The sequence below is a fragment of the Desmodus rotundus genome, chromosome 5 (genome assembly GCF_022682495.2).
Source record: "Desmodus rotundus isolate HL8 chromosome 5, HLdesRot8A.1, whole genome shotgun sequence".
Taxonomy (NCBI): domain Eukaryota; kingdom Metazoa; phylum Chordata; class Mammalia; order Chiroptera; family Phyllostomidae; genus Desmodus; species Desmodus rotundus.
This window is the reverse complement of record NC_071391.1, coordinates 60,668,985-60,732,760: the sequence shown is the minus strand read 5'-3', so window position 1 is coordinate 60,732,760 and position 63,776 is coordinate 60,668,985. Positions and strand designations below refer to the sequence as shown.

The window sequence follows — 63,776 nt, the reverse complement described above, 5'->3', positions numbered from 1 at the left end:
TCTTTTTTCAGGAGAAACTGAATCCTCAGAATTTCAGGACAACCTTCTTTCATTTCACTGAAGGGTGTAGTGAGTTAAATTCCCCCCCCCAAAAAAAAAAATTACCTCCAAAACCTAACATCTTTCACCTGTGTTGAATGTGACCTTAGCTGGATATTAGGTCTGTGCAGGTGTAATTAAGATGAGCACCTGAAGTTCAGATCATCCTGGATTTAGGGTGGGTCCTAAATCCAATGAATGACTAGTGACTTTACATGAGAATGGTGATAGATATCAGAGACTGCGAGGCACAGGAAGAAGGTCTTGTAGAGAGAGAAGCCAAGATTGCAGTCACACTGCCACAGGTGAGGAATGCCAGGAGCCATCAGATGGAAGAAGCAAGAAAGGACCCTCCCCCAGAGCCTTTGGAGGGAGAGTGGCTCTGCCACATCTTGATATCAGACTTCTAGCCTCTAGACCTACAAGAGAATAAATTCCGGTTGTTTACAGCTACCTGGTGTGCGGCAATTTGTTATGTCAGCCCCGGGAAACCAATAAGGATGGTGACCTAGACGGGAGTGGCCAGCTCTTGATTTTCTTTACCTTATTTTCTGTGTCTTCAGTTGCTATACTCAGCACTCAGACACACGCAGCAAGGTTGAGAGACTCCTGCCTCCAGAAATAAGAAGAAAATTGTCACTGATATTTAGAAATGATAAGTGTATTACTATCTATAGTCTGAGACATATAGGTGAGTAGAAAAATAAAAATATGAATGAATATGCTTGTAATTGAAGATTTTGTCTCCAGTACAAGGATCCATGTTACTCCTTTAGCAAATATTAGGAAACACGTCACTGGTGTCTGGCTCTTTTCCCATTCTCACCACTCACCAGAAATTACCACCTGTGAAACCACTACTCAGAAAGTAGTGGAAGATAGTGAAATACTACTTAAACACTTTTTTTCCTTTGCTGTGATTCTCTATTCAGATGTTATGGGAAAATACTTCTGTTGCATTCTGAAATACAGAATAATATGATTGGGCTCAAAACTCATATTTCTATAATTCATTAAGAGATTTCAATCACATCTTTTGTAAGTGGATTATATAAAACCATGGAAACTGCCCTGACTGGTATGGTTCAGAGGGTTGGGCATCGTCCCGCAGACTAAAGGGTCCAGCAGTTCAATTCCTGGTCGGGGCACATGCAGGTCCCCAGTTGGGGGAAGCTGATCAGTGTTTTACTTGCACATCATTATTTCTTTCCCTTTCTCTCTCCCTCCCTTCTCTCTCTATAAATAAATAAAAATAAATAAATAAATAAAATTTAAAAAATAAAACCACTCATACTGGGCTGCCATATTTATTCTAGTGTGAATACAAAATGTAAAGATTATTTTTTAAGGCATATGACAAAACATGAGTCTAATAAATTCACAATATGTGGTAGGTAGTTAGATCTCTTATATTACTTTTAAGTAGACCTTGGTTTGGGAGTAATTTGAGGTTTGCAGTATATTAAACCTGAATTACAGAGTTTCCATACATTCCCTTTGCTACATCAACATTCTCTCCCACTGCCAGCATCCTGCAGGAGAGTGGGAGATGTGCTGTAACCCTTGAGCCTTCACTGACACACCTGTATCACAGGAATCCATCCAGGTCACTCTTGATGTTTTATATTCAAAGGGTCGGGACAAATGTCTAAGGACATGTATCCATCCTTATGGTATCATTCAGACTATTTTCACTGTCCTAATAACACTCTGTGGTCTGCCTTTTTACCTCCCCCGCCGACCTAAATCCACGCAACACTGATCTTTTAAAAGTCTCCATAGGTTTGCCATTTTCAGTATGTCATAAAGTATCAGTTGTCGAGTATGTGGTCTTTTCAGAGTGGTTTTTAAGTTTTTTTTAATAATTTTAATTTTTGTTGTTATTATTTTTTAATGTATTGATTTTAGAGAGAGAGAGAAAGGAAGGAAAACATACATTTGTTGTTCCTCCACTTATTTACGCATTCACTGTTTTTTTTTTTTTTTTTACGTGGCCTGACTGCGGATCTTACCTGCAACTATGGCATGTTGGGATGGTACTCTAACCCAGCGGTCCCCAACCTTTTTGGCACCATGGACCAGTTTCATGAAGGACAAGTTTTCCATGGATGGTGGGGGTTATGGCTTTAAAGCCTGCCACTAGATTCAGCTTCATTGGCACTTGCCACTCAATGATAGGGTTTTAATATGAGTCTGAAAGCAATTGATTTATTATGGTCTCTGTGCAGTCACACCTTTCTGCTAAGGATAGTCGGGTTCTACAGCCGCTCCCCAGCGCTAGCATCACCACCTCAGCTCTACCTCAACTCATCAGGCATTAGATTCTTATAAGGAGCGTGCAGCCTGGATCCATCACATGCAGAGTTCACAGGAGGGTGCATGCTCCTATGAGAATCTAATGCTGCCACTGATCTGACAGGAGGCAGAGCTCAGGTGGTACTGTGAGTGATGGGGAGCAGCTATAAATACAGGTGAAGCTCTGCTCAGGAGCCCACTGCTCACCTCCTGCTGTGAGCCTAGTTCCTAATGGACCACACACTGGTTGGGGACCCCTGGGCTACATTAATGCACTGTTATGCCTTATACTCATCTGATAGGAAAGTTTATAAAACATACACTGCTTTGAAAAACTGCAAAGTTTATAAAGACCAAATGAGATGGAATTTCATCTCTGCTTATAGGGCGCATTGCTATGAATTCTCATTTCAATTCAGACACTGTCATTTACTTGAGTAAATCAAATCCTTCAGGGATTTCAATAAATAGTTTGGGGCTATTTGTAAAGAAATCAGCCCTGGCTGGTGTGGCTCTGTGGATTTTTCTTTGGCCTGTGAACCAAAGAGCCACAGGTTCGATTCCCAGTCAGGGCACATGCCTGGGTTGGTGACCAGGTCCCCAGTGGGGGGGACACAAGAAGCAACCACACATTTATGTTTCTCTCCCTCTCTCTCTCCTTTCCCCTCTCTCTAAATATAAATAAATTGAAAAAAAATATTCAAAAACAGAAAAAAAGCAATTCTTTAAAATAAAGCATATATATACCAAGTACTTATAAACCATGTCAACCTAAAGGATAATTTTCTAAGAGAACTCACATTTTTTTTATTTATATCAGAAAATACTTTTAATTGCCTTATTGAAAAATTCTCTACTATTAAAAAAGACATATTCAAATAATTAATTCAGGTGGTGGATAGAGGATTTTTAGGTCGGTGGAACTGTTCTGTATGATTCTATTATGGGGATTACATTTGGTTATGAATTGTCTAAACCAATAGAATGTACAGCACCAAGAGTCAATCGTAAGTTAAATTACAGGTTTACCTATGGGACTCTGGGTAATAAAGAAGTGTCGCAATTGATGAACCTCTTTAAAGATGTGTAAAGAGGTTCATTAATTGCAACAAATATACTACTATGAAGGGGGATGTTGATAATGGGGGGGAGGCTATGCGTGTGTGGGGACAAGGGCCATATCTCTGTGTCTTTCCCTCAATTTCCCTCTGAACCTAAAACTCTGTATCTTTCTACATCTCTGTTTCTTTCTGTATCTTTCCCTCAATTTCGCTCTGAACCTAAAACTGCTCTAAAAAGTAATCTATTTGGAAAAAAAGAAAAATCCATGCCAAAAACCTATTGTACTGTTGTATTTTAGGTTTCTAATGAAGGATTACTGAAAAGCATACATCAAGGTATTTTATGAGGGCATAAAAATGTAAGATCAAATAATGGCAGCAGATACAATAGTTGAAGTATTTACCACAAGCAGGTATTTGTTATGGTTTCCTTAAATGGATTAAGAGATTATGTAAATCCAATCCAAACGATTTAAACTCCTCTTTACACCCAGCATAACCTAATCTCTGGTTCAGAGTGTAGTTCCAAACGTTAAGAAGATTGCCTAGTCTTTAGAAATACTACACCAGGGCTTAAATAGTGAAATTCAGTCTCCACATTTTCCAGAAAATAAAGACCCTCACTGGTGGGTCTTTATCTTATTATGACCCTCACTGGTGGGTCTTCCTATTATGATACCAAGTTATATCCACCAGTGAATACTGTGTCCTATAAAGTAACCAGCCTGGCTAACTTGGACAAATTTTCCTCTAAAACTACCATCTTAAGACCATTCATAATGGCCATCTGTTGGAATTTAAAGAAGGTGAGTTCCTACCCACCCTCTGTCCCTAAGACTACTGGAAATTGTTCTGTCAGCTAAGGATTTGGAAACAAGTTGTTTTCCATGTAGATGGGTGGTTTGTCTACCTTGTTTTGTATAATTGTGTAGTCACATGCAGATCCTGAGCATCTGAAATGTAGTGGTCTGAATTGATCTGTCTAAGGGTAAAACGCATGTGGAATATCAAAAACTTAGTAAATAAAAGGAATGTAAAATATCTCATTAATATTTTTAACAGTAATATGTTGAATGATAATGTTTTAGATGTATTGGGTTCAGTATATTCTTAAATTTTATTTTAAATATCTTAATGACTTTTTATTATGAGGCCATTAGAACATTTTTAAAAGCATATGGGACTCAGAGTATGTTTCTGGAAAAAAATTGCTGTTTAAATATTTGAATGAATTAAGGATTGAGTTGTATTTCATAAACTCTTGTAATTAAATCGAGCACGTCTCCCAAAGCGGGAAGATTGTGCCTGAACTTCAGTCTTACATAGTAAGTTTCCTGGAGGAGAGGGCTCAGTTATCTTGTTTTGGTTCACCCCAAACATTGGAAACTGCTAAGGTGAAAACAAGTGTTTCATATAAATTAGATGATTGTGTTGAATCAATTGGGAACACAGGTCCTGGAATGCGGACCTCTATCTATCTTTAAAACCTTTAGTTTGTTGATATAGCTTCAAAAAACACTCTATTTCAGTCCTACTGACTCACAGCTTATAATTATGTGTAAATCAAAATCTCTAATAAAAAGAGAGAAAAGATTATGTTCTCATCATGGAAACACAACTAAGTCACCCTTAGTTTACTTTAGAACAGATTACTGCTCTGATTTCCTTTCTTAAGGTATAATTTGTTATATGGTACTGTATATCATTATAACTTGTTGTCTTGAGGCTTTAAAAATAGAAAAGGGAGCTAGATCTTGAAAATCTAAACAACAAAAATAAACTTAATCTGGGCATTAAAAATGGGATATTATGCAAGAATTGGTTATACTGTTGAAGAACCCTGAAACACCAATCCAAAAGAACCTATGCACCCCAATGTTCATAGCAGCACAATTTACAATAGCCAAGTACTGAAGCAACCTAAGTGCCCATCAGCAAATGAGTGGATGCCAAAACTATGGTATATTTACACAATGGAATTCTATGCAGCAGAGAGAAAGAAGGAGCTTATACCCTTTGCAACAGCATGGATGGAACTGGAGAGCATTATGCTAAGTGAAATAAGCCAGACGGTGAGGGACAAATACCATAGGATCTCACCTTTAACTGGAACATAATCAACAAAAGAAAAAAGCAAACAAAATCTAACCAGAGACATTGAAGTTAAGAAGAATTAAGAATAGCCAGGGGGAGTGGGGAGGGGTCAGTGAGGAGATGGGATTACAAGGACTACTATAAAGGACACGTAGATAAAATCAAGGGGGAGGGTGGAGGTGGGGGAGGGAGGTGGGTTTGGCTGGGGTGGGGGGAGGGATGGGGACAAAAGGCATACAAATGTAACTGAAGAACCATAAAATTTTTTTATAAAAAGAGCTGAACAAAGGCATTTGAAATAATTCAATTCCCATTTATTATTTTTAAATACTTAGAGACAAAAAAGAAAATGAACTTGTGTACTCTCATAGAAATTATCTAGAAAAAATTATAGCAAGTATCATATTTAGTGAAAAACTTGAAAGTTTTCCCCTAATAAGGAATGCAATAAGAGTATCTGTTATTACAACTTATATTTAACACTGTGATGATGTCCTGCTCCATGCAAATAGACAAGAAAGTGAAATACATCTTAAAACAGTTGGCAATAATAAGGCTACCATAATTTGCATTATTAACATAGCATGATTGTAGAATAGGAAAATTTCCTGTAATAAGTGTAGTTAGGAAGAAATTTAACCAAGTGTATTTCTGGTGCGTTTCTTTCTTTTTTGTTCTTGTTTTTCCCTTTCTTCCCCTTTGTAATCAAGCGTATTTCTATAATAAAAATGGGAATGCAAATGTAAGAGTTTCATACAACTTATCACACAACATTTAGGTTTTATTAGGGTGTTGGCCCCCAGTGTTGTTTTCTATACAAGGTAAATCTAATCAACCACTCTATCTCTCTGGGTAACCTGGTCTGGGTGTCACCTCTCTCTGAAGGTGTAGGCCAACCTCAGGAAGTGGGTGTGGCCTCAGGTGGGTGGAATCCTTTCAAAGGCACCGTTTACTTCAGAAGCCACTTCTCCAGGGTAGACGGACACAGTTTGTAGCTGCCAGGAGAGCGGACAGAGTTCCTACTGACCCTGACATCGGCAGAATTTCCAGAGTCGAGACCACGCATAGAGACTCTGGTGAGTATGGAATTTAGAATAAATATATCCATGTCTACTTTCTCTTCTACAAATGCTTTCAATTTACATGTTGGAGTGCTTGGGTCTCCTCCAAGCAAACAAGTAGCTTTCCTGATTATTTAAAATACATCGATATTTAAAATATGTGTTACTAGAGTACTTCCCAGGCATGTGCCCTGACTGGGAATCCAATCAGCAGCCCTTTTGGTTCAGAGGCTGGCACTCAATCCACTGAGCCACACCAACCAGGGCACATCTCTGCATTTTCTAGTGGTGTCCTCATTTCTATTCAAATGATTGAATTCTTATTGCTGATTACCACTGTAGCTTGAACATTCACCAGTTCAAAATGTGAAGGTGCTATGATGGACTAAAGTGACTTGGGAAAAATTGTTTTCCTGAACATAGTAATAACATAATTTTTACAACTTATTGTTTGAAAGATTTGTTATTAAAGTTTAGGTGTAAATTCAACTGTTGATAATTTAAGGAGTTTAAAGTTAAAGTCAACACTGATTAAATTAAATAAGCATGAATTAATATCATCAGTCCTATTTGTCACTTTGGAGGCAGGACACATAGACTATGAGCGTAGACATGAAGGGTGTGAAGGGTGTGTGTGCGTTTTACCGTCAAGGAGTCAGAGAGAGAGAGAGACAGAGAAAGAGGAAGAGAGAGGGAGATTGAATGATACATGATCTATATATGTGCTTCTGGACCACTGAGCTTGTTTAAGTAAGTTAGTTATCATTGAGATCATTGGGTTTTTTTTATTTTTATTTATTTATTTTTTATTTTTGTTCAAGTAGTTTTCTGCCTTTTCCCCCTACCCCTCTCCATTGCAACAGCCCTGCCCCCTCCCTCCATTTCCTCACCACCCCTCCCCCATTATTGTCCAGACGTCCTTTATAATTGTTCCTGTAAACCCTTCACCCTTTTCGCCCATCATCCCCTCCCCTCTCCTCTCTGGTCACTGTCAGGGTGTTCTCAATTTCAATGTCTTTGGCTATGCTTTGCTTGCTTGTTCACTTTGTTGATTAGGCTCGTTAATGGTGAGATCATATGGTATTTGTCTTTCACCGCCTGGCTTATTTCACTTAGCATAATGCTCTCCAGTTCCATCCATGCTGCCACAAAGGGTAGGAGCTCCTTCCTTCTCTCTGCTGCATAGAATTCCATGTGTAAATGTACCATAGTTTTTGGATCCATTCGTTTGCTGACAGGCACTTGGGTTGCTTCCAGCACTTGGCTATTATAAATTGTGCTGCTATGAACATTGGGGTGCATAGGTTCTTTTGGATTGGTGTTTCAGGGTTCTTAGGATATAATCGTAGCAGTGGAATTGCTGGGTCAAAGGGCAGTTCCATTTTTAGTTTTCTGAGGAAATTCCATACTCTTTTCCATAGTGGTTGTACCAGTCCGCAATCCCGCCAACAGTGCACTAGGGTTCCTTTTTCTCCACAACCTCTCCAACAGTTGCTGTTTGTTGCTTTGTTTATGATGGCCATTCTGACGGGTATGAAGTGGTATCTCCTTGTGGTTTTAATTTGCATCTCTCTGATGGCTAGCGATACTGAGCATCTTTGCATATGTCTCTGGACCCTCTGTATGTCCTCCTTGGAGATGTGTCTATTTAAGTCCTTTGCCCAATTTTTTAGTTGGGTTGCTTGTCTTCTTAGAGTGTATTTGTGTGAGTTCTTTATATATTTTGGAAATCAAACGCTTGTCTGAGATATCATTGCAAATATGTTTTCCCATACAGTTGGTTCTCTTTTTATTTTAATGCTGCTTTCTTTAGCCATGCAGAAGTTTTTTATTTTGATGACATCCCATTTGTTTTTTCTTTCCTTTATGTCTGGGGGACATATCAGTGAAAACATTGCTGTGTGGAATGTTAGATTTTCCTGACTATGTTCTCCTCTAGGACTTTAATGGTGCCGCAACTTATATTTAAATCTTTTATCCACCTTGAATTGATTTTTGTGTATGGTGTGAGTTTTTGATTGAGTGTCATTTTTTTGCATGTAGCTGTCCAGCTCTCCCAATACCATTTGCCAAAGAGGCTATTTTTGCTCCATTTTATGTTGCTGCCCCCTTTATTGAATATTAATTGACCGTAGACACTTGGGTTTATTTCTGGGCTCTCTATTCTGTTCCATTAGTCCATGTGTCTGTTCTTATGCCAGTACTAGGCTGTTTTGATTACAGTGACCTTGTAATACATTTTGACAGCAGATATTGTGATCCTTCCTACTTTGCTCTTCTTTCTCAAAATTACTGCAGCTATTCAGGGTCATTTATGGTTCCATATAAATTTTTGAAGTGTTTGTTGTACATCTGTGAAATATGCCATTGGTAATCAAATAGGTGTTGTGTTGATTCTATAAATTGCTTTGGGTAATATGGACACTTTGATGATGTTAATTCTTTTGATCCATGAACACGGTATATGTTTCCATTTGTTTGTATCTTCCTTAATTTCTTTCTTCAGTGTTGTGTAGTTTTCTGAGTGTAGGGCTTTTACCTCCTTGGTTAGGTTTATTCCTAGGTATTTTATTTTTCTTGTTGCTATATCAAATGGGATTTATTTCCTGATTTCTGTTTCCGATGTTTCACTGTGGGCATACAAAAATACCTTTGACTTCTGGATATTGGTTTTGTATCCCTCTGTTTTGCCAAATTCATTTATTATGTCACGTAGTTTTTTGGTGGACTCTATAGGATTTTCTATGTACACTATGATGTCGTCTGCAAATAATGACAGTATTGTTTCTTCTTTTCCAATTTGGATGCCTTTTATTTCTTTTTCTTATCTGCTTGCTGTGGCTAAGATTTCCAATACTATGTTGAGTAGATGTGGTGAAAATGGACAACCTTGTCTTATTCCTGATCTTAGAGGGAACATTTTTAGTTTTTGCCTATTGAGTATGATGTTGGCTGTAGGTCTCTCATATATGGCCTTTATTATGTTGAGGAATGCTCCCTCTATTCCCACGTTGCTGAGTGTTTTTATCATAAGTGGGTGCTGTACCTTATCAAATGCTTTTTTCACTTCTGTTGATATGATCACGTGATTTTTGTCTTTGCTTTTGTTTACGTGATGTATTATGTTTATTGCTTTGGGAATATTGTAACATCCTTACGTCCTTGGGATAAATCCCACTTGGTCATGGTGTATGATCTTTTTAATGTATTGCTGGATGCGGTTTGCCAAAATTTTGTTGAGGATTTTAGCGTCTATGTTCATCAGCGATATTGGCCTGAAGTTTTCTTTCTTTGTTATGTCTTTATCTGGTTTTGGGATTAGGATGATGCTGGCTTCATAAAAAGAGTTTGGGAGTCTTCCATCTTCTTGGATTTTTTGAAATAGTCTGTGAAGGATAGGTTTTAGCTCTTCCCTAAATGCTTTGTAGAATTCTCCTTGAAACCGTCTAGTCCAGGGCTTTTGTGTGTCGCGAGTTTTTGGATTACTGCCTCAATTTCATCAGCTGTTATTGGTCTGTTAAGTCTTTCTGCTTCTTCTTCATTCAGTTTTGGAAGATTATGTTTTTCTAGAAATTTGTCCATTTCACCTAGATCTTGAAATTTCTTGGTATATATTTCTTCATAGTAATTTCTTATAATCCTCTGTATTTCTGTGGAGTCAGTTGTCATCTCTGCTCTTTCGTTTCTGATTTTGTTTATTCAGGTCCTCCTTGTCTGCTTAAAGGCTTGTCAATTTTATCTTTTCAAAGAACCAGCTCCGGGATTCAGTGATCCTTAGAATTGTGCTTCTAGCCTCTATGTTGTTTAATTCTGCTCTGATCTTGGTTATTTCCTTCCTTCTACTTGCTCTGGGCTGTATTTGTTGTTGTTCTTTGAGTTCTTGTAGGTGTAGGGTTAGGTTGTTTATTTGAAATGTTTTTATTTTTTTTTTTAGATAGGCCTGTATCGCTATGAACATCCCTCTCAGGACTACCTTCGCAGTGTCCCATAAGTTTCGGGTGGTTGTGAGTTCATTTTCATTTGTTTCCAGAAACTTTTTGATTTCTTCCTTGATCTCCTTCTTGACCCATTTATTGCTTAATAGCATGCTATTCAATCTCCATGAATTTGAGTGTTTTTGATTTTTTTCCTTCAGGCTGGTTTCTAGTTTCAGTCCCTTGTGGTCAGAGAAAATGCTTGACATGATTTCAATTTTCTTGAATTTGCTGAGGCTTGTTTTGTGACCTATCATGCGGTCTATCCTTGAAAATGTTCCATGAGCATTTGAAAGAATGTGTATTTTGCTTCTTTGGGATGATCTGGGTGTTTTTTTCTACCTTGTCCTCCAACTCGCTGATTCGATCCTCTGCTTCATCCAGCCTACTTGTAATTCTTTCTAATGTGTTCTTTATTTCTGAGATTTTATTGTTCATTTCTTCCTGGTTTTTGGTTATAGTTTCTATTTCCTTTTTTATGCTGTTGTAGTTCTCACTAGGTTCTTTATAATGGTCTGTGAGTTCCTTGGGTATCTTTATAACCATTAATTTGAATTCTATATTTGATAGTTTGGTCCCCTCCATTTTGTGTAGATCTTTTAGTGGGGAGTCTTCCATTCCTTTTGATTGCATTTTTTTTGTCTCCCCATTTTAGGAGACTTTGCTTCTGTGCTTCCTGATTTTTCACTTTGCTAGCTGTCTTTGTACGGGGAACTTCTATGGTAGGAATTCTATGAGGTTCAGTGGTGTAGTCTCTGATCTCCTTGTCTGGACGCTCTAGGTTTGCCCTTCCTTCTGTTCATGTGGGCCCTCTTGTTGTATTTGGGTTTTTACCTTTTGGTGGTTTGTTTGTTGGTGGGTTTTCCTCCTCCAGCAGGTATACCGATCTTCACAGCTCCCACCTATTTTTGTATATGATCAGTGGCAGGGTGTAGGCAAAATGGTTTAAGACAGCAGGAGAGTATTGTATGGGATTGAGAGTACCAGCAAGTAGAGAAGAGATAGAAGATTCCCTGGATAAGTATAGCATTAACTGTGATATTTCACCCAACTAGCCACTTTTTATAAATGGTGAAAAAGAAATAAGACTCTTGTTAGAGGGGAGGATGATTGTGAGCTGAATCCAGAAACAGAGTGCTTATGCAAGTGTAGACGATGAGATATAGTGAAATTAAAGTATAGAAAGTAGGCATAGTGTAAGAGAGAATATTATTAACCACAACAATAATAATGCTCAGGATTAAAGTGAAGTGGGCTAAGATCATGAAGGGTTACTCTGTAGTATGTACAATTGTATGGAACAACAATTATATACAATAGTTTTTGATGTCCTCTGCAGCTCTTTGCCTCCAAACTTCATGTAAGCTGGGATTCTGTTGGCTATTCTCTCTTCCTCAGAAGATTGGCCAGGTGTTCCAGATAGGCAAAGGGAGAACTGGGTTCCACTCACCTACCTCACTGCCATCTTCCTCCCTGCATTCGAGATCATTGTTTATTTTAAACAAAGAAAGATGTTGAGGACTCTCTTGTCTCATTTTTTCACTTGTATCAGGAAAAACCCAACCTGTCTAGACTTACCAGGTGTAGGTTTGTACAGGAGGTAAATTAATGTGTGGATTAGGTTCCTATTTAATAGGGAGATGGAGGTCAAGTGGACATGCCTTTATCCAAAGGCCTTTCTTTCATCATCTGGGGGAAAAAACAATGACTCTCTCTTTCTTTCTTTCTTATTTTAATTTTCAGAAACATGGATTCAGACACATCACCAGCCTTCTGGAATGATCTCACTTGCTCTATCTGTATGAACTACTTCCTAGACCCTGTCACCATAGACTGTGGGCACAGCTTTTGCCGTCTCTGCCTGGGCCTCTGCTGGGAGGAAGCCCAAACTCCAATGTGCTGCCCTGAGTGCAGAGGAGTATCAGAGAGGCCAGATTTCAAAACCAACATCGCACTAAGGAACCTGGCTTCCATTGCCAGAGAGGCCAGAGCTCACAATGTCAACAGCTCTGAGGGGCAGATCTGTGTGGCACACAAAGAAGCAAAGGGGCTCTTCTGCAGGGCTGAAAAGAAGCTGCTCTGTGCGCTCTGCTCTGAGTCCCCAGAGCATGCGTCTCACAGTCACAGCCCAGTGCAGTGGTCTGCTGAGGAATACAGGGTAGGTGTAATGTGATAGCTCTAAGCTCCAAAATGAGAGAGAAAGGTGAGAATGATGATGAGGACGTGGATAACAATGGAGATAGTGGAGATGGTCCTGGTTCCATGTAAATTCCAAATTATAAGTGTATCTGGGCAATGCTATTAACCAACTTGAGCACTATAATCAAAGTTGTGTTGAGCATTACTAAAGAACCTTGCCTTCGAAATACTGTCCAAGTATGTAGAATTGGTGCAATTGTGGGTCAGGTGGCCAGCACCAGGAACACTGGCTTCTGATGCACGTTTGACTTATTTATAGTCAGGATATGTGAAAATCTGGGTGCCAGTTTCTCAAGAAATGAATGTTATCTGCAGGGTACCAACAAACATCTTATTATATGTTTCTGTGACCTCTGATATTCCAAATATTTCAATCAAATTAAATTTATGTGGAAAAAAAACAAACCTCTCCATTTTAATTCAAGGTGACTTTTCCCAACAACTGCCTTTAACCGTAAATAAGGGAATACCATTTACAATATCATCTTTTGTGTCACTAAAGCTTACACTTATTTCGCAGGAGGAACTTCTAAAGAGAATGCGATCTTTATGGAACATGACTCAAGAAATAAAAAACAATCTGAAGCAGGAAGCTAGCAAAAAGCAGTCATTAGAGGTAAGAATGAACACGTTCTGCTTATTTTTATATTTTTATGCAGGTTGAGAAAGGCTGGCTTATATTTTCAGCCAAATTGAAGTTACCAGTTAAAGGATAATAGCTTCTGCTTAGACAAAGGCAGTGGTTTTTAGTGATATATCAGTAAACACATATGTACTGGCCAAAAAAATATATAATCAGCCAATAGGAGCTACTGCAAAGAATATGAATACAGTTGACTCTTGAACAAAACAGGGGGCTGGCAGTTTATTATCCACACACAACTTTTAACTCTCCCAGAATTTCTTAATTCTTTCTTGTCTACAAGACGTTGTTCCCAGTACCCGTAAATACCAAATATCAAGGATGTTCAAGTCTTTTATAGAACATGGTATAAGTTAATACATATAGTTGGCCCTCTGAACTCATAGGTTTCCAATCTAAGATCAAAAATAACACCTTTGATACACTACAGGCTGAATCCATGCGTAGGAAACTTACAAATACAGACAGTCAGCTCTGTATTTAGTGGAAAAAAAATCAGAGTGTTAGTGTGCCCTCACAGTTCAAATCTGTGTTCAAGGGTCAACTGTGTATGCGGTAATCAGGGCTTGTTGGGCATTCCTAGTGCAATGTTGAAGGTTTGGTAAATCTCCCAGAAACCGAGTAAAAGACAACACCACATTAAGTTTGACTGCAAAGGAGAGGAGAAAAATAAAGTAGTACATAGAAGAAAAAGTAGAGAATTTAAAAAAATCACTACACTATGGTATATACTTAAATATTGTTAAATAAGTAGAAAAAGCAGGCAAAAGAAAAGAGAAAAAGAAAGTAACAGAGAGGAAACTATTGGTGGAGTAAGAACCTTGAAGAAGCATGAGAGGGAGAGAGCCTGGGGTCCTTCGGTGGGCTTGATTTAACAGGAAAAAAGACCAGGAACATAGGGTCAGGATAGACAGAAGGACTGGCAAATACTCAAGACAATTGGAGGTGTGAGGCAGAAAAGTTCATCAAGTACTTTTTTGATGAGTGTGAGGAAATATTTAAAGTTTGAAGTGTTCTGCTGAGAGAGTGGGTATAGGTAATCCCTTTGATGCACTATCTGTGCAGGACTGCGTGGCCCTTAGGATGGAGATGATCAAAGCTGAATATCAGAAGATGCATCTTTTTCTCAATGAGGAGGAGCAACTCCATCTGAACACAATGGAGATAGAGGCAAGGGAGATCTTCCTACAATTCGAGGAGAGCAAACTTATGATGACCCAACAGAAAGAAAGCCTGAAAGGCATGTTGACAGAGCTGACTGACATGTGCCACAAGCCTAACGTGGAGCTGCTCCAGGTGAGAAGGGAGGGTCGATCCTCAGAGACAGAAATCCTTTTCTGGGCAATGTCGCCCTAATATTGAGATGTTGCCTGCGTATACAATACCGTTACCCTCAGCTAAGCAATAATGCTCCTTGACTCCCATGATCAAGTCTGTCCATTCAGTCACTAATTTCCTCATATCCTGATAATAACGATTTCAGTGTAATCCAAAGTACTATCTACTCAGAGATTGTTCAAAATCAGTCAGTCTCTGACCAGGAACATTAACTTTGCTGCGGTAATTCTCTATTAATGTTCCCCTAGTCCACTGTCACGCTCTGTTATCCCCACAAAAACAACTTACTAAAGACATTGAGGTTTTGCTCCTTGCCTAGGCAACATTTATAGAATGTGGCAATCAATGTTAATGCTCTCTCTATTTTTCATATGATTTGCTGTTTTGCTTTCATTATTACCATAAATGGTCAGATCTTTCCTTGGGAATAAGATGGGGTAAATGAGTGACATTAGAAACCTAGAACATAATGCATCACTTCACTTCTCTGCCTGAACTCCTTCCTCCCTCAGTGTACCCTGAGGAAACTTAGCATGATTTAGTGTAAGTTCTGTTATTAAGACAGCCTCTGGCCCTGGATGTGTAGCTCAGAGGATTGAGTGTGGGCCTGCAAACAAAGGGTTGCCAGTTTGATTCCCAGTCAGGGCACATGCCTGGGTTGTGGGCCAGGTCTCCAGTAGGGGGCACTCGAGAGGCAACCACACATTGATGTTTTTCTCCCTCCCTCTCTCCTTCCCTTCCCCTCACTCTCTCTCTAAAAATAAATAAATAAATAAGTAAAGAAAGAAAGAAAGAAGGAAAGAAGGAAAGAAAGAAAGAAAGAAGGAAAGAAAGAAGGGAATGAAAGCCTCTGATTGTTCCTTAAAGAAGAATAGGAAAAAATACGTTACTAAAACAAACTCTGAAAAGTATTAAAACATACTAGAAAAGGCATAAAAGCCAGAACTCACATGTTTACCTTCTTTTTTTGTTTGTTTTGCAGGATTTGGGAAATATATTGGAAAGGTGAGTTTACAATGATGATTTCTAAGAAATCATAGTTTTTTTGATGAAGTGTACATGTTTTGAGCTATAAAACTTGTCCTCAGTGGCTATTTTCCATTTTGTTTCAAAAAATAAAGCCCTGAAGCACTATGGTCTCAGAAGTTTCTTCCTTATGTGTCTGTATTCAAACATACCTAAAAACCATGTGACCTTCTGGGCTTTGTTCCAGCCACACACCCCACCATCCTCTCCAGACATCACAAAAAATGTTTCTAAGGGACTTTTGTAAGGTATTATAGAGATGGAAGGGGAAAAGGAAGGGAAGAGGGAGCTTTCCTATGAGTGGGATAGGAGAGGGGTCATTGCTTTTGTTCCCAGGACTAGCAATGACTCAGCCTGTTCCATCACTGTGTGTCCCCTCTTGTAGGCAGCACTTCAGGGGGCACTGACCTCCTGGTGCCCTCAGGAAGTGTGACCTTCAGGAGCAGGGCTGCCAGGGTAGTTTTTTCCCTTTCTTGGCCAAAAAAAAAGAGCAAAGCTGTCTGGCTCTGTAGATTCTTGCCTTTTGGACACTGAATGTTTGGTCGGTGACTACTGCATTTTCCGTGTATAATGCACTTCCATGTATAGTGCGTGCCCATGTTTTTGGCCCGTACTTTCAGGAAAAAAATCTTTCATTTTAATATTTTAAAATCAATAATTTATTTATTTATATTTAGAAACAGAACAGATTATCATTTTCCAGGTTATTATTTGGCATACGGCTATTGTTATTGCCTTCCAGAGTTACACTTTTAATGCATAAGCATAAATCAAAAAATTAAAAACATTTATATAGACATAGAATTAGTACTATCCATGTATAATGCACACCTTTCCTTTTCCCTCAATTATTTGGGCAAAAACATGTGCTTTTTACATTACAAAATACGGTACTTGCAGACTCAAGTCCCACAGGCTTTTCCTGACTTTTCTGCTCTGTGAAGATAGCCAGGAGTCTTGCATTCCCTGAGGTGGAGTAGAGGGAGGAAATGATTCTCAACGTCAGAAATGGAACAATGTCTGAAAACCATGGGAAAGTTGAAATTTGATAAAATTTAAATTTATTACAAAAGTAACATTTCTTATATGCCCAAGGGGTAAAATACAATGTATACCCAGTTAACTCAGAATGGGAGGACTCTGGCGAAATATCTGGGATTAAAAGCTGTGATTTTTGCAATGATTGTATGATTAACCTTTGGCCCTAAATCCCTCTGCTGTTATTCTTTACAGAACTGAATCGGTGCAGATACAAATGCCTGAGCCAGTGAATCCAGAGCTCACTTTATGGCACTTCACTGGAATCCTAGACATGCTGAACAACTTCAGAGGTGAGAGTCAGCCCTTTGGCATCAGGCCTCCATTTCTTCAGTGGTTCTTAAGACTGAGTCATCTATTTTCATTACTTATATTTTTTCTGACATGAAGGTAGTACATGACTTCCCAAAATCATGTAAATTTCTATCAAATATTTTGATTCTTGAATATATAACAGGTGCAACTTATATTCCAATAATTAACCTCAAATACAAACTTGCTATCTATTTATTAAATAATATCAAGGACAACCAACAAAGAAAAGATTTCTAAAGTGATGAAAAAGTTTTAGGTGTAACCTGAAATAAACTGTCTAGGGATTGAGATCAAATCACTGCTTTCCACAGTTCATAATCTAAGCAGAGGGGTTTTGTTTGTTTTGTTTTTTCTGTATACTTTAAAGGATTTCTGTGCTGTAGAGGTAGTGATAACTTTTGCTCTTGGTAGAGGAGTCAGTCTCCACTCCTTTTACTGTCTTTACTTTGCATTTCCTTAGAGGAGGGCAGATGAAGAGACTGTCCCAAAAGGCATGGAAATTCCATTCATTGACTTGATTTTTTGCTTCTTTTGCAGTGGATAATGTTCTGAGCGAGGAAAGCATCAGTCGCCATGTAAGACTTTCTAAGGATATTAGTGTGATACTTAGAGGGGACCGTGACAGCACATCCAGCGAGCCCCAGCGAGTGCCGAGGTTTGCGGCATGGGGAACTCACACCTTCACCTCTGGTAGACATTACTGGGAGGTGGATATGCCACACTGCTCGATGTGGGTTCTGGGAGTCTGTAAAGATTCCCTGATGAGCCATACCGATATTATTGTTGATTGTGAAGAAGCATCTCTTCTAACGTCTTTGAAAGTGAATGATCATTACTGTCTCTCCACTAACTCCCCACTCTTCATTCAGTATGTGGAAAGGCCTCCGGGCAAGATTGGAGTGTTTTTGGATTATGACAATTCAACTGTGAGCTTCTATGATGTTGAAAAAAGTTCCCTCATAAGTAGTTTAGTTTCTTCCTCCTTCTCTTCCCCTCTGAAGCCTTTCCTATGTTTTGATTCTCCAAGTTAAGTTTTGACCACTTATTTGATAAAGTTCCATGTCTAAGCAAACTATTTGTATGAAATGTCCCGTGAGGCAGCAGGTTGATACCTGACTGTCTTGGAGCATATTGTAACTTAAAGAAACATCATTATCGTATGTTTATAAAGTGGCATAACCACATGAATGTACAAATGTGTTCATTAAATTTTTTAATAAAATTTGTTACAATGGAGAGCTTCCTAGAATATAGTCAATGGATCGATGGCATTTTTTTAAACTAACAGCTGTATTACGAAAAGTTATATACCATAATATTCACCCATCACATCTCAGTTAAAATAACAGTTTGGAAAGCATGTCCTCTCTGACCGTACAGATCAGTGTAGTTCTTCTTAATCCAAACTCTCTGATCACACTATACTATGTCGTCATACTAGACAGCAAACTTTCATCAAATTGGTAGATGCTTATTACCACCAGAGTGACAATGGTAAGAGGAGGATGTATTAGTTACTATTTCCACTATCTACTGCTGTACTAAGATCATACATCACAATAAGGTGAATTTGCAGTTTACTGTGGGACCAGAACAATAGAAACAAAACCCAGCAGAATACTGTACAATGGTGAAAAAGAAGGAGAGCAGGCAGCTTATCTCTGCATTTTGTTCTCTGTCTCCTATGCCATCACTCATGGCCCTGATGATGGTATTAAGTAAATTAACAACGATGTATGACCAGCATGGCTGAAACACACAAGCACACACATACGCGTAGCCTCTGTGCTTAGAGTCTCTACAGTTGCTGCCTCCAACACAAATATTTTTTCACACCAGTAAGAAACCAATGGGATTTAAATTCAATTTGTGTAATTTCATGAGGTTTTTTTTATATCAACCTTTAAATCCTGAGCATTTTTAGTAAACTTCCTTTCAAGTAAGGTAATTCTCTCATCCATTTATTTCTTTATTCAAAGATTTGCTAAGCACCCCTGATGTCCTAGCCAATATGATAGCTGCTAAGAATGCAGCTGTGAATAGAAGACACATTCTCCCTTTATCTCTTGTCATTTATTCTGTTGAAAAAGAAAAGTTCCAGCTTATTCTAGGTTCTCTAAAATGAAGGCCCATCTTATTTCTGAAAGTCCATGAAAACTTCCTTGTCAACTCAGTTTTTCCTTACGGGGTGGGTGGACTAGTAGGATTAAGTAGACAAAGAGGAAGGAGTAGAAAGTGGCAGACTGACATCGCATGATAGGCTAACCAGATATGACCGGAATATGCAAACCCTGCATTCCTGGATTTTGGCCATGAATAGTAATTGCGCCCTGATAAATATTTTGGTGACTCCAGCAAGCTCACAAAACATAAAAAAATCACAGCATATATTCAATCAAGATAAAAGGCCATAAGATATGATTTTAATGTCAAGAAAATGAAACTAATAAAATTTTGCACTTTGTACAATCTTTATGTTGAATAACAGCAAAAGAAGGTTACATTAAAGTAGAAAAAGCATTAAAAACTATAAAGTATCATTGATAGGCTTCAGCTAAGAAGGGTTTCCTCAGAATAGACACCCCAGGTACACAGTCAGTTCCCTGACTTAGCCCTGCTCATGTGTAGCCAGTGTGTAAATGACAAGCCTAAAAAGGAAACTGAACATGTCCTCTAGATGCCTCTGAAGCGGGGAAGGTATAATGAGGGAATGCTTTATGAAAGAACACTTCACAACATCCACAAAACTTCCACTTCCACTGTCCACATCAAGAAACACACCAACCCTGCCCTGAGGTCTCTCTCTGCACTGATGAGTCACTGGGGCAGTGGTCCAGAGAGTGTGACGATTTTCCGCCTTCACTCATCAAAGGAGAAATGCATCCTGAGAGTCAACCAGTGTGTCATTCTCCCTCAGCCAAGCCTGTGCAGAGACCCCTAAAGCTTAGTCCCAAGCCTTGTCCACATGCAGCTCCCAGTAATGTTTGGCAGAGGTGAAGACCTGTGCTTCCCGTGCAGCAAAATAGTTCAATGTTCCAGCGGCCAGAGACACGTACAGATGGTCCTGCATAAACCTCAGACTTCTCACATCATCCAACAGCCTGATAATTGCAATTGGTTATTTCACTAGTGAAGGAAATTCCACTGTGAAGAAAAGAGAATATTCCAGTCACAATCAATGTTAAAAATAAAATTGTCTATGAGAAAAAGCATGTCCCTAGTGTCTCACTGGAAAAAGAACATTCCAACATTATTAGAAGGGCAGTTCTGAATGGAAAATGTTGGATTCAAGTGATGCTAACATATCTGCTGAAGAAACAAATATCTAATTATAATAGAAAACAATCTTCCTAACAGTCAGAGATCATAAAGGAGAAGGAGGACTTGTCTACTTCTGACTGGTTACTTTTCATGACAGCTGAAAAGCTGGACAGCTGGGCAGTGCCACCAAGTCCATGGCAATAAAACTTAGCCCGATCACCCCTTCTCGGGGGACAAAAATAATTTTAGGCTAAATATAAACAGAGATTACTTCTCCAAGATATGATAATATTCCAGTTGACAATATTCCAGTTAATTAAGCAAGTTGACACTAAAGAAGAAAGGTAAAGGCCTTCTTAGAAGTGATTTCACACAAAGAATTGTCTGCCTCTGATAACTGGTTCCACCTGAGAACTTATCCTTCCTCTTTCTGACAGATCATCCCTCCAGGTTTAGGTTTGCCCTGGAGCTCTGTGTATGGCCTCAATGACCACCAATATCCTTCATTGTTATTATTCACAAAATCCTCGTTTCTGCATTTAGGGGTTGTTTTTACATTGATGATTATTTATGATTACATCCATTGAAACACACATTAGAAGTCCAATTACTAAAACTGTTTAAAGCAGAAATATTTAAAATCTAATTCACTGCTCTTATTTTAAATTGGAATATCTTGAACTGCCATCCGGTTTTCTATGGCTCAGTGAACAACTGACTTTTAATGTGATGATATTTCTAGGAGTCAAGAAACCCTTTTTTGCTACATGTCTTTTTTCTCATATATAAATAACATCATGTTTATAAGTAATTGATAAGGCCTGAGTCACATCTATCATTACAGCAGTTTTGATTTTATCTTTTACCATATTATAGTGACTCCATGACTAAGTAGGACTAAACATGCCACTTAGCAGGCTGTTCTCCTCTGCAAGAAAGAGGAAAAGATCATTCAGAAAAAAATCATAATGGAAGGACCCTGTCAGGTGGTCCCACCAATGGGCAACCCTCACCTAGGAAGCGGTTGAGCCTGTCCAGCAGTCCAGTAATGGGCCGTGCAGGGAGTGTGGGCCGCAGAGGCTGAGGCATGAGCAGCTGCACCTGCTGGCTCCTGTGAAGAGGAAGATGCAATTAATCTTTTGCTGCCGTTATCAGTCAACTGAATGTTCTTCATCAAAATCCTTTTGTTCACAACTGTGGGATAGAACTGTGCTATTCTTAAGAAATCTCTTTTATTTTTCTTCTTTGCCTGCTTCCATCCCCATTTCTCAGAGGTACTTGCCTCTCTTACTTACTTCTAGGTAAATCTAATCTTTGCACTTTCAGTTCTTATTGATTGTGAAATATAAAACCATCAATGACCAGTCTCCTAGAAAGGTTTGCATTGAGCCTGACAACACGCAGCTCCCTCAGCCGTAGATGTGAAAAAATGCGAACTTCTGCTCAAGAGGAGCAGGAAATCATGTACTGCAAAACCCATACAAACAGATGAGCACACAAACAATTGAGAAGACTCTGAGAAAATATACCCTCACTTTCTTAGAAGTAGCTGGATCTCTTTCATGGTCCTCATGAACCCCACTTAGCACTGAAGAACAAACTCACCTTCTCAGTCCGTCTCTAATTCCTGTCAAGAAAGGGAAGAGAAACTTAGACTTCTTCAGAAGCAGGATATTCCGCCAACAAGTTTGGGTTTGGGGAAGTTTGGAAAAGTACTAATCGCTACCACCTGCAAACTGCCTTGAAAATTTATTCTCCTTTCCCTCCCTGAAGATAATCCTGACCATATCATGTCAGAATCTAAATTCTTTTTGTAAATAATTTTTTAAATTTATTTTGTATTTACCTGTAGTTGGTAGGTAATCATATATTGGTTATATTAATTTAAAGAGTACAGTATTAACAATTCAACATTTTTATACCTTACAAAGTCATCACAACACTAAGTCTGGTAATCATCTGTCACCGTGTTTACTTATCACCATAGTATTGGCAATATTCTCCTCCCCCTTTTTACCCACTCCCCTGGCCCCCCACGTGTGGCAGCCATCTCTCTGGTTTCTGTTTTTACGTTCTTGAGGATTTCAGAACGCTGACTGTGAGAAGAGGGAAGCGGCTGTGCATCGCTGTTACCCTCAGCTCTGTGCATAGGGGTCTTTCCTAAGGCTTGTCCCGAAAGAGGAATATGCCCCAAATTAATGGCAAATGAAACCAATGATATCGTATCAGAAGCAGGAAATACATTTGGAAGCTTTTACCAAATGTTTCTACATTGCCCACTTGCAGACCAGAATTAAAAGACCTTGAATAAGTTTTTCCTTTCTGGTGTTAACTGAAGCAAGAAACAAAAGTAGATTTTGAGAAGGAAAATATTCCTTATGGAATCTCCATAATCACAATTCCATGAGGTTTGTTTGTGCATGGTTAGGCCAGGAGCAGATCACATTATTCCCAACTGGGAGCCACTCTCCACCATGGATGCAGGAGATGAAGAAATCTGTATCTTTGGTATCAAATACATAATGGAGATCAACGGTGGGGGCTTCCAATAATATAAAATATTCCCAGGCAAACGCTCCATTCCTACCTTAAGCAACTCTACATCTGCTTTCAGACACGTGTTCATGAGCTCATCACACATTGCTCTTAGGTTGATCTTCTTTTCAGCCATTTCAGCCTCAAGTTTCTCGAGTTGCCCAAACATCTTTGACCCTGCCTTAATGACACTCTAAATACTGTTTTTCTTCCTCATGGAGAACCAGTTGCAGTGTCCCAGAAAAAGCCCTGGTTTCATCTTGGCGTCCGTGGAGATGCGTCTGCAGAGAGATGGATTTCCTAGATCACAGACTGGGGCCGACCTTACCCACCCCCACTGCAACAGCAACTGCTGTACTGATTCCTGTTCTCTTCCAATAAGCTCCATGTATCCTAAATTCAGGGTCCCCCGCTTGCAGAAACCATATATTCATTCCTCTTTCCTTCATTTCTTTTCCATTCTTTTAAACCATACCAACAGCCAATTATGTGCTTCCCTCAACTCCCTCCACCCACTTCATGAACTCCTAAAAGAACTGGAGGAAAGCTTCCCGTTGATAATTTCTTTCACACTCAGCCTCTCAACTCTGAAAGACTACATGCAAGCAATTAAAATTCACTGTCAATTAATCAATTATTACATGCAATATTCTGACCTCTGTGTTAGTAAATTGGTCTCTAGTGTAAATCTCTCCTTATTCTTAGAAGTAATTATTGCATTGTACTCTCAGGATTAGGAAAGACCATCAGAAAAGATCTTCCTGAAATTCTCACTACCTTCCCTCAAACTGATGTCCATCCTCCCGGCCCTTTTCTCCGCCCTCCTTTTCTTTGTGGATGGGCTTCTGTCCTCCATCTAAAGCCACAGGTTCCCTATGGTTCTGAAGAACATTGATTCTTATTCCATTGCCTATTCCCTCCCAAAAGTTGTGGATTCACTCTCTCACTCTCCAATCTCAGTTTTCTCTTTACTTCTTTTACTCTGTTTCCTTTATTTTTAAAATACTACACTTTCTTTTACTTGAAACAGTATCACTCTCTAGCTTCTGTACTTCACGCCGTCACAGGCACACTTCCTAAGTTGCGGTTCACGGTTCCTTTTCCCCTCGTGACTGCGTCAGGCTGATTCAGAGGGAAATACAGTCTCACACTTACCACCCAATAGACAGATATTCTGCCATCTTTACTGAGATTTCTTTGAATTTCTTGAATCTTTTCCCATGAAGATCTCATGTGCTTTGAGAGCTTTGCCTGTTTAAAATAAGAAAAGACTTTCAGCACCAGAAAAACAAATAAATTTAGGTTTTAGACCATTAATGATGAAGATAATCAAGGGATGTTAGGTAAATGTACTTTAGGGAGAGAAGAAGGATCACGAGGTTTCCCTATTTGTCCTCACTAGTGATAAATTTTAGAACATTTCAGGCTGTATACGCAGTGCAATGTAGTTATTTGTCTAGGGAAACCGATCAGGATTTTACTTAGCATGGCCACTTCTCCGATAGTGAGGCATCTTGCACCAGAATTTGGAGCTAGTGATACTTGTCCCCTGCCAATTCCAATATTCTTTTTCCTTCTCCTTTGTCCTGAGTTAACAAATATGTACCCCATAGAAAATCCTTTTTGCATTTGTAGTTTTTTTTTTTTTCTCAAAATGTGGTCTTTCCACTGACTTGAGCAAATGCTGTATCATCAAAATAATAATGACCATTAACTTAATTACTCTGCCGTTAAATGCCACCACCATGAAGGCAGGTATACAACTGTGTTTTCCTCACAGCCCCATCACTGGTACTTAAGTTGGTACTTGACACTCAGTAAGGAGAGGATATAATCCTCATGATGATTCTCAGGTCCTTGCGTTGTCTTGGAGGCACTCTCCTCCAGCTGTCACATGCTCTCAGAGGCACCCTTACCTGGTGTTCCTCAGCAGCCTCTTCTACGGGGCAGCATCTGTGAGCCTCGTGCTCCTGAGCCAGCAGTGCACACAGAGCAGGCTCCTGTCGTCTTCTCAGAAGATCTGCTTTGTCTCCTTGGGTAGCCCACACCTATAGGGCTCAGAGCTCAGGAACTGCCGCAGACTGCCTTTCCTGGCATTAGACACCAGGTTTTTCAGAAGAATATTGGTTTTGAAGTTTGTCTGCTCTGACAGTTCCCTGCACACAGGGCAATAGGCAGGGCTTTCAGCTTTCTCCCAGGATGCACAGAAACATGACCAACAGAAACTGTGCCCACAGCCCATGGTGACTGGGTCTGTAAGGTAATTCAGGCAGACGATACAGGCAAGTTCTTCTCGAAAGGCTTGTGACATGTCCGAGTCCATTTTTCTGAGGGAGGAAAATTAGGAGTTTATTCCTCTGCCCAGAAGACACAAAGGTCTAAGCAAAGTTTGACTCAGGTTGTGACTCAATAACAGTGTGTCTGGAGCCGAGTGGACTTGAGAGGGCACGTGACACAATTGGAAAGCAGAGACACAGGAAAGCTCTCACGATCTGGAGGAACCATTCTCGGCTTTCTCACCAACACTGTCCACCTCTGCCCCCTTTTCTCCTGCACAAAAAGGATCCCCCGTTTTGTTGAGGTCTTACTTTCTCCAAATTGCTTGAGTTTCAGGTGTTTGACCCAAATTTATAGCTCCAGGTGCTGGGCGGTATACTGAGTCTCTAAAGAACACACCCATTTCTTCTAAGGACCACATTTCAGAGGTCTTTAGATAGGTGTTAATAATGAATGATTAAGTTTCTTCAACCCTGAGGATAGGATTAATTTAATACCTTTGCTAATCTCCCTAAATAAAACTCTATAAACATAACTTAATCAAGATTACTAATTTTACAGCAAACCAGCCCTTAAATGCTGCCTTTATATCTAAATTTCTGGACATCAGGACCTCTATTTTTAACTTACAAAAAGGCAGAAAATATTATTGGATCAGTTAGTGATTTTAGCAAATGTCTTTGAAAACTTGGAAATATGTTTCCAATAGTTTGTTTAAATATAATCTGCCATGGAGGAGTGCTTTCTTTGACTCTCTGATTGGCTCGTCATTTTAACGTAATATTTTAAGACCTTTGACCCATCACTCTGGTCAGCTGATACAGATTGGTCTTTGAGACTGCTAAAGATTTTAAACTTTGGGGGGCTCTGAAGTCTATAAGCATGCCCTTGTTTTAAAGGGGGGAGCTTAAATTCATCATTTTTTAGTTGAGAAAAGTCGGATAGGAAATACCTTCATGAGAAGATATGCAGAAAGTCTAGAGACAGCTAGAAAAAGGGCATGTATTGTGATGTAGAAAGGAAATCAGTAGCAACTCTCCCCTTCAATCCAATCTTAGTAAAAAGATTATTCATTCACCTTGTGTTTCTGTATCCTCAGCCATTTGTCTTCCTCCTTTGTGAGGGTTTCAAGTCACCTATAGTTAATCCCCAAAGATGTCTGGGAAACACCCATAACTAACATTGACTGCATTAGCCTAATCTTTTTAAGAGAAATCCCATTTAAGGAAAGGAATCAGCCTTCAAGAATCAAAAAAGGACCATCAAGAAAAATTCATGTGCATTTTGTAGCCTTATAGTTGGAAGATCAACATGGTTCCTAGAGAGCTACAGTGGTTCGGGTAAGCTTCTTCTGTGGAGTGATGGAAACATTGCCTCAGCGAGAGATCTGCTTAATCGGACATTCTTTCTCAAAAAATCTGCAATAACGGCACACGCATGGTTCAAGCACCAGGTAAGGACATACAGTAGAGACTATTATTTTTTCCTGACATCCTCTTTAAATGCCTAACTATAATTCTGTAGCTATCAAAATGTATATTTCTCCCCCTAAGAAGTGAGTGGCTTGACTATAACTAATTTGTTTGTATTTTTGTGTCCCCTTATTTATTCACTATTGTGCTTACATTTTGATAAGCAGGTTTTCTACCTTATGTGTTATTTACTTCCTTGTATCACAGGTGGCAAACACAAGGCCCGTGGGCCGAATCTGGCCCTCCACCTTGTTTTATCTGGCCCAGAACCGAGCTCCTTGCCCCTAGTTAAGGAGTCATTATGTTTATAAAGTCCTACAGTCACATTCAGCCCTTTGAAGGCAACCTCGAGGCTGATGTGGCCCCTGGTGAAAATGAGTTTGACACCCCTGACTTATATGTTCTAGATTGTAAGATTTGAAAAACAAGTTAGCATATCTGAATTATTTTAAGGATCTTATCTGTCTCTCTTTTTTTTTTTTTCTAGTAACTAGTATTCTAGTTTCAGCTTAGGGTAATTTTTTTTTTTTTTCCTGCCGGGGGATATTTATTGTTGTCTGGAAACATTTTTAATTGTCACTACTGGCACTAGTGAGGAAAGACCAAGGATTCTGCTAAACATTTTTTTAAGACAAGGGACAGCCCCTTTCCTCCAAATGGCAGTAACTATGGAGAACAGGCAATCAGTAGGAGTCAGAAATAAATAAAAGCTATGAGATTAAAATGCCATTGGTCAAAGATATAAATACAAATAGGATTCCCTGAATTCACATTAAAGGATTAGTCTAAATTCATTATCCACCAGAGAATGATATTTTGATTTGGGATTATTGTCACTGTGATTTAAGATGTTCTGCCTTGTAATCTGTAAACATATTTTCAATACTCTGAATAATACATTTAAGTGCATTCTTGGATTATTTCATTGCTTATTTATTAACAACTTGTGCTAGGTATCTTGGAGCAGTCACAATCAAGACATACATTGTTCTTAATCTCAGGAAGGGTGTAGTGAGGAAGTAAGGCTACAAAAAATAGGTACAGGAAGTTTAGTTACAATCTGGTTAATGCTATGAAGGAAAACAAGTGGGGGGGGAAGTATAATGCTTTGTAAACTTGGGCTAGTTTCAGCACATGGCCTTTGAAAACAGACTTGAAGGTGACAGGGTGTGGTTAGGTGAGGATCCTGAAGTGGAAGGAAGTGTGGTAAGTTCAGGTGACTGAAAAGGCATTGAATCCGGAGGGAACAAGAAACACAAATGGAATGAGGTATTCAGGTACCAGAATATTCAGGATTTTGTAACTTCAAAAGTATTTTCTCTTAAATCCACTTTCCTACCCCTTTCCTATGTTTTCCAACGATTTGGTGGCATATAGATTTTTCAATAATATAATCATCCCCTACAGATATTCTAACATGAACAGTGTTATTTTTTCTTTCTCCCTCCCCATCATTTTTGTAGATAGTGCCAACTAGGACTTCCAGGACAATATTGTATGAATGCAATGGTAATGACTGTCTTTTTCCTAATCTCTGATTTTATAAAGAGAATTCTCCTAAAAATTCCCCTTGCAATGGCGTTGGTTATATTTCTTTCATAATTGTACTTTCTGAAATTAAAAAAAATCCTTTTATTTAGAAATTTCTGAATATTCTTATTGTGACAATATGTTGCATCATTATAGACTTTCTCTAGGTCACAGAAAATGATCAACATACATATTTGAGAACAGTATGTTCTGTAACTACAGTAGTCCTCCGTTATCCAAAGGGGACATGTTCTAAGTCCACCAGTGAATCCCTGAAACCTTGAAAGTACTGAATACTTATATATCCTATGATGTTTCCTGTAGGTACGTACTTTGTAACTTTGTGGAAGAAGCATAAAGTTAAGGAAGTTAAGGATGGTTTCTTTTTGGCATATAGGAATGGCCATCATCACTATGTTTAGGCTTTGGTGCCATTGTTAAGTAAAGTAAGTGTTACTTGAACAAAAGCACTTGATAGTTGACAGTTGATCTGGTAACATAACCCAGATGCCTAAGTGAGTAATGAGTGGGCGGGGTACACAGCAGGGATCGGGCCATCCTAATCAATGTGTAGTAGTATTTCATTGTCCTGTTAAACTCCTTTCTTTTCTGAGGCATTTCTCTTTTAGTATTTTCAACTCCACCATTATTATTATTATTATTATTATTATTATTATTATTATTATTCTCCTTCTTCTTCTTCTTTTTTAATCTATGCCTGTTGAGTGAATTGCTGGTCATTTATTTTGTTCATTTGTACTTAAGCTGTGGTATAATTGATGGGAAGATAGGCTAGGTTAGAGTTTAAGGACTTGTATTGTTCTCTTTTTTTTTGAGCTGGGGAATATTTAATAGTGCAAATGAAGCATCTTAATGCTCATGTTAATCTCACTTCAGTTTTGGGCCAATTTTTATTTCTATTTTAAGAGTACATTAAATTATAGAAGGGACATAGCCCAAGTGGAGTGTGATTATCTTGTTTATCACATGGAAGAGTAACTTCTTTCTCCACAGAAACATACAATCGCACACCCTGCAAGACATCTAACCAGGAATAATTCACTAAGCCAGTTGTGAGAGTGAAGAAGTTTGAGACCTTGCTGAGGTATCTAAACTTCCAGGACCACATAGGTGACTCAAAGACCTAGACATGGCATTGCCTGATAGCCTAAGCAACTGGTGTAAAGAAGACATTGAAAAGCTACTAGAATGCATGGAGAATAACCTTCCACCCAATGACAACCGTACATTCAAAACAACCCAGTCACGGATGGACTGGGAAAAAGTAGCTTTTAAAGGTTATTCTGGAGAAATGTGCAAGCTCAAATGGTTAGAAATTTCTTATAACTTGAGAAAGATTCACACTTTGAAAGAATTAGTCTTGGAAGCTAAAGGACATGTTAAAAGGGTCTACAAAAGCAAACAAAAACGCACGAAACATCCTGACTTACCCAAGAAGCCCCCGACTGCTTACCTCCGCTTCTTCATGGAGAAGAGGGCCCAGTACTCCCAAATGCACCCTGAGCTGAACAACCTGGAGCTGACCAAGCTCCTCTCTAAGAAATACAAGGAACTCCCAGAACAGATGAAGCTGAAATACGTTCAAGACTTTCAGAAAGAGAAAGAGGAGTTTGAGAAGAAACTGGCTCAGTTTAGGAAGGACCACCCTGGTCTGGTCCAGAACTCCAAGATGTCTGTTGTGCCTAGAAGGAGCCTGACCAAAGCCCAAAAGAAGATTCAGGAAAATGTGGAAAAAGTGAAGTCTCCCTCAGAACACTGTTTTTCTGAGAAGGTAAAATTCCATGGAGAGCCCAAGAAGCCCCCAATGAACGAATACCACAAGTTCCACCAGGATTTGTGGTCGAGCAGGGAGCTGCGAGACCTGCCCCTGAGGGAGCGCAGGGTGGAGATTGGCAGACGCTGGCAGCGCATCCCGCAGAGCCAGAAGCAGCATTACAAGAAGCAGGCCGAGGAGCTGCAGAAACAGTACAAGGTGGACCTGGACCACTGGCTCAAGAGTCTGTCCCCTCAAGAATACTCTGCTTACAGACAGAGAACCTATACTAAGTGTAAGAACATGAACATGAATGGAGGCCCGGACCCCAAGATCATCAGGAGAGATGTGCACTGTCTGTCAGCAGGGCTTTGCAAGAAGGGCTTGCACAGGAGCAGGGGCTGCAGGCTCCAGGGATAGAATCATCAGGATATAGAGGGGGCCATTCTCATGCCTCACGGAGATCAGAAGGAAATAAGGAAGATGGGGAAAAGGCAGAAAGCAGTAGCTCCTCAGACTCCAGCAGTGGGGATGAGGATGAAGACTGAGAGCTGCAGCTGCAGCTCATTTTCCTCAGGGGTCACCTCTGACTCAGACTCCAGCTGAGCTTTGTTCATTCCCGAAATGGTGGGACAGAGAGCTTCCCGACAAAAGACCTTGGCAGGGACATTGAAATAAAGGGCTCCTCTCCGTCTCTTTACATTTTCTTCTTTCTATCCTTCCCTCCTCCAAATAAAATGTGACTTGTTGGAAAAATATGTATCTGCGTAGGACCTTCTGGCTCTCCTACTCCCCAAATCCACCCCCTGCAGAGAAACCCCATGCAATGGAACCTCTTGGAATAAACAATGAGATGATCGGGCTTTGCCGGGCACACTGGCATGGACTGAGTGTTCTGAGACGGGAAATTTTACTAATCGCATGTTCTGCCTGTCCAAAGTAGTGGGGACACCCTGAGCCAAAGTACTTTCTCTGGAACTGTCTCTCAGGACTCTTGCACTGGAGCTGAGCAGTGGAAGATTTGACTGATGGGAAGTAAGATAGTTGCCTTTAAGAAAATTGTTGGGGTTTTTACCACAGTTGCTATTGTGGATGAAACAATTTGTTAGATTAATTTTAAAAAATGTTTGCAAAGTAAACAAACAAACAAAAAAAGTCAAGCCCCACATAGCTGTCTCCCTTCTCTCTGATGTAAAGAGGTGGTCTTCCCTGTCCTGGGAGTGGGTAGGGCTTGTGGGCAGCAGCCTTTCTATATGTTTCTTTATATCGGAGACAATGACATTTTTCTTACTGATTTCAAAAATTAGAAAAAAAAAATTTAAACTCCCCTTTTTCATTTAATTGGCTGCTCTTTAGAGTCAGTCCCCTTTGACTCTTGGCACCAACTTCCCAGGCCATGTCTAAATTTATTCTGGTTTCCACCACAAGCATTTCCTAACACTCTATGTGCAAATAAATCACATTTTTACCATACCCTTAATTTTGATGTATTACCTTCCGTACGCGTGTGTGGATATGTATATAACTATTTTATTACACTAATGTGTCTGTGAATTCATGTCCTAGTACCACACTGCTTTAATTATTTTGTTGAGTGGCATATTGAAAGTCTATTTAGAGCCAGTGCCACCTCATTATACTTTCCTCTTCTAAACATTCCTGGCTATTTTCACGTTTTGTTCTCACGCACATTAGCATTGCATAATCACTTGTATTCTTCATATATGGGAACAGTTGGGACTTGAGAGTTTATCTTATTCCTTGATGTCTTAGTAAAATATTTCATTATGTTTTATAAGCCTACAATTACAGTATCAGAAAATAATGACAATACTTGTCATTTTTCTACCTCTGCTTTTAATTCATACATTTTCCAATTTATTCAGCATCTACTGTTCTGTCAGCCTTTTCCTAGTTGCATGGGGTACAGAGAGGCAAGTACCAATTCCTGACTTTGTCACCACCACCGTCTGGCAGGGAGGAAGGACCTGCAAGTCCAGGAAAGCACAACACCGGACAAACACGGGCTAAAATTCTGAATTTTCTCTGTGATAAGATAGCATTGGTTAAAATAACACTTTCTTTTCTCATCTATTTCCTCATAATACATCATTAACTGGGAATACAATTACAAACATATAAGATGTAAGTGAGGATTAGATTTAGTGCTTATGAAATGCCTGGCTCACAGTTAATTCATACACACGAACAAAAAAGGTAAGTTGATTTCTTCGTTCCTGCCACCTTTCTCTCTTCTCAGGATTCTCAGTCTTCCCCTTCCTTGCTTACAGCTCCTCTTTCAACCAAATATAGAGGTTCACTAGCTCTTCTGGGCGCCAGCCTCTTCAAGTGACTGCCAGCTCGGTCTAGGAGCTGAGCCAACTGGGGTCCCCTCGGACAGGAAATGCAGGGGAAGAGAGACCGCACTGGGATCACCCGGCCACTCCCTCCCGCCCCAAGGCCAACTGGGACTTCTGGTCTGCGCTGGCCTCCCTCCGTGTGTTCCCCCACGTCCACTGACTTGAGGAGGCCGTTGGGTCCTCACTGAAGCTAACTCCATAGAAAAGCACGCAGGGCTGTAAAATATAAGCGCAGGTGGAGCCAGGGACAGGGCCAGGAGGCTGCATGGTAGCCAGAAAAGTTCATGGGGTTCGAGGGTCCCCCAGGCCTCCCACCCTTCAGTCAAGTCCTGAGCCTCCAAGGATCCCAAAGACACCTCAGGCAGCCAGCAGATCCGGACTTTGTGAGGACACTGGTACCACCTCCCTTCTGAGTGCAGTCTCTGAAGGAGCCGCTGGGATTCTTTGGCATCGCCAGTCCCTTCTGCACACCCGAAGTTTTGAAGGCTCCTGGAAAACTGTTCATTTTATTCCCTAGCAGGTTGCCCAACCTGCCACCCAGGATGGCAATGAATGTGTCCCAAGACAAAATCATAAATATACTTAAATTTTTTTGTGATTACATGTCACAATGTATTTAATGTGTGGTGAAAGACAACTCTTCTTCCAGTGTGGCCCAGAGACACCAAAAGGTTGGTGCCTACATCTCTCCTGGCACCTGAACCATGGCTACTCCTGGAAATTTCCTACGCCTAGTGGAGCTTAAGGTTTTTTCTCAGACCCTCTTGAGATCCAGCCCTGGGGTGATGGGAGGTCTTTCCTCCCACAAGTCCCTGGGAGCTAGTGCCTGGAACAGCTGGTTTCTCCTGTCCCCTGGCCCCACCCACATGTAACTCAGGCCTGGTCAGCCTCAGGGAAATGTGGACTCCTCTAGTTTGCTCCACAAACACCAGAGGGCCCCTTACCCATCTAGGCCTTGAGCTGGATTTGTTGGAGCAGGTCTCCCTCTAGTAGCCAGACGCTGGAACCAGGGACGGTACCTAACCTTCTTGAACTTGGCCCCCACCTACCCTGGACCACAGGCTCATTGCCCCTGAGCCAGATTTCAGAGATGTATGTTTCCTTGAATGACTCCGGTGGGATCCAAGAACCCAACTCGACCTTCATACACTCAATATTTTCCAGTAGATCGACGTGTACATATAATTAAATATTTTCCCTGGAAAAACAAAGTTAAATAAAACAGTGTAATTTACATTTTACAAAGAAACAGTAATAGGAACACTGAAATTTGTGTCTAAGTTTTAAAATGAAATTTAAAAAGTGACAATAAAATACAACATTTAATGCATACTTGACTATAAATTCCTAAAAAGTATTGGAAGTGTTTTGACCCAGGCTACATAATCTATTTTTTTAAAATCTATTATTTCCTTTCTTCTTAAAAAAATCAATGTACCGGGATTAGGGAGGCCCTGCGAGTTTGCCCGGATGGAGCGATCACAGAAGTTAGGGTGGAACTGCTAAGGCTAGAACTTTCATGTCATGCAGCTAGATTCCCTTTTCCTCTACTGAATAAAAGCTACACTATATTTCAAAAAAGTAAATACAGAAAATCAGCTCTTGTTAAGCAACTAAATGACAATTTTCTCACTGATAAATTCGAATCCCTTTTTGAGAAGTCAGGTTTTTGTACCAAAGAAAAACAAATAGAAGTATTATCAGTCTCATTAGATATCTAGGAAAAAAGTTAACTTTATTCCACAAGAACTACATAAAAATAGAATGACACAGGCCAATACTTTTGAACTAAAAGGTTATAAACATGCTACTTGCAAATACTACCAATGACCATCAAAGCTCTCCAGCCACAGGTAGTTCCCGCCCTGTAACATCTTTTCAGTCGCCTCCAGGTGGTCCGTACATCCTCAGGTTAGGGTGGCAGGACCCTAAACTATAGATGGGATGAGTGGCAGATGACAATGCTGGAAATTCTGGGCCACAAACCAAGTCACAGAAAACCAAGGCCCTGCAGGTTGCTTAGCCCCTGGCTGTTCACTTCAGCAACAACCAGGAAAGGTATCTGGAATCTCAGCCACAGGAGAGCTGCTGAGTGTGTACATTATGTATGTGTGTGGAGGGGACACTGGGATAGGCAAGTTGGAACCCCCTCCCTCCCGCACCATTCCCATCTGCCCCAGGTCTTTGGTTCCTTTGCTAAATGTTTTAATAAAACTAAAACATAACCCATAGACAGGGAGAAAATATGTTCAAAACATATGTGATAAAGGATTTGTATCCAAAGAACTCTTACAATTCAATAATAAGACAAAAAAATCCAAGGATCATTGTACAATGTACCAGATTTGAGGAGGTATTTCACTGAAGAAGATGTCTGGATAGCAAATAAAAATATTGTCTTAGTCTATTTGGGCTTCTAGTACAAATGCCATAGACCACGTGGTTTATAAACAACAGAAACTTATTTCTCATAGTTCTAGGGGCTGAAAAGTGCAAGGTCAAGATGTTGGTGTATTTAGTTCTGGTGAAGGCCGGTTTTCTGGTTCACAGGCAGAGCTGTCTTCCCCATGCCCTCACAGGAGGGAGATTTCTGGAGTCTCAGAAGGGCATTAATCGTGTCCATGCTGGCTCCACCCTCATAAGCCCATCACCTCCCAAAGGCCCTGCCTCCAAATGCCATCACATTAATGATTAGACTTCAACATATGAAAAAATGCTCAATGTCATTTGTATATATATGCAAATTAAAACTACAATGAGAGCTACCAAGTGTAGGATTACACTTACCTGATGTTTCTGAGAAGGCAGAAGGGTAGACACAGAAAGCAGATCAGTAGATGCCTGGACATGGGGATCGGTGTAGGGATTGACTGAAATATTACAAGGAATCTTTTTAAAATTGGATGTGATGATAGTTGCACAAAATAAATTTAAGAAAAATATATTAAAATCATCAAACTGTACATATTAAGTGGGCAGATGTTACAGTATGTAAATTTTACCTTAATTAAGCTGGTAAAATTATTATAGGCTCCCAAAAGTTTTTTGTTTGCTAGTGGGGTTATATCAGGCTATGCCACATCAGAAATTAAACTGAAAAATAATAAAATACTATGTATTAAATAATTTAAAATAAAATTTATAGAACCATCTAGAATAAAGGGCAAATAATGTCTATTATAATAAAAATAATTTTGACTGCACACACCGGCAGGGTTCTCAGAATGCATGTTGAGAATCCTGTAGTGAGGACCCAAGTCCTGATGCCCTACTTATGGCTGTGGGGGTGGGATAGGGAAGGACATGGTCCAAAGGTAGGGTTGCCTGGACCCCTGGACATCAGGCCTGTACCTTGTTGCGTGATGTCCGAGTCCCTGAAAACTAAGGGTGCGGCGTTGTAGCCATCCTGCAGCCCTCCCAAAGCACTGTAGCTGTATGGGTGTAGGACTGCATGTCTACCACCCCCTTCTCCCCGTTACAGACTGCAAGAAGCTACAGCAGCAAGTCCACAGCCTGGGTTCCATCCTTGTGCTGTTGAAAGTTTTGTTGGGGGGTGTACTTTTTAAATATATTTTATTGATTATGCTACTAGAGTTTTCCAAATTATTTTCTACCCTTTACCCCCTCCTCAGCCCTGTATCCCCCAGCCTCCCTCTAGCCTCCCCTGCCCCTTAGCTCATGTCCATGGTTTGTACATATAAGTTCTTTGGCTTCTCTGCTTCCTATACCATTCTTAACTTCTCCGCGTCTATTTTATGCCTACCATTTATGCTTCTTATTCCCTGTCTCTTTGCCCTCATTCTTCCCCTCCCCCACCCCACTGAAAACCCTCCATGTGATCTCCATTTCTGTGGTTCTGTTCCTGTTGTTTGCTTAATTTTTGTTTTTGTTTTATTTCGGTTCAGTCGTTGATAGTTATGAGTTTTCTGTCATTTTACTGTTCATAGATTCTGATCTTCTTCTACTTCTTAGATAAGTCCCTTTAACATTTCATATAATAAGGGTGTGGTGATGATGAACTCCTTGAACTTTAATTTATCTGGGAAGCACTTTATCTGCCCTTCCATTCTAAATGGTAGCTTTGCTGCATTGAGTAATCTTGGATGCAGGTCCTTGCCTTTCATGACTTTGAATACTTCTTAGCAGCCCCTTCTTGACTGCAAGGTTGCTTTGAGAAATCAGCTGACAGTCTTATGGGAACTCCTTTGTAGGTAACACTCTCCTTTCCTCTTGCTGCTTTTAAGATTCTCTCTTTATCTTTAAGCTTGGGTGACTTAATTATGATGTGTCTTGGTGTGTTCCTCCTTGGGTCCAAATTCTTTGGGATTCTCGGAGTTTCCTGGACTTCCTGGAAGTCTATTTCCTTCACCAAATTGGGGGAAGTTCTCCTTAATTATTTGTTCAAATAAGTTTTCAACTTCTTGCTCTTGTTCTTCTCCTTCCAGCACCCCTTGTGATTTGGATGTTGGAACAGTTAAAGTTGTCCCAGAGGTTCCTTTCCTCTCCTCATTTTTTTGAATTCTTTTGATTGGATGTTTATTTATTCCTTTTGTTCCAAATAGTAGATTTGAGTGCGGGTTTCCTTCCCTTCACTGTTGGTTCCCTGTATATTTTGCTTTATTTCACTTTGGCCAGCCTTTATTTCTTCCTTCATTTTGTGACCAAGCTCAATCAGTTCTGTGAGCACCTGATCACCAGTGTTTGGACTCTGCATCAGGTAGGTTGTCTATATCTTTGTTGCTTAGCTCTTTTTCTGCAGTTTTGATCTGCTCTTTCATTTGGACCATATTTCTTGCTCTCAGCACACCTGTTATGTTGTAAGGGGGCAGGGCCTCAGGTATTCATCTGGGGATGGCAACCCTCTTTCCTGGGTTGTGGCTGTGTCTGTGGGGGAGGGGTCAGAGAGGGAACAATGCTTGCTCACTTGCTCTGTTCTAGCCCCACTTTCCAATGAACTCTCCTATGAGACTGGGAGTTTCTCCCACTGTGGCAACCACACCCCTTCCCCACCAGTATTTTACAGTGAGCTTTGAGTCTTTAGTTTCCCATTTAGCCAGCCCTACCTTGCTGTGGTCCTCTCCACTCTGCTGCCTGTCTCCCCTCTCTGCCCCTCCTACCAGTCTGGGTGAATGTTTCTTTACCTCCTTGGTTGTTGGAGTTCCATGAAGTTTGATTTTCTGGCACTTCTGGTTTTTATTGTTTTTAAATTGGTTGTTATCCTTCTTTTGGTTGTGTGAGAAAGCGAAGCATTTCTACCTACACCTTCATCTTAGCTGGAGCTCCCAAATGTTTTTTTTTTTAATTGGTCATCCTTATACACATAAAGCATCATCTTAAATGAATGTTGAGATAAGTCAGAGATTTTTAAAGTATGGTCCAGGAACCAGCACCAGCAGCAGCATCTTATAATTTGTTAGATATGCAAACTCCCTGGGCCCACCCCAGACCTACTGAATCAAGAATCTCTGCAGGTGAGGCTTAGCCATCTGTGTTCTAACAAGACCTGCAGGTGATTCTGGCACACCTACCAGGCTATATCAGTGTTGCTGTTAATTTCCAAAAACGATCCCTTCTCAAAAAGGAAACGCAGCACAGCTGGGAAGGGAAGTCTTTCTTCTTCCTCCACCTCCACCCCTTCCTGAATCTGGACCTTCTGGGTGGAGATACAGACAATCACTTTTGGGTTCTGGGGGCAAACAGGATCAGGCAGCGGAGGTTTCTAGAGGACAAGCACCCACTGGAAGGTAAGGAAAGTCAGTTGCATAAAACAAGATTACCTTGCTTCTGGTGCCTGTTTGCTTTTCTCTCCCTGTAGTTGTCCTGAAACATTTAATAAAGCCTTTAGTCAGTTCCAGCTTCATCTCTTGACGCAAGTTTGAAAAGAAACAGGACCAGGGTTCAACAAGTATATTAATATGGGTGAGCCTTAGCTTAGGTTACCTCAATGGTGACAGTAGTTACACAGAAAGGCTTCAAAACAGCAGAGCTGGACCAAGAACACCCCTCTGTGTGCAGCAACTCCCCTCCAGAGCACCTTGCAGGTTCTGAGCTTTACTTGTGTTAACGAAAGCAGCTTCATTTCTGTTCATTCAAAGGTCTGCAGTTTCCACAGGGACTGCAGTTTACATCCACCCTCCTAATACAGCTATACACACATAGTTGTGCTACTTGCAAACATTTTTTAAATACAGAATAACAAAAACTTACATGAAGTTATGTTAACCTATAATACAGAAATCATTTTTTGTTAATAATTTTGGTATTTGTTAATATATTTGGTATAGTTTTTTTTTTAGTTTTATGTTCCATGGAAGGAAATGTTATAAAGTACATTTAGACCTCCCCCAAAATTGAGTACACTCATAATGATACTTTTATATATACTGAGAGGGGGATTGAGGGGGGAAGATCCAGAGAGGATCCCCATGGAATGAAATCAGTTGTACTTATCCTACTTGGGAAAAATGCAGGATGAGCAAAAATTCTAGGGATGAAATGATGTTATAAAATGTATTTCACTCATAAGTAATCACAGCAACTTCTATATACAGTTGGAAAAATCTGTGTCTGAGTGGAAGTGTGTGAGTTTGCATGCACACGTGCATGAGAAGAGGTGAGAAGAAAGTCCAATATTCCCCTTCTTCTCAAAGACGTTGCAGTCTTTGAGAGGATCTTGTCTCTGGAGAAAAATAGCAAGAAAAACAGGCCATGTTTTTTCAAGGATGAATGATATTCAGGATTTAAAAAAATTTTTTTTACCTTTTTTCTTCATTTGGTTATTGTGAGAAGCTGATCTGAGGTAATGGCTAGGCTAGGCAGAGGAAAATATTGACAAAAGGTTTTATTTAATGGCCTCGAGAGGAAAAGTACAGATGGTTATTTGGACTGTTGTCTTTCATTGAGTCAACAATTCATCCAATTTGTCCTGTGGTTATTCCTTCTCTGTTTCTAGGAGGCTATTACTTATTTCTGAGGAACAGAGGGGAGGAAAGCCCCACTTAGAACCCCTGACCCCAGGAGGTTAAATGCCTATTTTCAAGAATCCCAGGATGGGGCTTGGGGGTGAGTGATTAGTGACCCTAAGGATATTGTACTCATGCTGCAGTAGCCACATCTCCCACAGAATGAGGAATGGGGGAAAGCTGGGAGAAGCTATGCCCTGTCTGATAATGGGTGCTTGCTCTCAGAACTAAAATGGGGCCTAAGATCCATGCCTCTCTAATCCAAGGGAGTCACATCGAGGGACACCTGAGAGGCATGGCATCACTGAACAAAGACAAAGTTGAGGCCTAGATGTGTATTCAGTTGGGTCTTTGGAAAAAAGAGGACCCCAGGACTCAAACTCACTTGTCCCTGCTAGACAATGCCTAGAGTCCTCACACGACTTTATTGTCTCCCATCCTTTTGCGGCTCCACAATGAACCTGAAGGAGTACCTGCCCTTCCTCTACAGCAGCTGAGACTCTCTGGGCTCTGAGACACTTATGAAAAGCCACAGCAAGGTTTTCAGAACTACTTCTGGATACATTTTGGGGGTAGTGGGAGCTGAGAGGTGGCAGGGACAAACCCCAATGCTACAACTTGAGAACGAAATGTAGGAGTATCCAACTGACAGAAGCCCAATCCCTGGATTGAGAGCCCCTTAACTGAAACCTTTGGCCATTGTCTGCTGTGTCTTCTGAGCCAGACTGTGAGCTCCAGGCAGTGGAAGTGAGATGTTACCATGGTGGGTCCTGACCATGAGGCTCTTGAAACCACCCCCAGTGTGAGAGAGATGAAACCTCCACCCTGAATTACATTCCAATGTTTGTTTCCTATATCATACTTCCATCGCAAATTTTCAAGGTTTGAAAAGCTTTTAAAGGCTTTCCCTGGCTATTTCACCTATCACTGTCTCAAATTTGGGTTTTCTCTCACTCTTTTGCTTTATTTTTATTTCCTCCTCCTTAAGTCTCTTTCATTCCTATCTTTTTGCCTTCCTCCTGAATGCCCTCCCTCTCTCCTTTGTTGACATATGTTAATGTACTTAATAACGCTAGTAATTCAAATTGTGCCAATTGATCCACTTATGTCCCTTTTGATAGGTGCTTTGTTTTGCAGCTGAAGAAACTGAGGCACCGTCAGTTGACTGGACGAGGAAGCAGTGGGATGGGCACCAAACCCAACAGTTTATCTTCAGGGCCTGCACTCTCAGCCACAATGCCATATTCTCACCCTCTCTCTTTCACTTAGGGTATTGATGAACAGCAGAAACTTCATGCTAATTCCTTGGATTGGAATTCCATACCACCCATACCCCTTGAGAGTAATTTTGAAATGTGCACTTTGCCTGTTGTTTCATTGATCAGTATTCCATTGTCCCTACAACTTTGTTGCTGTTCCCCAAGGGATGATTTTTCTCTTGGATTCACTGATTCACTCAGTTAAAGTAAGGAAATTTGACTTTCTGCTGGGCACTGTTTGAACCTCTTTTTTTTTTCTATATCTGCCCACAGAGATGCTGTAAGCCTTTTATCTTTTTCAAATTTCTTTATAACAACATCTCCTTTTTGCACTGCTTTCTCTAAATTCCTGTCTACTGCTGGCGTTTCTTCTGTCCTACTCTCATCTCTGTTCCTTTACCTGGTCTTTGCTTTCCTCTTCCTCTCTTTCTATTCTATAATCCCAAACACCCCATGTTCTGTGAGACATGACTTCCTCACTTGTTTGTGGGATCAGTCAGGACAGGAGAATCTTCATTCCAGCTCCATGCAATGGATTCATTCACATCAGAGGGATAGGACACATTTTGGAAAACCTCACTTTTGTTGCCTCCTCCCTTAGAAGCCTGCATCTTTACTGCTGGGTTTTGGGCAAGAACAGCCACCCCCATTTCTCATTCTGGGATAATTCAGTAATTAGCTCATCTCATACTATGAAGGTGAAGAGCAAGAACAGAGCCCTGCAATGTGGGTGGAGACATTCCAAACCTTTGTACTGGGACCTGGGCCATACAGAGGACTGGAAGAGAGGGATTTCAGTGTGATTCTGGTGGACCTCATGGTTCCGTAGGGCCAGAGTAGAAGGGTGTGTAGGTATACAGTCAAAAAGCCTGTGGAAAGGATAGAATCTATTCCTTCGAAGCAGAATGTTAATACAAATACTAGATTTTATCAAAGAGATAACATGTCTCTGAGCCAATATCAAATACCTTCCCAATCCAAAACACTGAGAGATCAGAGAGCGAGCCTGGCTGTCCCTTCTGAGTGTGCGAGGCACAGGGTTTGTGAGAACAGAACAGCCTCTGTCCAAGGTTGGGGCCGAGGTTTCTGCCTCTTCAAGCCACACTTCCTGGTAAGGCCCAGTTGATGACTCATCACATTTCCTTCAGAAACATTCATATGAACACAGGCCCAATCCCTGGTCCTTATAAGAAAGAAGTCAGGAAGCACAGGACATCCACAAGGCCTATTATAATGAGACTTTGTAGCCAAATATGGAGACATCTGCAGGGGTTTCCTGCTGAGGATAGGTACTGACCTTCCTTACTACACTGTTCTATGCAGATGGACCACTCCCCACCCCTCTATTCCAGTGTGGTGTGTCTCTGCCAACACTGCTTCACCATATCACATTCAGAATGATTGTTTAGTTGACAGCAAACCCTTGAAGGGCCTGCCAAAAGGACTGTACCAATTATCCAGAGAATTAGAAGGCCCTTTGATAGGAATCGAGCTTGAGTGGTGGATCTATGAGAGGCTCATTAAATCCTACTGTCTCTAGGGCCCTCACTCTCTGAATCCAGATGCCCATTGGTTTATAAGGAGAATAGATGTAGCAGGTTATTCTCCCCAACCCCCGCCCCAGGTACAATAATATAGTCCATCCTCATTCCCTTTCTGTAACATAGTTTAATTTCAATACTGCTCCCATCCCCTTGAATCTGGATAGGTTTGTGATAATAACTGATGAGATACTCTGTAATGTAAAAGGTAGAATAACTTCCACCCAGCTTTATTGGGATGCTTGCTGTATGCAGTGAGGAAGCCCAGGAAGCTACATGAAGAGGCTACATGAAGATATTCTAGGTAACAGCCCCAGCTGAGGTAACCCAGACAGCATCACCTGCCTGAATTGTGGTTAGGTACATTTTTATCTCCACCATATATTCAGTTTCCAAGAGAATAATCACTAGGTAGGTCTGCAGACCCAACAGACTTATTATACCTTGGATTTTGATGAGAACTGCATTTGTACTTGATTCCCAGTTGTTTCCAGTCTCACATGAGGTGATGGTGATGCTTCAAGTCTCCATGTATCCATTCAAAACTCCCACCCTGTGTGAATTCAAACAGTATGCATATGCCTCTATTTCTAATAAACGTAGGTCCCTTTGGATAAGGACTGGGTAATCATTACAGTATGTAATTCTCATGGTATCACTGGGGACTTACTCCTAGGACTATGGCCACCTTATCAATCAAGGAAGACTGAATCTGAAAATGGTCTCAATCCTGGGAACTGCAAATAGGATCATTACTTTAACTGAAAAAACAACCCTCAGCATCCTTCTCATTCTTTCTCGCTTTCTTTTGATATCTTAAAGTAATCACCTGGGCTTCCCTTCTGTCTGTTTTGCCCTTGGGATGTTGTTTGTTAACCATCTCCTCAGTTCTAGCCTGGAGCAGATAGCTACCACTGAACTTCTTCCTGAGGCTAGTTCCATCTCATCAGCATATGCCTGAGGACTTTGGAGAATGGTGTTTCCTCTTGGCTTTCTTGAGGAACACAATGCTGTGGTTATTCTTCTGTCTTCATAATATGTCCACTCCTAAATACTCCTTTTGACTCTTAATCTTGTCCTCTACCATCTGACACAGCAATTCAGGCATTTCAATTTTGCTAAGCATGGACCATTACTTTTTCTAGGGTTATAAGAGGTAGCACTCGGCCGATGTACCCCATCTTTTGATGTCATTGTCAGGGTGTTATATCCCATATGCTGAGAAAGTGCCCCAGACCAATCAACTCATTTTCTATTTTATGTCCTTGCTCCATTGTTCAAGTATTCTCAAAATCCAGTCCTAAGGGGACTCTCACAATCTTTGTAAGTAAATGCTGGATAATCCCTCCTGCTTCTTTGGGGTATTTGTTCTTTTTTATGCATGTTAAGAATAGTAAATGGAGATGCCAGAGAACTTCCATGCATAACCCATGAGGTAAGGGGGAATTGCTGGAGGAAAGGAGGGTGCCTGGCAGAGGAAGGCAAAGGGTGAAAAATTGGGACCATTATAATACCATAATCAATAAAATATATTTAAAAATGAAAAAAATAAAACTAAAACTATAGGGAGCTGTGTTCGGGCTGCCAATTAACAAAAAGCAAACTTAAACAAGCTTAAACTATGATAAAATTTTTTTTTTTCTTTTCAAGTCAAAGTTAAAGGTAGTGTAGATATCAGTGCTGGTTGATCCACCAAGTCGAGACTACCATGAAATATGAAGGTGCTTTCCCTGCCCCCTCTGTTGTCTGGTGTTAACTTCATCCCAAGTCTCTTTCTCCAGTAGGAATGAAGGTAGCACTTTTCAACCACGGGATGACTTCCATTGAGTCTTTTTTTTTTTGTATTTTTAAACAATTTTAATTTTTTATTTAATTTTTGGGGGTGAAATTGATTAATAAAATTATAGGTTTGGGGGATGCAATTCTATAATATATCTGTATATTGTATTTTGTGCTCACTGTCCTAAGTCTTCTCCCTCCATTACCATTTATCCCTTTTTCCCCTCTTCTACCTCCCTCAACCCACCTTTCTGTGGTAATCACCTTACTGTTGCCTGTGTCCATGAGGTATTTTTCTTTTTGCTTAATCCCTTCACCTTTTTCACCAAGGCCCCACACCCCCCCAACCTCTGAGCTCCGTCAGTCTTCTCTCTGCATCTATGAGTGTTTCTATTGTGTTTGTTAGTTTATTTTGTTCATTAGATTCCACATGTAGGTGAAATCATATGGTACTTGTCTTTTTCTGACGGGCTTATTTCACTTAGCATACTACTCGGACTTCATTAGTGCAGGTTCACTAAGCTTTTATTAATTCATATTTAATCCAAATCTATACTAACCTGATAGCAATACTAGTCATTCAGAAACAATGTAATAAATATCACATAAGAGAATTGGAAGATAACAAATCTGAGTCCCAGAGTTTCAGACTGCAGGGCTGAGAGATAGCACAGTGAGCAAGGGAATTGTCAGTGCCTTGCAAGGAAGAATCTCTGGAGCCAGGTGGGCAGGGGGGCAGATAAGGTCCTCAGTCCAGCAGGGCAGAGCCTCGGGAGTCTGATGTCAAGGGAGATCAGCGTGGCGTGGAGCAGCACTATGGTGTGTGGAGCTCAGCTGTCTCAGCAGTGGTCTGGAGCCTGCCTCAGTTATCCCTTGAGAGTGGTGTACTCCACCCTTCTGGGTCTCTTGATAAATATTTTAGCACCCCTGATGGCAAGTGGGGAACTTCCCCAGGACCCTGTCTATGGGTGGTCTCTCTTTGCAGACATGGCTCTTCTGGTCACATGTGAAGATATCTTAGGTGTGTCTCCTTGCCAGATGTGTCTAGCGTGACTTAGGTAGTTTCCCTCTTGAACCAAAGTGTCATGGCTGATGGCAGCCATCTTGGTTGACATGAGTGACTCTATTTTGTTTTATATACTTTATCCTATCTTGACCAGACCAATACCATGTTATTGGTCCTGCTCTCTGCAGTGGGTCATAAGGCAGTTCCATTTTTCATTTTTTGAGGAAACTCCATACTGTTTTTCACAGTGGCTGCACCAACATGCATTCCCATCAATCATGCATGAAGATTCCCTTTTCTCCACATCCTTGCCAGCACTTGTTTGTTGATTTACTGATGATAGCCATTCTAACAGGTGTGAGGTGATATTTCATGGTGGTTTTAATTTACATTTCTATGACGATTAGTGATGTTGAGCATCTTTTCATGTCTATTGGCTATCTGTATGTCCTCTTTGGAAAAGTGTCTATTTAGGTCCTTTGCCCATTTTTAGCTGGATTGTTTGGGGGGCAGGGGATGTTGGTGTTGAGTTTTATAACTTCTTTATAAATTTTGGATATTAACCCCTTATCACACTTATCAGATCTATCATTTGTGAATATGTTCTCCCATTCTTCAGTGAGTTGTCTCTTCATTTTGTTGATGGTTTCCTTTGCTGTATAAAAACTTTTTAGTTTGATATAGTCCCATTTGTTTATTTTTTCTTTTGTATCCCTTCCCTAAAGCAATTTTCAGAAATGTCCAAGATTTTACTGCCTATGTTTTCTTCTAGGATTTTTATGGTTTTAAGTCTAACATTTAAATCTTTAATCCATTTTGAGTTTATTCTTCTATATGGTGTAAGAAGGTAGTCTAGTTTCTTTTTTTTTGCATGTATCTGTCTAATTTTTCCCTACACATTTGTTGAATAGACTGTCTTTACCCCATTGTATGTTCTTGTTATTCTTGTTACTTTTGTCAAACATTAATTGATCATGAAGGCGTGGGTTTATTTCTGGGCTCTCCATTCTGTTCCATTGATCTATACTGTTTTTATGCCAGTACCATGCTGTTTTGATTACTATTGTAGTTACAGTTAGATAGCAGGTAGCATGATTCTTCCAACTTTGTTCTTTCTCAAGATTGCTGTGAATAGCTCTATTCCCAATCAGGCCAAATGTTGATGCAGACCACAGCCTGCAGGATCCGTGTGTTGTGGCTGCAACCAACAAATTCACACAGACTACAGAAGTCCTGTGGAGAAAAAGGACGGCATGGCCACTCTCTGAGTGAGAGAGGGCCCTGACCACTGACTGGACAGGCTTTTATTGCTTTTCTGGGCACATTACATTGAGGATGGTCCTCATTTACTATGTGCACAGGTTTGCTTTAGGTGGTTACCTTTTACAGATAACAAAGGAGAGGAAGTTGCTAATCACTACAAAGAAAAAGGATATTTGAAAATGCAAGGGGAAAGGTGGTTGAACTGGTTACACTCCATACTTGGGAGGTTTAGCATAGATTTTTGGAAGTTACTTTAAAGTAACTTACAGTAAATGTTACAGTAAACATTTGCTGCCTCAATTCGGGGTGAGGGAGTTTTAGCAAAAAGCAAGCTTCAAAGCAGCAGCCTAGGCACAGTGCAGGCCTGGTTTCCCATGGGAAGCTGATCTGTGTGTTTGGCTTCCTGTGTGCTGACTCGCACCTGTCAGTTTTCCGATAGGGTGGGTTCATTCGCCATGCCAAGTGATCAGTTCCCTATAAAATGTCTTTCTGGCTGGGCTTTGCTGAGACTTAAGGAAGTCAGTAGAAGAGGCAGGGAAATCCTGAGGTGGTTTCCTGTTGACTCTTAGGGGAGAAGCAATTTTGAGATACAATTTACATACAATAAACCACATATACTTAAAATATACAATTTTAAAATTATATATGCATACTATATATACTATATATATAATTATATGAAACCACCATATATCCATCCACCACATGCAAAAGTTTTCTTCCTGCTTTTGTCTTTGTACTGTGGTAAGAACACTTCAAATGACACCTATCCTTTTAACAAATTTTTAAGTATACAATACAGTATTTTTAACTATACATGCTATATTGCACATCAGATCTCTAGAATTTATTGCATCTTGTTAATTCACTCTTTGTAGTTATGATAAATGTGTGGGGTTTTTTTAATCCAAATATAGGTTTTTCATTACAGGTATGTAGGATAAATTCAAATTTAAATTGAATCTTGCTAAACTTATTTAATTTCTCCAGGGATTTTTTAGTAAATTATTTGGGATTTTCTATTCTCATAATCATGTGAATACATACATATTTATTCCTTTCTAATATATGCTTTTTATTTCTTTTTTTTTTGCCTTATTGCACTAGCTAAAACTTCCAATTGAAAGGAGTGGGGAGAGAGGACATCTTGCCTTATTCTGATATTATAGAAAAAGAATTTAGTTTCTCACTATTAAGTATGATATTAACTTTAGATTTTGTATTTTTGAATTTTACTTATTTTTTATTGTTATTTTTAATCCTTACCCAAGGATATATTTTTTTTTGAGAGAGAGAGAGAGAGAGATGAAACATCAGTCGGTTGCCTTTTGTATGTGCCCAATTGGGGATTGAACCTCCAATCTAGGTATGTGGAATGGAACCCACAACATTTTGGTGAATGGGGCTCCACTCCAACCAACTGAGCCACCTGGCCAGAACAAGAAGAACAATCTTTTTTAAGAAGAATGCTCTGCCATTCTTCATATTTTAAATGCCATATCTGGCATTCTTTATATTTCAAAAGGTTACTTTCCTCTCCCTCTGCTAGAAGCAGGAGTCAAGTTTTTCAATATTTTCTGTGAGAACCTTGTATATATAGTTCCTGGAAGTAAAACTTTCAGTAATGTGGGGCCCCTCCTATAACTCTGTAACTGGGTCTCCCTGGAATTTATAACTCTGAGACTTACCCACTCTGAGTTTCTAACAGTTCATCAATGGCAGTTTAGGTTTTCCTATACTAGCACTGGTTCCCATGGAGGATTCCGTTGGTGGATTTGTACTCTGCTACATTGAAATTCTTTCTGTATGTGCCCGAGTCTCTCAAATTTGGGGAGGTAGTAGTTGACTTGTGACCTCACTTCTCTGATGGCTTTTAAGAGTTGTTGACTTTTCAATTTTTTAGCCTTTTACTTGTTGTTAGGACAGAGTGTGATTTCTAAGGTTCTCACATGCTGCACCAGAAACTGGAAGTCTAAGTGGCTATTTTAAGGTTTTATTTTGTTTCTTGAATTGGCAATTACAACTCTATCTGAATATCTTTTAATATTTGCCTTAGCATTTAAAATATACTTCTTTGTCCACCTTCAGTAATACTATACCACTCTACATCTAGTATTAAAACCAATTCCACTTTCCCATGTCTGTGACATTGTTACTGTACATTTCTTTTTTACACATGTTCTAAAAGCATAGTATGTTGTTACTACTATAGCTTTAAACAGTTATTTTTTAAAAAATAAAATATGATGAAAGCTTATATTTTATCTTTATTGAGTGTACATCCAGGCTCCTTTATTTCTTTGTTTAGATCCAAGTTCTTCCCATCATTATACATGGTACTTTTGCCTGAAGAACTTCTTTGTGTATTTCTTGTAGATTAGATATGCTGGCAGTGAATTCCCTTGGCTTTTCTTTGGAAAATTCTAATAATACTTTCACTTTTGAAGGATATTTTCACTGGATATAAAATGGAAGATTAATGGTTGTTTTTTCAAAAACTTTAAAAATGTCACTCCATTGTCTTCTTACTTGCATAGTTTCTGCTATAATTCTAAAGTTTATTCCTCTATATGTCATCTTTTTTTTTCCCTGTAACTGTGGTTGCCCTCAAGAATTTCTCTTTGTTATTTGTTATCATTCATTCAAAGATGACTTGCTTAGGTGTGTTTTATTATTGTTAGTTTGTTTTGTAGTTTTCTTGTTTCACATTATCTAAGCATTATTGATCTCTTTTTCATTGTCTGTCACTAATTTTGGGAAATTATCTAAAATTATTCCTTTAACACTACTAAGTCATAAAAAGGAAGAAAACTTTACCCTTTACAACAGTATAGAAGACCTGGAGAACATTCTGCTAAGTGAAATAAGCCAGTCAGAGAAAGACAAGTACCATATGATTTCACTCCAATGTAGAATCTAATGGATAAACTGAACTAACAAGGAAAATTAGCACAAACTCACAGGTGGAGTGCAAGATGACACCTAGTGTGGCGGGGATGAGGGGTAGAGGGATTGAGCAAAAAGGAAAAAGGACTCATGGATATGGATAATAGTGTGGTGATTGATGGAGAGAGTGGGTAAACGGTGACTAAAAGGTAATGTAAAAAACTACAATAAATAATTAAAAATAAAAGCAAAAAATAATAAAATAATAGAAAATAATTCCTTTGAAAGTGTTCCTGTCCTGTTTTCTTTTTATTTTTCTTTTGAGAGTCCAATACCATAGATGTCACATGATTCAGTGTTGTTTTACTGCTCTTTGATGCTCTGTTCTATTTTTACCCTGTATTTCTCCTACTTGTGTTTCATTTGTGTATTTTTATTGACCCATCTTCATGGTCACTGATACTTTTTTTGGTTGTATTGCATCTACTACTGTGTATTTTATTTGTAGCCTACGTGATTCTGTCTTATAGTTTTCATCTCTCTCCTGAAATTATCTATCTTACATGTTGTCTATATTTTTCATGAAAGCCTTTAACATACTAATCATAGTTATTTTAAATTCCTTGTCTGATAGTTTCAGCATCTGTGTTGTATATAAATTATGGTTACCAATGTTAGAATGTATTCATTCCATGAACACCAGAAGCTTCCACTGCCTTTAGTTCAGGTTTTCTCAATCTCAGCACAGTTAGCACACTGGGCTTGATGAAAAAAAAGTGTCTCCAGATATTGCCAAATGTCCCCTGTTTGAGAGAGGGTAGCCTCCCGTGGAGAAACACTGCTTTAGAGATACTTGCTTCCTGGTTTGGCTCTGGGTCCTCTCTCTTTGTGCTGCTTCCCAGAGAGACTCTACGTCTTATCTCTCCAGGTGTGTTTCTCTATAATATAAGGCTAATATGCCTATGATCCTTAGGGTCTTTGCATGCTCACCTTAGCCCACATTTAGTTTTTAGCGGTTAATTAAAGTTACTTTGTTTATCTTTCTACTTATTTATATGGCCTCTGGTGCAATCTGCCCCAGATAAACATGCACAGGTTCAGTTTATCTCTGTGCTTGTCTCTCTCCTCGTCCAGAATTTAACTTAGTTGGCTTTTTTAAAAAATATTTTGTTTATTTATTTTTAGAGAGAGGAGAAGGGAAGGAGAGAGAAAGGGAGAGAAACATCAATGTGCGGTTGCCTCTCACACACCCCTCATTGGGGACCTGGCCTGCAACCCAGGCATGTGCCCTGCTTGGGAATAAAACCAGTGGCCCTTTGGTTCTCAGGCCAGCAATCAATCTACTGAGCCACATCAGCCAAGGCTCACTTAGTTGTTTGACTTGCTAACTCAATTCTCTAATGGCTTCAACAAAAGTCATTAACTTTTAGTTTAACATACTTTCTTTCCAGCCTTCTATATTTCTGAGCTAAAATGGGAAGACCTCATTACCCTTACCATGCCCCTGAATGTCCCAATAATTTCCTAAGTGGTTGTGAAGTTTTTCACTCAGGAACAGATTGAACATACCACATGATAGTTAATTTTTATGTTTTAGTAACTTTTAATATATAACTGCTTCTAAACATTTTCCCCTAAGACAGAGGTGGCAAACACAAGGCCCACAGGCCAAATCCTCTGAAGACCCACTTCTGTAAAGTGTGTATGAAGTTCCTGCGGGTCTGTTTCCTTGGGGATTGGATTACTCTATCCAGGTGATCCTTTCAGAATCTCTGTCCTGGGGTTCCTTAGCCTGAGCCTCCCAGATTTGACAAATATGTGATCCCTTTGTTTTCAGTAGAATGGATTTATCTCTCATTCAGAAGGCCATCCCTATATTAGCTTCAAATGGTATATTATCCTCTTCACCAAGTCTGATTGATTGGTGGTGCCTTTGCAGGAGAAACTCCTGAAGAAAATGTGTTCTTTGTGGGATGAATCTTGTGAAAATGACAGAAACCTGAATGTGGGAACTATAACAACCAGATCTCAGGAGGTTAGTATTACACTTCTCCAACCTGCACTATGAACGTGGGTATGAATGACTTTTACAATAGGAACTTAGCCCTGGCCAGGTTGCTCAGTTAGTGTGGAGTATCATCACGCACACCAAAAGGTTGCAGGTTTGATTCTTGGTCAGGGCACATATGGGAGGCAACCAGTTGGTTTTCCTCTCCCACATGGATGTCTCTCTCTCTCTCTCTAAGATCCATGGACATATTCTTGAGTGAGGATTAAATAAAGAATTAATTAATTAATTAATTAATAAAAATGGGATATTAATCTAAAACCACAATGTTCTTTGCATTTCAAAAGGGCAGGTGTGATCACCAGGAAAAGGGTGTTTGCCTATATTCAATAGCCGGGCTCTTAGTCAAGACCTCTAACTAAATGGCAGCTACTACCCAAAGTGTGGTGGGTTTGTTCCCAGGATAAACAATATTGATTACTTCATTGTAATAAAGAAACTGGGCCATCCCACAGAGTGCCATATGTGGTGGGAGGGGGTGAATACGGGCCATAGGAGGCATTTGGCAGTCATCGAAAATTCAGGTGGAGCATTGAGGCAGTGTAAGCATTAATGTGAATGTTGGTGGACAAGTATGTTTGAAAACAGATGGAAAATTTCAGGAAGAGAGCAGAGTGTTAAATCTATGGAAACCCCAAACTTACCCCAAGTAATTAATTTTAAATAATATATAATGTATTTAAATAAAAGGAGATGTCTGAACACTTTAGGAGAATTTAAAAATAAGTGATTTCCTTATTCTGGATGGTTATCTTGAAGGTGTGATATCTAATATGAATTCACTCAGCAAATATTTCGTGAGCATCTAGTCTGTGCCAAATATGGACCTTGAAAATGTAGCAGTAAACAAACTAGAGACTACCCTTGCCCTAACACAGCTTACAGTCTAAATCAGAGGGCAAACGGTCAACATGTATATAGGTGTAATGCAAGATGCATTAGGGTGCGGTAAGTTCTTTGTAGGACACTAAAGCAGTAAGGAGAGATGGAGTACAGGAGGGTGTGGACTGGAGATGAGGGTCTGAGTTTTAAATAGAATGGATCATCAGAGAGACCTCACTGAAAAATTCACATTACAAATGACCTCTGGAAAGGAAGGTAACCATAAGGGTGTGTACAGAGAGAGCATTCTAGGTGGAGAAAGTTGCATGTGCAAAGGTATTGCATGAGGGTATATCTGGGGCAGTTGAAAAGTCACAAAGGGTATCAGAGTGAATTAAGAGGAGAATGAGGGGAAGTAAAGTCAAAGAGATAGCGGGGGTCGGATGTAAGTGAAACTTTATTAGAACAGAATTCAGCTGGATGAAATGCAAGGGATGAGCACATTGGTCTGAAGTCACAGCATATAAAAAGGGTTTAAATAACCTGGCCCAGACTTCAGAAATCAGGCTAAATAATGGATTCTTATGCAAATACTATAAATCTAAATAAAGCATATCTTTTATGAATGAACTATGTTGCCTTCTCACACATATTGGCTAGAAGATATGAGTCAGAAAAATTGTTTTTCTTTATGATTGTCTTATCAGACACTTCATTATGAATTAAGTGGATACAATTGGTTGAATAAAAATATTTTGATCTTAATGTAGAAAATAGGAAATAGAAAACTTTATGGGTTCTGAGAATTGGAAAGACTGAGGGTTAAAAGTTAAAAATAATTGATCTTCATGAGACAAAGATTGATAAAAAGTGGTCATGTTTTGACTAACTCAATGTCACTGCAGAATTATGTGAATTTAAAGAGTGAAGCAATCAGTGCTGAGTATGGGAAGATGCCTCCCTTTCTCCATGAGGAGGAGCAACATCATTTAGAGAGATTGCAAAGGGAAGGCAAGGAGATTTTTCAGCAACTCAAGGAAAGGAAAGCCAAGATGGCTCACAAGAGGGAGCTTTTAAGAGGAATGTATAAAGCGCTGAAGGAAATGTGCCATAAACCAGATGTAGAGCTGCTCCTGGTAAGAACTGAGAAGTGGGGTGTTGGACGTTCACGTGCGCTGATATTCTTCCAGCTGAAGTCCACCTTCTCTTTTACATCATTTCCCTCCCCAAAATGTAATTCCACAAGTTCAGTTATTTTGTCGGGAGGGTATTGCTCCACCAAGGGACCAAAGATCCTTCCTACACGACCCATGAGAAACCAAATTTCGGAATGGTTAAAGAGTCCTGAATTATATTCCACACCCTAAAGTCAATGATATTTTTGGCTTTGTGAAAATTCACAAAGTGGTACGTTGTTAATTGACATTTATTTAGGTCAATTCATACACATGGCAACATGGAAAGATTCGGTAATCTAGACTCACACTGCTGTCACTTTTGGGTCCACTCACTTTGGAAGTAGGAAAGACGCCAGATACTCAATCGTAGTCACAGCAGAGCACAGTGATGCCCCCAGCCTCTTCCCCCTTCACTTGCACAGGGAGAGTCTCCAAGAATCAGTCTCCAACAGGATATCAATTTTTGACAATATGGTACCCTGAGGTTTTTATTAGAGAGGAAATAGGTACATTTCCCAGGAAAGAACACAGAGGGGAAATAATAATTTCTGGAGCTGTCTCAAAATCTCACACTGCACTTAGTGGAAGACTCATTTGTAAAAAGCATTAAACCTTTCCATTTTTCTCCTCACAGGGTTTTGAAGACATATTGGATAAGTGAGTGTGAATCTTGACACCAACTGATGCTTTTTCAGAGTTTTCACAGATACTGGGCAGGATATGCTAGAGTGAAGGCATCTTGCTTCACTCTAGCATATCCTGCCTTGTTGGGATCTTGCTTCAGTTTTCTTTCTGGATCTATTTCCCCTCCACCATTCCACATAGCCATCTGTTTTTATTGCCATACGCAGTGATTTCATTTGGCAGTTTCAATGAAAAAGTTGCAAAACAAACAAAAATACTAAATAAAGAAAACCCCTTCATTCCTGATTTCCTTTTTTGTTCTTGAAAGCCTACTTATATGAAGGAGAAGGTGCTAAATTTTCTGAGTGATAAGAGAGTCAAATACCTCAGAGGCGCAGCCAGTGGAATCAGGGGTAAGAGGGGAGAGGAAACACACAGCAGTGAGAAAACCCTGGTGGCTTGTTGTTTCTGTATAAACCAGGCGACAGGTGTGAAAAACAGATGAAACAAATTCTCAGAGTGTGGGAGCTATGAGAGGCCCCTAGAACAGCTCATCCCTAGGAAGCAGATCACCCTGCCTCAGGGAAGCTTCACAGCCTCTGCCCGGATAGGTTTGCAACAGACCCCACTCGTCTTCAGAGAACCCCAGCATTTCCAGACAGGGAGCATTTCAGTGGGGTCTGGCGAGGACCGAAATTTAGAATTTTGTTTTTGAATATTCTCAAGGGCATAAGAGATTAAGATCTTTGCAAATTCCTAAGCAAGATAGGAAAGGATGAGACTGAATTATGACTCAAGTAGACTTTTCATTATATTTGAAAATTAAAGAACTGTGAATAAGAATTATTTGGCAAAGTGATCATTTTTGATTTTCAATCTAATGGAAAGAATTCTATTGAAGAGTCTTATAAATAAAAATCGTGTTTTTGGTTTTTGACTATAGACCTGGTAACTTCATCTGCCTTCCTGCAGGAGTGAGGCAGGGAAGGAGCCCGTGCCCCAGGCTGTGAATCCAGAGGTCTGTGCGGGCCCATCACGGGACTGATTGAGAGGCTCAGCTGCTTCAGAGCTAAGGGAAGCCCATGGGCCGTATTTCCATAATCTATCATTTGTTGTCAGGCTCAGGCAGGTAGTCTTTTCTCTTTTATTAAGTGTGTTACTCATTTTCAGACATAAGTAATCACATGACTATGTAATCCTTTTATAACTGAACACATCTTTACAGTCACATTTACAACATGAAGAGTAAAAGACAGTGAAAAAAGGACATATGATCTGGACTGAAGAACAGTGAGTAACCTAGTGGGTAAAGGAATGTTGTCAGAAGTGAACATTTTACTAAATAGAGCAATGCTCAGATTTAAGGTTAATTACCCAATGTTATGTACAAAATTGTACATTTTTTTCAGAATATATAATTTTCAAATGTTAAGAGCAGTTTTTGTGGTATATAATATACTGGAGCTTGTTGGGTTTCTTTGTATCTTTTTACAATGGAAATTCATGTAATGTAAAGTTAAGGAAGAAATATTTTTATAAACGAAGTTCAACTGCCTGCAGTTAGGGATTTGTTTGTTCTACAGATGAACTGGTCATCTCTAAACTTTATTAAATGTGACAACAAAAATTGCTCTTGCTGTTGTGACCTCATAGTAAAGTAACACCTTGAAAGAGCAACTTTGGCCTCAGGACTTTTATGTACAATGTGTCCACATGTTTTGTTTTCTTTTTGTAGTGAACATTACTTTGGGGTATGAATGCCGAGCTACTAGTCGTGTCTTCCTATATGGAGATTTAAGAAGCCTGAGTGTTGGAGGTAATCCTCAAAATGTACCACATATTGCTCTTGCTTGGGGCACTCAGACTTTTACCTCTGGTAGATATTACTGGGAGATGCAAGTAGAAGACTCTTGGAATTGGGCTTTTAGAGTCTGTAATGATTATTTGAAAGAGACTATGAATGTCCAGGTAGATAAGGAGAAGGGACTCTTTCTTCTTGGCTGTGCTAAAAATGACATCCACTATAACGTCTTCACTACCTCCATCTGCACTTTTTTACTGTGATATGTGCCAAAGCCTATTGGCCAGGACGTGGTAGAACTGTGAAGGTAGAACCGTGAGTTCTCTTATATGTAGCATCGCTTCTTGCTCCTACTCTCCTGGTCTCAGGCCTATCTTTTGCTGTAGTCACTTCTGACTAGGGACAAATTGGGGATTTGTTCATATGCTGGGGAACCCCAATCTAAGGAAGCCCATTTCCATGTGCCTTGTCAAACAAGACAAATATGTTATACTTTATTGCTTTAGTTTCCTTCTATGTCATGAAAGTCCATTAACTGTTTTATAAAATACAGTTGTGACATTAACACACAAATATCAGTTCTTTACTCATTATGGGGAAATTATTACCCATGATGCATGGCATAGAATATATTCCCTGGTTGTTGCTTTATTTCTGAACTGTCATTAGGAAGTAGAATAACAGATGACAGGGGTCTCTGATGAAGGTAAAATTCAATGCAAGGTAGCAGGTGTCATTCACTCATTCTTTTCCAAACAAACGTTGAGGTAATGACCCACTAATAATCTGGAAAGAATTTTCTACTTTCTCCTTAGCGAACTATGTTCTGCCTATCCAAATATCTCAGTTTAATAATCCATAGTTTGAACTAATATTATTCAAAAACCTATAATGTGCATCCCTTTGTAATTCTCATCACATTTATACGTAAGTGTTATCAGTGTTTTCTCCTAGACTGAAATTTATAGGATGACCAGGCCAGTACTCTCCTTAAGCATCCCTAGTATCTCTGTCCAGAGCCACACTATTCGTACATCACACTAGCTGTGTATTACAGACATGACGCTACAACATCTTCCTCCATATCTCAGTATCACTGCCCTGGGTCCCCCCCATTCATCTGTCTGTCACATCCCCTCATCCATCATCCAATTTATCCTTTCTTCAGCTGGGATTAATCGGCTGGTTAAACTCTTCACCACATACCTAGTCTTAATTATTACCTTTTCATTTACAGAAATTCTGCTTTTCATTAATACGGCAGGCACATATCATCCAATTTGTTTAGGTGTGTGAAAACCCCAAAACAAGGTTGTCTTTTGTAGCTTGAACACTAACCCCTTCGATATTTTGTAACGTGAAAGAGCCCCCTTTAACTTAAGTATATGTAATGTATTGTTAATTATATGATCATATAAATAATAAGGTTTTTTACATAGTTAAGTAAACATTATTTCTTACCCATTTCATGAATATATGTTGTGGCTATTCCTTTACATTTGAAATACTAGCAGGTATAAGAATACATGGGTGTTTAGGAATAAAAAAGCTTTTAGAATAATCCAATTTTATATACCTAATGGTGGTTCTCGTAGGGTTCTATAATTAGCAGAGATTTTGTTTTTTAGGATTTCATATTTCTTAATTTATAATGAACAGACTGCCCATGCTTGTATATGAAACCCAAATAAAGAGCATACACTAAAATGTCTCAGTTTTCTCACTCACTGGTGGTGTCAAGTGTTTGTGCTAAAGTAATTCATCTGTGGTATTTTCAGTCTGTTTAGGTCTCAAAGAAAAAGAGTAACCTTATTGTACAAAAACTAATAAAAAGAATAATTGGATCCCCAGAACCTGTGAATATGTTACTCTAACAGGGCAAAAGGGGTCTCGCAGATATGCTTAAGTTGAGGATATCGAGATGCGGAGATGATGCTGCAACATTTGGCAGGCCAGGTGCAATCACAGGGTCCCTGTGAGAGGCAAGCAGAAGGGTCAAGGAAGTAAACAAGATGTGACAGGGGATCAAAGGTTAGAGTGATGTAAGTGCTGGTTTTGGAGACGTTACAGGGCCGTGAGCCAAGGAGTGAGCAGCCTATGGAAAGTAGAAAAGGCTCAGAGTTTTGACTGACCTCCTCCAGTGATTCCAAAAAGAACACAGCCCTGCCAACCCCTTGATTTTAGTTCAGTGAGACTTCTGACCTCCAGAAGATAAGATACTAAATTTGTATTGTTTAAGCTAAAATAATAATTGGAACTGTGTTGATCAGTATCAAGTTTTAATGGAAAGTAGATTTTTTCGTGCTACCTGTAAACTCCAGACTTAGTTGTCAAAGCTCTCTCCAGCCACAGACAGATTTTCAGTGACCCAAGGCCTTTTTCAGTACTCTTGTCAACCTCTGGCTAGGGCAATGGAAACCCTTAGCTGTCATCCAGTAGCAGATGACGATGCTGGGAAGACAGTACACAAACCCAGGTACACTCTCAGGAAATTAGCTGTGGTTCTTTGACCAGGGATGGGACCTGCAAACTGGGAATCTGCCCTCACTGAGAATCAAAACTCGACCCTTCGGTCTACAGGACGATGCTCCAACCAACTGAGCCACACTGGCCAGGGTCTGACTTCATTTTCAATAATCTTGGAAATAACTGGGCAGCTAGAAAAGTGATACTGGTGATCATACAGAAATGAGAAATTGAGGGACATCTGATATAGAAATTATCAACCAACTCTTTCAGCAAAATACATTTCAAAAAGCATGATTTGTGTTTTGGTGATGATTATGGTTATTGCATCTAAGCTATGTCTTATCACAACATGAAGGGGTGCTTTATATTCATTTTAAAGGCTTGGAAGGTTTAGCTATTCTCTTCAATTTTTGGTTTCTTTGATTAGAGTTGTATAGATAATAAAGAAAAGATGGCAAATTCAACTGATTGGTATAATCATGTCAGAATAATTCTGGTTAAAATCTAATCTAATTTGACAATGTTTAGTTTTTTTCTTCATTTCTAACATATTCACATATGTTTGCTTAAAAAAAGGTTTTGGGATGTGGATTCTGATTGAGAGGAAACAAAAAATCCAGGGAAAAATGCCTGATGATTACATGAAATAATGAAACTTGAAGCTTAGTCAATCTGTACTAAGTCAGTGACTGGCACTGAGTGTTAGACGGGTTTTTTAGAGCATTCAGGACCCACCTCTAGAGCTATATGTTGGGTCGACTCCTCAAACTCAAGCTCTTTGGAGAAAGTAAGACCTCAGAAAAACTGGGGATCTTTGTTGTGCAGGAGAAAAGGGAGAAGGAGAAAGATACGGTTGATATAAAAGCCAGGAAAGTTATCTACAGACCTTGGAAGCTCTCTGATGTCTTGGTTTTCCTTTTGTGTCATAGGCGCTGCATTTTGCAGGCTTTCGGTAGTATTAAGGTAGTATTAAAGGGACAGCATCTAGGGACATTTGGCTTCAGTACTTGTGGCCTGGTGGGGAGAAAAGACAAAGCTATCTCCCCAGCTCCTCTGGCTGGATAACAGGGCTCTTTCTTGGGGCAAAGGTGCCCATGCTGCTGCTGTCATGCCACTGTGGCCACTTATTGCAGCTTTGGGACTGGGGATGATCTGTGGGCAGGGCTGGGAGAGAAAAAAGAAAAGGAAAAAAAAAAGGATTTCAGCCCTCCCTTTTCTGTTTGCAGGGACCGTTTTTCCATGGCCATTGACTAGAAATTGAGTTTTTTCTGTTGGAGTTTTGCGTATGTGAAGTTCAGAGAATAGGGCCTTCCTTCAAATCTTGATGTCAGGAAAGAGAAGAGGAACAATAATTCCACAAATTCACCTCCATTATTGGAAATTCTTGGAGTATTCTCTCCTCATTTCACTTTCTGTTTTTAACTTTTCAGAGTCCTCACCGTGGATGCTGAGAAAATTACCTACAAAGAAGGTCTCCTGGTGGCTAACTTGGGTCAAATTTAAAAGAACACAACACCAAACAGGGCCTAACAGCCGTTTCTACATAGGGGCCTCTCATGCAAACTGTACTCTAGGAAGAAGTCTGCACTAAGGCTGCTGGCCTCCTGCAATAAACTGCCTTCCTGCACTGTGTTTCTGCCATCTGAGCCAGACCTTATAAATGAGTTCTTGGAATCCTATTTCAACCAGTAGGATTGAGGCTTTTCTTGTCTAATAGATGTGCAGCTCTATCCTCATCAGCATCTTCACTGATCAATCAGGACAGTGTCTTTGGGACCAGTCAAACTGTGAGGATTTGGAGTCCTCATTTGCATGAGGATAAACCAGTCAGGGACTAGGGGTGGGGACTTCAGTCTATATAAATCAGCTTCCTTCCAGCTCTGAGAGTGCACTTTCCCTCTCCATGGAAGTCTGAAGGTTGCATTTCCATGGTTGGAGTTGAATCACTGAAGATATCACATAGCCTGAGCAGAGTCGACTAGCACAGGGCAGGGCAGTCCTCTCTAGCCAAAGAGACTTGGGCCAGGACTGCCTTACCCCACGGCCTCATAGCTGAGGGCTGTATCATAGCCATGCTATATTACAATTGAGCTGTTTGCCCTGAATAGGGTCTCCTTTTTTACTGCACCCCAAATTGGGGATTCCTGTTGGTGTTGGTTTGACACCAACAACCGTTGGTTTACCTTCAGTTAACATCATATAGTTTCTGTAGGTAGTCTGTTCAGTGTTTTTGTTGTAATATAGAAAACAGATTCTAGAGGATTTGTTCCATTTTAGCCAGTGCCAGAGTCAAAAGAAGACTTAAGTATGCAATAATTCTTGGAACCTTCCAAAAGATGAGGCACCATCACACTGCTTTCAGTAAATCCTAAGCAACTATATATGAAAATCTAGATGTGGTTCTCCATGTTTTTAATAAGCAACAGGAATTTATTTTTTATAGGTCCAGGGGCTGGAAGTCCAAGATCAGGGTGTCAGCAAGGTTGGTTCTGGAGAGGGCCACTGACTTCTCATTGTATCTTCACGTGGTAGAAAGAGCTAGGTGTAGTTACTTTTACAGTACACTTTTACAGAAGTGAATTTAATCCCCAGAATATTCTCCATCTAACATTCTCTTTGAAGTGAAGGAGAGCAGAAGAAGGAGGGATAGAAGGAAAAGGGGGAGAGAGATCAATACTTTTTACACACAAAATAGAAGAAAAATTTTGTTTTTCCGGTGATGAGACCTGCTATGATTTCCTCTCTCAACAACTTTCATACATGTCACACAGCAGTGTTAACTATTGTCCTCGTGTACCTTGTATCCCTAGAGAGATCAATTTAATGTCTGATTACTTTGCAAACTTGTAAAATCTAAGTCTAGAACATTTTTGAAATAAAATTTGACTATTGGTGGTTTGATATTTTGTGTGTTTCAAAAGTGAAATTTATTGTCCATCCTTAAAAATGAATATTCAAGACATTTTAATTATATGTATCTTCCTTAAGAAAACTGCAGTACCCCAGCATCTACATCTTGTTATCTGTACTACATCACTGATCAATTTTCCTGGGATACTCTGTTCATCACTGAGAACTACTTACAGCAATGCTGAGGAACAAATTATATACAACCTATATTTTTATGTCAAAAGGAATTCCTAAGTCATAAATCTGAACAATAACATAATTCACTTTTTTTTTAATGAACTCACCTCAGAAACCACTTCATCCATGGCGACTCCAGCCTCTCCAGTGCTCCATTTGGGACAAAATAGGTTTCCAGGCCCCTCAGATGCTACAGAGCTGCCCCCCTATAATTCACTTCTTTGTTCAATAATATTTCTTAGCACTTCCCGTCCTACTAATTATGTGTACATCATAGCAATTTTTGTTGGTTCTATAGCCTTTCCTTTTAATAATTGATGCACATTCATGCATTCATTTTTTCAAATACTTTTTTGATGTGTAATATCCTTGGCCTGGTATTTCATTCTAGGAATGTGGCTGTGAAGAGGACTGACTTCTTATAATTTGCAAACTTGAAAAAAAAAACCTGAATTCTGGTGTGAGCTTTACAAATGGAAAATAGAAGCTGTCCATGAGATCATATTATTTATGTGACCTAATCTAGTTCAGTAAACTGAGAACTGATAGAGGAAGAAGATAAATCTTCATGGACATTGGGTTTTGACGAGGACTTTCTGGAAGGAGAATACTCTGCTTTGCATTTATCCATTTAACTGGATTTCCACACTCAAGTGTTCTTCACCTCTAGCAAGCTCAGATAGCAAATGAAAAGTATGTATATCCTATGGGGTTTAATAAAAAAGATTCATTTTATTTAAGTAAAATAGAAAAGCAAATGTCCATACTTAAAAAAAAATACACCACTTTAAAAAATAAAACAACTATATCTCCTGAAGGTAAAATGAAGTTAAAGGCAATGAGGTATAACTGATTTGCCCCATTCAAGAAGTCACCAGGATACAAGCCTCCTCAGCTATTGGAATTCCCAAGACCGCGGTCAGGTCTGGGACCTGTTTCTGATCATTTTGGTCCATAGCAAATGAAAGGTCTGAGAGGGAAAGAGAAGGAGCATGAAAGGAAACTACAGATGAGGGAACTTTTGGCAACATCAACAAAGCTTACTATGCCACATTCATAATCTAGAAATACTCCTACCCAGCCCTGGGGTCTTTGAATATATTGGCGAATTAGTGGGGAGGTAGAGAAGAGAGTGAAATGTTCATCTGCTTTGACACACAGAAGTAGAAAGATACCCTCAGAACTGAGTCTCATATCTTTCCTACGTGCCCAGGATTCCTTGCAAAGTCCTATAATCCAATGACAGGAGTTTCCTACATCCATTTCCCAGTAGTGTTTGCCAGAAGTGAAGGTCTGAGTTGCCCATGAAGGAGTATACTCTACACTTGCAGAGTGATGGGGCGTGTCTTGGTCGTCAGAACTGCGCTGCAATTGTCTCAGTTCTTCAAACAGATGTGCTTCATACTTGCTTATTCTATGTTCCAAGGTAATGTATACTTCAGTAAAAAGAAAATAGTGAAGTCAAAGAACAGAGTTTAAAAGTTCTCAGGGCCAAGCACAATGGTGTTCTGGCAAAGGTTTAACAACCAAATCTCTGAAATAAAGCTGGGAGTACTCCCAACCCACTATGACCACTTTCAAGGTAACACCCATTTAGGAATTGCTCATAGAATTCCAGAATATGCAACAATTAGTTTTCATGAATGAGTCAATACTGGACAGTTCCAGAACATCTCTTTTTCATAGGGACTATAGAGAGGATGTCATTGGAAATGCAGAGACAGATCAGCAAGGGCTCCTTGTCTGTCTACAGGGCAAGTAAATTTAATCACGCATCTAAATCAAAGTAAACTTGAGAATACGCAAAGATGTAGGATGTCAGACTCAGTTTTAATTTTCACCAGCTCATTAGTAATCTGGAAGCTAGTCCATAGATGCCAAATAAATGGCAAAATGGTCCTTAACTCACTTAAGCCTTCTCATTAATCAGCTATAACAAAATAAGTAAATATAATTACAGTAATAAATGTAGTATATGTTATATTTAAAATACGATTATTTCCTAAATAGTGATCACTTTACCCAAGGTATCAGGGCACATCATTTAAATAAGCAAAAAATTAACTGTAAATACATATATGCCTTTTTAGAAGTGGTTACTCCCAGAATTTCTTTGCCCACCATCAAATCAGAATCTCCTCCCACCCCAGATCAGCTTCTTCATCTGCCAGCCTCACCCTCCACATTTGTCTCAAGTTGCCCTCCGCACAATAAATCCTGTTCATTTGTTTTGAGATTTTACCTGTTGTTTAAAAATATATTGTGCTTTTTAAAATTTTGTGCTTTTTGATTTACATATAGATAAACACTTAAATAACAACATTGGCATGCTTCTAAATATCTGAACATCTACATGTAACCACAGTTAACAACTAAAAGTTGAAATACACTGAATGAATATACAGTTTTATATATCAGAGAGCTTTTTTTTTAAAACTCACTGAAAGTAATCATATAACAAAATGTCATATTTGATTGTTTGTTTTTGACAGGCTTCAATTTTTTTCTGACAGTTAATTCACAAACGAGTTATAAAGTTAGTCATAAAGGTTTGCATATTTACCTGCTTCCCTGTTCTCTGAATGAAAGGAATAGAACAATGAGCAGAGGCCTTCCATGTGCACCTGTTCATGTAGGAAATGTTACTGCAGTCACACCAGAGCGCTGTCTCTCACCTCGGAAGTTGATAAGCCTTTCCAACATCCCAGTGATGGTCCACGACGTGAGCTGTGGGTCCAC

The 63,776-nt window shown here is 39.7% G+C and overlaps 4 protein-coding genes across 5 annotated transcripts in view; 2 read left to right on the top strand and 2 right to left on the bottom strand.

Moving 5' to 3' along the window:
• Nucleotides 1-12,271: 12,271 nt before the first annotated feature.
• On the top strand, nucleotides 12,272-18,114 carry LOC128780895 (tripartite motif-containing protein 64C-like). Its single transcript, XM_053924439.1, has 6 exons — nucleotides 12,272-12,688; nucleotides 13,247-13,339; nucleotides 14,432-14,662; nucleotides 15,687-15,709; nucleotides 16,964-17,061; nucleotides 17,621-18,114. Exons 1-6 carry the CDS (start codon nucleotides 12,272-12,274, stop codon nucleotides 18,112-18,114), a joined length of 1,356 nt encoding a protein of 451 aa, XP_053780414.1.
• Nucleotides 18,115-21,231: 3,117 nt separating this feature from the next.
• On the bottom strand, nucleotides 21,232-25,202 carry LOC128780894 (tripartite motif-containing protein 43-like). The gene is given in 6 exon segments (XM_071221595.1): nucleotides 21,232-21,272; nucleotides 21,358-21,455; nucleotides 23,657-23,760; nucleotides 24,035-24,130; nucleotides 24,796-24,857; nucleotides 24,860-25,202. Coding segments are annotated over 6 exon segments (744 nt in total).
• Nucleotides 25,203-29,302: 4,100 nt separating this feature from the next.
• On the top strand, nucleotides 29,303-30,480 carry LOC112297678 (upstream-binding factor 1-like protein 1). Its single transcript, XM_071221594.1, is given in 2 exon segments — nucleotides 29,303-30,284; nucleotides 30,287-30,480. Coding segments are annotated over 2 exon segments (1,170 nt in total). The 5' UTR covers nucleotides 29,303-29,308.
• A 31,499-nt stretch (nucleotides 30,481-61,979) lies between these two features.
• Nucleotides 61,980-63,776, bottom strand: part of LOC112297677 (tripartite motif-containing protein 77-like) — an 8,178-nt gene continuing 6,381 nt past the window's right edge. For both annotated transcript variants that reach the window (XM_024552415.2, XM_024552416.2), the window contains 2 exons: nucleotides 63,713-63,776; nucleotides 61,980-62,473 (listed from right to left, as the gene is read on the bottom strand). The exon at nucleotides 63,713-63,776 is cut by the window's right edge and continues 34 nt beyond it. In XM_024552415.2, the coding sequence (XP_024408183.1) occupies nucleotides 61,980-62,473; nucleotides 63,713-63,776 (558 nt within the window). The remainder of the gene's footprint in view (nucleotides 62,474-63,712) is intronic.

Coding starts and splice junctions, on each gene's coding strand:
- LOC128780895 (XM_053924439.1), top strand. CDS start 12,272: ATGGATTCAGACACATCACCAGCCTTCTGGAATGATCTCACTTGCTCT. Junction 12,689..13,246: donor CTGAGGAATACAGGGTAGGT/GTAATGTGATAG, acceptor ATTTCGCAGGAG/GAACTTCTAAAGAGAATGCG. Junction 14,663..15,686: donor CTAACGTGGAGCTGCTCCAG/GTGAGAAGGGAG, acceptor TTTGTTTTGCAG/GATTTGGGAAATATATTGGA.